The sequence below is a fragment of the Lygodium microphyllum genome, chromosome 8 (genome assembly GCF_053477565.2).
Source record: "Lygodium microphyllum isolate KBCC chromosome 8, Lygodium_microphyllum_v1.1.10, whole genome shotgun sequence".
Taxonomy (NCBI): domain Eukaryota; kingdom Viridiplantae; phylum Streptophyta; class Polypodiopsida; order Schizaeales; family Lygodiaceae; genus Lygodium; species Lygodium microphyllum.
This window is the reverse complement of record NC_141142.1, coordinates 33,060,018-33,132,106: the sequence shown is the minus strand read 5'-3', so window position 1 is coordinate 33,132,106 and position 72,089 is coordinate 33,060,018. Positions and strand designations below refer to the sequence as shown.

The following is a 72,089-nucleotide window of genomic DNA, read 5'->3' as shown; positions in this document are numbered from 1 at the left end:
TGTAGCGCATGTGTGCGTGCACTGTGAATGGATTTTAATTTACAAATTACATGGGTTATGGTGCAACAGTTCTCATGCAATGGTAGGGTTCCTTTTATAATTAATGGTCGGGTTCATTTTAATTACAATTTATGATATGCAATGTGTTCATTTGGTGGGTGCAACGGTTTGTAGATTTTAAATTACAATTAATGGTGTGTTATGGTGCACGTGGGAAAGGGAAAAAGGAAAGGAACCTGGCAATGGGTGGACACCCCCAAGGTCTAAAACATACTCCACCTCCAAAGAATCCGCACAAAAGAGAAAAAAAATCCACAAGTGGTAACGGCAAGGCGACCAGGGAATAGTCTGCCTCTTGTCAAATACAAACCAAAAGACGAATATCATGATGCACCAAAGAAAAAGATGGGGGACTTGTGCAATGTGGATGATCACATCGCGAGGAAAGGGAGATTGGAAAAAATTTATGGGTCTGTTTTAAGATTTATTGGCCATTTAATAGGATTTTGGGTGGGGTGTTTCGTTTAATATTAAAGTTGTGTGTTTGGTTTTGTTTTAGTTTGGTGTTTATATTTATTTATTTTTAATTGTGGAGATGGGTGGTGGAAGGGTAAAAAATGTAGATAAGATTAGTTTTTAGGTTATGTGTTTATGGTTATTGTTTGTTTGTTTGTTCTTTTTTTTTTTAAAGTTTATGTGTGGAGATATTAGAGGGTTTGTGTTTGGATCTTTTTTTTTTCAAGTGATGTGTGAAATTTCAAAATGATGTGAATGAATTAGCTATCGGATTCGGGGTTTTTGTTTTTGTTTGTTTGTTTGTGAGGTGTTTTGTTGGTTTATTTTTTTCTTTAAATGAGTTTGGCATTCATATAGGCAATGTAAGCTTATGAAATATTGAAAAACATGTGAAAGAGCGTGTGATTTTTTTTTTTTTGGATTTTTAAAATATTTTTTTCATTTTTATGAATTATGAAAGGATTTTGAATTTTTTATAATATTTTCTGTCATTTATTAATGTGTATTCAATTAAAAAAATGATTCCAAAAATCAACAATTGATGAATAATTTTTTATTTTTTGTGATTTTTTATACTTTTGATAGATATTTTATGCTTTCTTTTTTTTATTATTTTATGGTTTTTGGTGTTTTTTATGGAGCTTTTAATGGGTTCCGGTTTGAAAATTACATGTGAACAATTGCTAGCACGGAACGGCCACGGCGCATGAACGGCTACTAACGTCTGCACAAGGAAGACCGAACATGCGTCCTCACGTGAGAATACTCACGAGCTACTCCCGGACACGGCACAACGCCCACGCGTGCACATGAACACCCGCAAGTGGTGGGGTGGTATTTAGTAGTGGTGGTTGACGCGTTGGGGCGTGAAAATGTACTTGTTGTCGGCGATGGGGATATCAACGGGAAGGAAGAGCCCACAAGATCAAGGGCCAAGGGGGGGTAGTGTAAGAAGCTGGAATGGTTGTGGGGGAGGGGTTGAGAGGGGGGAAAGGGGGCTAGTAGGGGGATGGGAAACGGGAGTGGGGTGGGGAGCTTGGGGGGTGGGGGGGCTAAGTAGGGGGTGTGAGGAAGGGTGGGATGGGAAAAGGGATTTTGGGGGTGGGATGGCGGGCATGACGAAGAGGTGAGGTGGGACTGGGGGGGTTGTGGGGTGTGAGGTGTACAAAGAGGAGGCAGGCAGCAGTGGAGCAGGCGAGGCGGCAATGCGGGCGGTGGATAGGGCGGCGATGCGGGTGATGGACGAGGCAGCGCAAAGGGGAAGGGTGGCAGAGGGAGGTGTGGAGGAGAGGGTGGGAGAGGGAGGTGTGGCGGCAGAGGGAGTGGAAGAAGAAGACGAAGAAAAAGGAGACGGAGAAGAAGAAAAAGAAGAAAAAGAAGGAGAAGAGAGGAGGAGGAGGAGGAGGAGGAGGAGGAAGGGGGAGAAGAAGAAGAGAAAGAGAGGAGAGAGAGGGGAGAGAGGGAGAGAGGGGAGGGTATGCAAAGAGGGGGGAGGTGAGAGAAAGAAAGAAAGAAAGAAATAAGAAAGAGAAAGGAGAGAGGGAGAGAAGGAGGAGGGAACCGTTGGGGAGGGTGGGAATTATGATTTTTTAATTTAAAAAATAAATAAATAAAATAAAAAACAATTAGGATTTGATTTTTATTGTTAAAAAAAGCAAAGGTACCCCCCCATCCTGCGCACAGGCACGAGATCGGGCTAAAAAAATTTACAGTGGCAAGACCCGTAGACGGCCACGACACTGGCACGGGGGCGAATGGTACAACGAACATATCAAAAGACGTATAAATTGAAAAACGCAAATGTTCACATGCAACGCAAAAGGCACGTACACACGTAAAAACACGAAAAATTTTAATAAAACCCAAACTGGGCATCGGAATGAAATGTTTTAAAAACAAAAAATGTGTCACAAGTTAGGGGAAAGACAATGGAAAAATGTACTAGGGGGTCCGAGGAGAATGCAAGGTGTTCACATGGGAAAAAGGTAAAAATCGAGCCCAAAAATGCATACGGGAATTAATATCGGAGAATCCGTGAGTCGGAACGAAGTACGGGAAGAATGAGAAATGTACCGAAGAACATGCCCAACAATCCTATCACATCAGAACACAATTCCAATCAAGATAAGATGCGATCACATGCGAAAAATCCAACAATCGTACCCAAAAAGGGATTCGAAAATTAATAATTAATGACCCATCCATTGGAACGGAGGGCAATCAAAAGGAAAAATGTCAGGACACATATGATCTTCAAGGATAGCATATTAGAGATCAGTTCTAATGGGGTTAGGAGGCATTAACATGGGAAAAATAATAAAACAAAACTCGAAAACACCTATAAAAATTAATAATGAAAAATCTGTAGGATGGAGCAGGGTGGTGGAAAAAGAAGAAATGGGTAAGAAGAGGGGGTCGGTCAAGGCTATCCACTCAAAATTGAATTCTGAGGAGAATAGGGCAACTTCACATGGAAAAAGAACAAAAATATGCACGAAAAAGACAAGAAAACCCGCAAAATTTACTAACGGACAAACCGTACATTGGAATGACAGGGTGTAAAGAGGAAAAATGTCATATGGAAGGTGTAGGATAGGGTTGTCACATCAAATTAGCATGCGGAGGCAATAAAGGAGTGTTCACATGGAAAAACATCCAATGTGTGGAAATTACTTCAAAAATTAATAACGTTCAATCCATTGCTCGGAACAGGGGGTGGTAAAAAGGAAAAATGTACATTTTAAAGGGATACACATGGTTATAAGGTTGGATTTGGGTTTTTGTAAATTGAGGATATATTCACATGAAAAAACAACCAAAATATCATGTAAAGAAAAATAACAATAAGAACGGCCTTGTAGGTAAGGGAGACGAGGGGTAGTGGGTGGGCAAGGGACCCATTAAGGTAAAGTGAAAACATGGGATATACAAAGATTCCGTGAATGACATATACAAGATGTATGCTCGGCAAACACGCAGGGACACATCCCCACACTTAAAACCTTACTAGGTAGGGTGAAATGACTCTGTATGAACACAAGATGTGTCACCGAATTGTATGTTAACATCCCCACACTTAAAACATGACCGTCACTTGCAAACATAAGGTGTAGGGTTAGAAACACTTGGCCCAGTTTGCCGAGCATTGCGATTGACTGTTGATGTCGCGTCCTGTGGTGCAATCGGCTCTACAGGAGGTACCAAGATGTCTTCACAGCATATATCCAACGCGGCAGGGACCATGAAACAGCACCCAAGGAGGCAGCTTTGCTGATGAAGGTGTAGGAATTCAGGTGATGACAAAGGATATTGCACTCGGCACATAGTCACTCAAATGGGAAGGAAATAACAGTCACTCATCCCATAGTGTAAATCACTCGATGAATCTCGTAGAGAACCCCATAACATACAACCGATTTAGAAATCGATGAGGAAAATGGGACAAAAGGAGTATGCTAGGGTGCATAGTTGATGGTGCATAAGTGTGTCCAACCTCGTTTGGCATAGATGCAAGCAGGAAGGTCAGGGAGCCTTATGGTGCAGTGTACAGAACAAGGTGATGTGTCCTGTGATGACAGCAGAGACCCATCCCGTGGGTGCATAGGGAAAGGAAAACATACCTTGCACCAAGTGTCATAACGTCCCTCAATCTCACCTCTCGATGATTGTTTTGAGGGCACACCACTCGCACTCGACCCCCCTCTGACTGACACTCTGTTTGAGAATACATGAGAGAAACCTGATCCTTACACCCATTATTGTTACCTCACAATCGCTTGTGCAAAGGTTGTATGCGTTGTGCACATTTGAAGGTGTAGCAGTGTATCCCGCGCTATGCTGGCATACAGTGTGAGAAGGAAGCCCAGGGAGCCTTATAGTGCAGTGCATAGGAACAGATCATGCGTTGTGCATTGAGAGGCCCAGCCCATGCGTGCAACCCTCCATTCCACAGAGCTCACCTCTCATTTGAATTGAAGGGAAAGGACTAGTCACTCACCCCACCCTCTATCTCATGCTCAGTTGATAAATGCAGAGGGCAATCCATACTCACAGCCCATCCTATTAGGATGAAAGCTCACATCACTCAATTGTTTGCCGATGAAGATCGCTTCGTCTATTGCTAGCATCAAGGAGTTGATGATGAGGCGTACCCAGGGAGGTAGCCCATATATCTTGTATTGTAGATTTTCTAGAGATCATGTCGTCTATGTTAGGGAATCACATATTCTGCAGGGAGTACAGAGATAGCACACCAAAGGAAGTGGCTTTGGAATTTCTTCTGAAAAAGTATCTCCTGATGATTCGGCTATCCTAGACTGCAAGGTGTTACCACCTTTTCCACAGTCCGCTTCCCGTCGAAGGATGTTTCCACCTTTTCTCGCAACAAGGCCTGCTATGATAGGGAATTGCTTCCTTTTCTCCCATAACAAATTTTTTTCTTTTCTTTTCTTTTCTTTTCTTTCTTTCTTTCTTTCTTTCTTATTCCCGAGGGTGTTTCCACCTTTTCTCGAAGAATAGGTTGGCATGACAGAGGGATCGAAGTCCTTTTCTCTCATAATTGATTTTTTATTTTTTTTTCTTATTGTCTTAAAAGCATCGAACGGCAGGAATGCCATATATCAGAATCATCCTCACCACCTCTGTTGCATCAAACAGAAAGGAAGCCAAGGGGAGGGGGAAGGTGGCTACAAGGGGCTATCAGGACGAAACCATATCATCAGAGTCAACAAGAGGGTTATCAGGAGCATTAGGTAAAGGCATATCGATCTTCGTACAAGGAATTAGGAAGCTATCAACGATGATTGTCAAGATCCCCAAGGGGGATAATACTTCTTGAGGCGATAGCCATTAATAAGGAAGGGATAATTCGAAGCATCGACTATCTAGACTTGGACTGGGTCATTCGGATTGACGACAAGTACCTTATAAGGACCCATCCAGCATTGTTGAAGCTTGCCTAGAAATTTTCCAAATCACAAATCATAGGCTAGGACAAGATCACCTTCCTTGAACTCCTTATGCTTAATGAAGCTATCATTATAGGTGTTTTGTCGGTCTTGCATGGCTTCCATGCACTGTAGAGCTATCTTGCGAGTCTCATCTAGACATTCCAAGTGCTCCGGACCATTCATTGATGGCCACACACAAAGAGGGTAGCTCGAGTTCAATAGGAAAAATGGCTTCTATACCATACACCAATTGGAAAGGAGTTTTTCCTATAATTACGTTATGGGAGGTTCTATATGCCGAGAGGGCCTCTGTAAGTCTATCATCCCAATCATGGCGATGTGCAACAATTGTCCTTGTCAAGATCGAGTAGAGGATGCAATTGGTGACTTCAACTTGGCCATTGGCTTTGGGGTAATAAGGGTGGACTTGCGATGGCGAATCTTATACAACTCTGTGAGTTCTTCCATGACCTTATTAATGAAATGAGTGCCTCTATCACTTACCAGCTTTAGGGGCTTGCCAAAAGGGGTGATGATATTCTCGTACAGGAACAAGGCCACACTATTTTCATCATCCTACTTCAAAGCTTTAGCTTCACACCACTTGGTGACATAATCCGTACATACCAGGATGTATCTGTTTTGCTTTCGTCTGGTGGGAGGGATTGATTGGACCTACGACATCAATGCCCCACTTCTCGAACAACTTCAAGGGAAGGATAGGTTGTAGTGGCATGGCACTGGCCTTGGTGGGTTTCCCCATCCGTTGACATGCATCACGCCATTTGCAGTAATCATAGGCATCCTTATAGAGGGTCGGCCATCAATATCCTACAAGTAAAGCCTTTCTAGTTGTCGCTTCTCCTACAAAGTGTCCACCACAGGGCTCATCATGGCATGGCATGCTTTCAATACTGTGCCAATTTCTTCTCCTGCAACACATGTTCGCAAGACTTCATCCTTCCCTTTCTTGTACAGAGCACCTCCTAACAAGGTGTAGGGGGCTCATTCTAACAAAAGCTTCTTTTTCTCACGGCTCAAGATGCCAAGGGGATATCGTTGGGTTGCCAGGAGGTTGGCTATGTCTGCGTACCATGGGGTAACTATTTCAACTAGAAATAAGGAAACATCGGGAAGGTCTAGATCATCTTGCTCTTCTTCATCATCACTTTGAGGGATTCACGACAAGTGATCAGCCAGGACATGAGAGCGACCGGGTCTAGCGATTACCTCAAAGTCAAACTCCTGGAATAGAAGGATCCATCTCATCATTGTTCCCTTCACATCTACTTTGTTCATTAGGAAGGACAGGGCCTCATGTTCCAGATAAAATTTAAAATGAGTTAACATCAAGTAGTGGCGAAACTTCTCTAGGGCAAACACCATTGCCAAACACTCCAGCTCTGTCATTGTATAGTTTTGATCTCTATCAAAGACCTTTCTAATTGCATAATAAATGGGTTGATCCAGCTTTGAGAATCCCTTCTGGCATAAGACTGCACCTAAGCCTTCAACTAATGCATCAATGTGTACATGAAACTCCTTCGTCCAATCAGGAGGTTGCAGGATGGGTGCCTCAATTAGACACTACTTTAGAGTGCTGAAGGCTTTGTCACAGTCATTAGTCCATGTAAACTCTGCATCTTTCCTTAGGAGTTTATGCAAAGGGGCTACCTTCATCGCAAAGTGTGCAATGAATCTTCTATAATAGCCCACATGGCCAAGAAATCCCCTCAATTGTTTGAGGTTAGTTGGGACTGTCAAGGCGGTAATCTTCTCAATCTTAGTAGGATTTGTTGCTATCCCTTATGCAGAGACAATGTGACCTAGAAGAACTCCTGATGAGAGGCCAAAGACATATTTGTCAAGGTTGAGAGAAATCCCATACTCTCGGCATCTATCAAAATACTACTCGAGGTGTCCCCAATGCTCACGAATTAGGCTATAGATATAAAAGTCGTTGAGATACACCTCAATGAAATCATGTAAATGGTTTTGGAAGGTAGCCATCATCACTCGTTGGAAAGTAGCAGGAGCATTACAGAGCCCAAACAGCATCACTCTGTAAGCATAGGTTTCCCATTCGGTTGTCAAGGTTGATTTGGATTGGTCTTCTTCTGCGATTTGGACTTGGTTGTATCCGTTGAATCCATCCAAGAGGAAATAGAGCTCATGGCCTGCCATTGTGTCCAATAGTTAGTCTGTAAAAGGGATAGGGAAATGATCATTCTTTGTCTTGGAATTCAACTCTTCTGAAAGTCCACACATATTCGAAGTTTCCCATTATTCTCAGGTACGACCACAATGGGTGAAACCCATTCACTGTTAGCCACTAGATAAATAAACTCAGCTTCAAGGAGCTTCAATAATTCAGCCTTTACTAGAGCAAAATAATTAGGACTCATATGCCTCTGTCCTTACCTCACAGGTTTGGCATCAGGCTCTAAGTTAATATGGTGTTGGCATACTATGGGATCAATCCCCTTTAGATCTTTGTACGACCATGCAAACATGTCTAAGTGCTCCTTTAGTAGGTCTCATAGGACCACTAGTTCCTCTTCTGGAAGATTTAGACCCACTTTTAGATGACATTCAGTATCGTCAACATCCACAAATATCAATTGCCTTTCACCTTGCACTTCACGGATAAATGTCTCACGGATTGCATCTAGGTAAAGATCCGACTCCTTCAAGAGAGTGGTCCCATCTTTTGATGATGCACTGGAACTACTGTTGTCTTTTAATGGAGGCTTAGCTCACTCTTTGGAAGGCTGAAAGGGTATCATTGAGGTTTCAAGTTTGGGTTGGGGATGAGTTAGGGATGAGTTACTTCTTGGCTCAAGGATTTGTCTTCTGAAGATGCATCCAAGAACGTCACAAAACAGAAACTTTCTGCATTCTATTTGAGCTGCAAGATTGAGGGTTGTTGGCAAGGTGCATCCTCATCATCTTCTTTAAGGAAGGGTAACTTTGGACAATAAGAGCCACTGCCGAAGGAAGGCCTATTCTTCTTAATCCATTTCTTATAAAGGCTTTGCTCATAACGTGACTGATTAATCAATCCAAAGGGTACCACAATCATTCTGTTGAACAGAAAGGGATCTTCTGCTTGTGAGGCTTTAGGAACTTCAGGAACTTCTTCCTTATCTCTGCCTTCTGTGAGTAGGATAGATCCTTCTAGCTCGCTTTCATAATCTTCTTCTACATTATCACCTTCGTACTCTTCAAATTCTGTTTCTACATCTATGGGTGTTTTGTGAGAGAAGAACAAGCTCTATGTTATGTCTTCTACTTCTGCTTTTGCTTCTGTCTCTATCTCTGTCTCTGGCTCTGTCTCTATTGCGACTGCCATGTAACAGGGAGAATAGTACATCCATGCTTCTATTTCACTGTAAGATCATTTCAGAAGTCAATTCAAGTTCAAGCAAGAGATATTCACCCATAGACAAAGACTTTACTTCCTTCGATAGTTGGCTTACAATGTCCATTGTCAGGGATTGTGCCTCTGTTTTCTTAGGAAATATCTATTTGACAACCTCTTTGTCTTCTGATATACCATATGTTACTTCATTGGAGGAGTCGGTTATAACCTCGATGGATGTGGATCCATTGCCTTTTTGCGATCCATACAACTTCAACACCACTTTGTTGGGTCCTCTACCTAGGGTTAGGGTTCCTTTGAACCAATCCGTTCTTACTCTTGCTTCAAAAAGCCAAGGTCTCATAGGAATTTGGTTTGACCACCAGATATGTCAGCCAATAATCCCTTCCTACGAGGGTTATCTTTACGTATGGAAGGATGCCCAACGGTTTGATTCTGTTTTGATCTGTCAATCTGATAAGCCACTATGTAGGTTGCATTCCTTGCAAGCCTTGATCCTTCATTGTCACATCCATCATTATATTTACTGACAAGCCTCCATCAATCAATGTATGTGAAATAAAGCACCCTTCAATCCATATGCCAATCTCTGGGGTTCCAGGATCTAGGAAGGTATTACCCACATCTACTTCCTTTACGGGTTCTGAGGCTCTATTGGACTTGGTCATCACGGAGGGAACAATTGTTAGGCCTCTTCTTCTAGTCATTATGCTTTTGAATTTCTTTAGAAATTTGGGAGACAACATCAACAACTGTCAGAATGGTAAGTTTGGTTTAAAAATGTCTAGGTCTTTGACTAAATCATATTCTTTGATAGGATCCACTGGCTTTTCCAATCGGCCTGGAAATGGGGCTACGCCCACTTTTATCTTCCCTTTTTCTTCTATGAGCAGCAAAATCTACTCTTCTTCTACAAGAGGAGGTACTTCCGCATCCTCTATATCCTGGACCTCTGGTTCTATCTCTGCAAACTGTCTTTGTAGCTCTTTGTGGCTCTATAGTGCTCTCTGTACTTCATTGTCCTGGACTGCATTGTTATGCTTTTCCTTAGGAAGGTTGAACTTCACAGTTTTGACAGAGGAAACGTTCTCTTTTGGAACCATAAGCTCTCATTTCTTTGGATGCGTTATTGTGACCACTTCCAATTCCACCAAATTGGAAGTAGGTTCTTGGGTCTTCTATTGGGCATCAAAAGTAGATTTCACAAGGGCTGGACTTGGACAATCTTTTGCAGTCTGTCTTTCTTCTTTGCATTGACTACATAAGGGCTTATAATCCACATACCTTCTAGGGTTTGGACAATTCGGTGAGATATGACCCTTTTCCCAGCATCTGTAACACTCCACTTTTGATCCCTGACCATCCTCAGACTTTTGTCCTCTGTAACTCTAAGAGGGAAACCTCCTTGGACCAAAATTAGGACCAAACTCCCTAGGCTTTGGTCCAATGGCTTGCGTTGTCATTTTGGATTCCAACAAGTTGAATCTTGCGTCTTCATCTTTCTTTCTTTGTTCATGCATCTCTTTCAAAGAGCAAGTATCCTCTGTATGGTTCTTCCTCAAATAGTACAAACAGAAGGCTCCAGGAATGGTTGGTTTTCAGGTACATTCAGTGGCTAAATGTCCCGCTTGATGGCACTTTCCACACCATGTATTAGAACATATCTCATCTCTCCCATCTCTCGCAAGAGTGGATATATTAGTAGTATTCACCTTCAACGTTTGTAAGCTGCTCTGTAATCACATCCATAAGCTCTTTCTTGATACTTGCCATTGAATTGGATAAGTAGTCCTTCATATTTTCACTTCCTAGAGTACTTGTAGTAGGGTTTTGGGAAGCTTCTATGATTATTGCATACACTACTTGGGTTGATCCAGGAGGTCCTTTGTTCTAGTTTTGATTTAGAGCTCATGTTGAGACTTGGGGTTGTTGATTCCAGTGGGTAGATTCCACTATTATTGAGTCGCCATTGGCCATTGGAGGAACTATTTGAGACCACTGTTGTTGTGGTTAAACCATCATTTTAGGCATTGTCATCTGCGGCCACTCTGGATTAGATGCATTGTACTACAACATTGTTTGCATCTAGGGGTAGGGGTAGGGAACTATCCTTAGGACTGCATTTGGTGGGTATACCATTCCTGGCATGGGAGGAGGTAAGACTCCTCTTCCTAAGGTCATTGACAACCTTGCTTTAACTTTGTCATACAGTCTTGCACCTTCCACTATAGCTTGCAGATTGACTGGTCTTCTCAATTCCATGAATTTGTGAACTTCTATTTGTAGGCCTCTAAGGAACATTCATTTCTGGATGCCTTCATCCAAACGATGATTGGTCTATCTCTTCATAATGGATTCCATTCGCGAGACATAAGCTTCTACTCTTTCTCCGGAGAACTACTTAGGTTCATGAACTCCTCTTGCATCCGCTCTTCAAAACCTTCATGCATGAATTTAGTGAGGAAGGCCAACTTCAAGTCGTCCCATGTGCCAAAAAATCCTACTACTTGTCTTTCATACCATTGAAATGTCACGCCCTTGAAAGTGGCGGGGAATATTAATAACCAATGCTTAGGGGTTCATCCATTGTTGGCCACACATGCTACCAATGCTTAGGGGTTCATCCATTGTTGGCCACACATGCTACCATAAACTTTGCTACATGAAAATCAAGGTCTTCATTGTACTCTCCCTTAAAAATTGGCAATGGGACTACATTTGTTAGCTTGTCATCAATATTTCCAGGACGAATCTGACTAGGAAGGGGACCTTGAGTCGCCATGGGGACTTCTATAAATAGTTCTTTTAAGACATCAAAGGAGGATTCTGCTGCAAGCTCGTTCTCATCCTTGATTTTTACATTTTCTCTTCTCATGTACCTCTAGACTCGTTCTAGTGCTTGCCTCTTGATTGTGTCATTCATTAGGGGATTGGGTCCAACCAATTGGTTTGCACTCGACAGAATAGAATTAGAGGGGGCTTCAGTCTTTGGAGGACTCTCTGCCCAACATCTCTTCTACTTCTTTCTTTTTTATGTCTCTAAATTCAGCCTTCAAACCACTACAGAGGGGGAGATATTTCGTTCTGAAGGTGTCAAAACTCATTCTTTTGAGAATCGTTGTTGTGCCATCATCATAATAATGCCAACTTCTAACGGTTTTAATAGTGTATGTTGTAAAGAACACTCTATCTACCAACTTCCAATGGATTGCTAATTGGATAAACAGGAGATTTTCAGTGCATCATGCATCCCACGTGTCCTGTTATTGAGCATCTACGAACAAATTCCAACTCTTTTATTTCTTGTTTTTGTGAACGTCCACTGACAATGGCTCCTAAAGCTTCTTCACAATCTCCCACTTGATGATGTTTGGAAACTTCTCAATGAATGCCGAATCTTCCATGGATGGTCATTCTCTTTGTTTCTACACTTCAGTTTATTTCCAAACAATTTGCCACCAAGATGCACGCCTCTGTTACTTCAACTGAAAGCAGAAATAGTCCACAGCATAGAGCCTGCATCATGACGGTAGTATATTTATGCAATTTCAGAATGAATTTCTTGTTGAAAGTGGCTTTGAAAATGAAAATCTTCAATTCTTTAGTGGTAGAAGAAACTTTGCAAGCATCCATTGAATTCTTCTCTTCTTGGCAATGCCATTTCCTTCATTTTTAGCCTCTTCTGATGCTTGTTGATGGCAAGTTTCCCTGGCTGCGCACCAAAAACATGGAGCCCCAAGAGAGACACCAAGGAAAGGGGTTTAAGAAAATCTATGCTTTTGTTTCATTCTTCAGAGAACCACAACAAGGAAAAGAACACCAATAGCAAGAAATCTTCATGCAGCATCATAGAAACAATTCTCCCACAGCTTTATTTTCAACAAAATTGATCATTCTCTTCATATTCTTCATAGAATTCATCAACCAATCAAAGAGAATACAAAAAAAATACCACTTTGAATTGAAAAATATCACATAGTATTCATCTTCATCGTCTTCTTAGTTTTCTCACACATTCTCTCATAGAAAGATATATTGTTTGACTGAGGATTGGCTATCTCTGACTCTCTCTTTCTTTCTCAACCAATAATACATCATCTCCTCACTACAATGCTCAATAATCACTCATAATACTCATTCTTTGGTCGCGGATGCCCCTTCCAAAAGGTGTGTCTGATATGAAAGGTCACCAGAGCCACTACAGTGACTCTTCATAGCTCACCATTGTCACTTCACTCCAGTATTCTCTTGAGTCTTCAACAGCTATTTCTTCCACTTTCTTGAACTCTTTTGAACTTGTATTCACCTCTTTCCAAGGCTAGAAAAATTTCCCAAAATCACACATACATTCCACAGAACACATACAGAAGATCTAAGAACAAAACAGAACAGAAACATAGTAGGAACAGAGGCTCTACAGAAGCTCAACAAAAGGTTTATAGAAGGTCAACAAAAGGCATCAAAACCATATAACTCATACTAAAACCATTCCAAACTATCAAAAAACCATTCAATGATCTTTCAAACAATATCAACTTCCGTCAATCATTAATCCATTCATACAAGAGAAAAACATAACAAAACAGAAGCTAAACAGAACCAATCGAAATCTCAACAGAACCTATTAGAACATCATAGACCCTCATATTTCTACTAAGAATCATCATGAGCTTCCACAATCTAATCAATATCATCTAAAACACTTTCAAACACTTTCAAAACAACTAGTCATCACTCAAATCCATCAAAAATCAACCATTCAGCCTTCAAAAATAACAAAAATCAACCAAAAAATCTAGTCAATTCAGTATTCAACATACGTTGACTGTCGAAGTGCTATGATTTTTTGGACTGATTTTTGTTGTTTTTTAGGCCTAAATGGTTGATATTTTATGGATTTTGAGTGATGACTAGTTGTTTTGGAAGTGTTTAAAAGTGTTTTGGATGATATTGATTATATTTTGAAAGCTCACGATGATTCTCAGTGGAGATATGAGGCTCTATGATGTTCTGATAAGTTCTATTGAGGTTCTGATTGGTTCTGTTTAGCTCTTGTTTTATTCTAATTTTCTTTTATATAAAGCATGTATTAATGACTGATGGAAGTTGAGGTCTTTTGAAAGCTCATTGAATAGTTTTTAATAGTTTGTAATGGTTTTAGTATGAGTTTTGTGGTTTTGATGCCTTCTGTCGACCTTCAGTAACCCTCTATTGAACTTTTATAGAGCCTTTGTTCCTGCTTTGTTCCTATTATGTTCTATTCTATAGATCTTCTGTATGTGTTCTGTGGAACGTGTGTATGATTTTGGGGAAGTTTTCTAGCCTTAGAAAGAGGTGAATACAAGTTCAAAAGAGCTCAAGGAAGTGGAAGAAGTAGTTGCTAAAGACTCAAGAGAAGACTGGAGTGAAGTGACAATGGTGAGCTATGAAGAGTCACTGTAGTGGCTTTGGTGACCTTTCATATCAGACACACCTTTTAGAAGGGGCGTCCACGACCAAAGAATGAGTATTATGAGTGATTATTGAGCATTGTAGTGAGAAGATGATGTACTATTGATTGAGAAATAAAGAGAGAGTCAGAGATATCCAATCCTCTGTCAAACAATGTATCTTTCTATGAGACTGTGAAAGAAAACTAAGAAGACAATGAAGATGAATACTATGTGATATTTTCCATTCAAAGTGGTGTTTTTTTTGTGTTCTCTTTGATTGGTTAATGAATTCTATGAAGAATATGAAGAGAATGATCAATTTTGTTGAAGATAAAGCCATGGGAGAGTTGTTTCTATGATGCTTCGTGAAGATTTCTTGCTATTGGTGTTCTTTTCCTTGTTGTGGTTATCTAAAGATGAAATAAAAGTTTGTTGATGTTACAATATAGATTTTCTTACAGTAGAAAACCCTTTTCCTTGGTGTCTCTCTTGGGGCTCCAAAAGAAAGGAAAATAAGAGAAAGGACAAAGAAAAGAAAGAATAAGAGATCACAAGAAGAAAATCACATGAGAAAACAATTGAATCATCTCACTACATGTCAGCCACCACAGTCACTGCACCTAGGGGTCCTCAAGTTAGGCGCACTCAGTGGCTTTGGTTAGCCGACTCTATTCCTAACCCCCTAGCCCATTTTGATTCCCCACACCTAGGGAGGTTGCCCTCGCCTATGGTTAGACTTGTCTCCCTAAGCCAAACTCATCGCACCCCCTTAAGTAAGAAATGGGTCCTCAAGTGTGGGACAACGCCCATGCCTACCTATAGTCATAACTCCTAGTTCCACTAGCATGAGCACAATGCACCACACGAAAAGTTAGACACATCCCCCCAAGTAGTGCACCTTCTTTTCTTTTCAGGTAAATACAAAATGCTGCAAACCACCAACTTTTGAGGGCTCCCTCCTATGCAAATTGGAAAGTCTAAATGGACATAGGTGAAGGGATAAGGCAAGTAGAAGGGAATAGGGAAAGAGGACCTTGGCAAGATGCCTGGTCATGTAAAAAAAGGGGATGGGTGCCCAAGGGATTTAGGACTTGTATACAAACCCAAAAAGTGAATAAGAAGCTCATCCTTTGGTGTGTGGCAAAAGTGGTCTCTTCTTCTCTCCTTCTTACTTGCTTGTGTGTGCTTGAGAGAGGGAGTGTGAGAGCGTGAGGAAGTGAGTGCGTGAGGGTGAGGAATCAAGGAGAAGAAGCTCTCCATCATCTCCTCTCTTCTTCTTCTCTTCTCTTCTCTTCTCTTGTCTCGTGCATGGCTATGGAGGATGGAGCTTGGAAGTGGGGGCTTAAGGTTTCTTGAGCTGACATCTCGAATCATGGAGCAACCAATTTGCTTGACAGAGAGACTACTCATTCAGGCATCAAGATAAGCTCACTACACCCCTGTAGGATCAAAGGTGCATTGGCTAGGTGAGAGATAGCCATTTGTGCTTACTTGAAATGCTTAAAGCAATAAGCGGTCCGTGGGTCTTGGTGGATGAGCATGAGCTCCCACTACACTAGCTCTCACTACTTGCCTCAACACTAGGGTTAGTGAAGTTCAACCCACTCACTCTTAAACTTGAGTGCGTACATGTGCCTTATTGAATTTAAGTTATAAGCTTGGTGATGCTTGGGTATAAGCTTCCGTGTATGCTTGATCTTTGAACTGTGCTTGTTGACCTCTATGGAAACCTTATATTCTCCATGTTTTAAAGCACCTATGGAAACCTTATCTTCTCCATGTTTTAAAGCAACTATGGAATGCCCTAATGTGTGGTATGGGTGTTGGCCTTCTTCTATTATGAGCTAAGCTAGCACCAGCAAGATGGTTTCTATGATGTTCCATTCATGCTTGTACACTATAAACCCTAAGCCTTATGCTACATAACTATGTACACTATATGCATCCTAGGTGGGAGTCTTGCATTATTACCTTGGTGATTGAGTGTTGTGCCTAAGTAGTGTCTGCATAGTCCACCTTGTGTGCACTATGTTCCTCATAGATGCACATATCATGATGCAAGATGCATCCTATGCCTAGGGTGTCTCATGCAGAGCTAGTGTTGTACATGACTAGTGCGGCACACTTAGAATTGTTTCTATCATGAGTGATGTGTTCACTATCTAGTGTGGTATCCTACATGCCTTGAGTAAGCTTTTCTAGTCCCAAATGCTACTAAAAGTATCCACAATGTGAGTGTCAAGGGGGCGGCATATTAATAATGGAATGTGATGCACAAAACAATGTCTATAAGTGCTCTAAGGCCAATGTACAATTGCAATTCATGCCTCACAATTTGTGTATGTATTTCTCGATGGACTACACTTTACTATAAGTTGAGATAATGTAATTTTGATGCCTTTCTTCTACGGCCTCTTGTTTGTGAATTTAGATATGCAATTAAGGTTTGTTGGTCAAGACCTGGACAAGTAGAGGACACTTAAAGCACAATGTAATCACCCGCTCATTTTTGTGAGTCTTACAAAAATAATTAGGTATATGAGTGACTTCCAATTGTATCAATCAATCCTCTAGTATGCTCAATTCACATTAAAGTGAATACAAGGGTCTAGGGGGGACTGACTTGAGGTACTTTGCAAACTATTAGAGGTAAAGGCTTGGGTCACAATTCATTACCTAGTTGTGTGTAGTTTTGTTCAATGATCCTAGGAGGCTCTTGGAAGGTATTCTCCCTTCTTGAGAGCAATTAAAATAGTGGAAAGGTTGTCAATGCCTTGCTTCCAAGCCCTTTTGAGGTTTTCACAAGTAGCTCCTCAAGGGTACCTGCTCAAGGTGCTAAGAAGGTTCTCTGCAAGGCAAATGGGTTTAGGCTCTTCCCATAATGTCCCTAACTATGGTTTGCTACCATGTATAAACCCAGGCTCAAAACCCTTCAATTTGATATGCTTGTTGGGGTCAAATGCTCAATATACTCAACCTTGGGCCATTCTCAACAATAGTGCAAGGTACTCTTTCAATGCAAACAAAGGTCTCCATCACAATTTTAATTGGATGATCCTCACTTTACAAAGTCAATACTTGAAACATTGATGTCATGCTAGAGTTTCTCTAGACATGTGACAATGTAATGTTGTTGCAATCAAAGTGCACAAGGAACCCCAAAAGGTTGCAAGGAAAGCTTGGGTTGATCTCAAGGTAATGATATCTCAAGGTGTTTATACCATATCTTAGATTCAAGTGGATTAAAGGTATGTGCTTGAATGGCTTATTCCACCTATGAAAGATGCCTTTCTAGTGTAGAACTTCTACAAGGTTTTGCAAAGTCTTTCAAATCAATGGTTGAACACTTTGCCTCCAAAGGGTGTAGAGGTAAGAACACTAGCCCCATCTGATATACTTGGTTCTAACACCTTGAATGTTGTTTCTCTATTTGAGTCACATGAAGTGAAGCAAGTGTGCATACACTTTATGCAATTGCATCAAGGCAACTCAATGATGTAGTTTGATGTGCTTCTATTGTCTATAGAGGGATAACAATGCTTTGCGGCTTGTATGGTTGGATAGTTATTGGGGGGGTTGATCAAGTTAGAATATCAAGGTTCTAGATATGGAATCTAGGCTCGATGATCACCCTCAAGTTGTTGCAATCGGACTTTTTGTTGGGCTTCACATGATCAACATTGGGACTTTGGATACCCTCTTATTTATACAAAAGGTTTAGCCACTATGTTAATGACTACCTCTCATATAATCTCTTGCACATGAATCAACATCTAATTGTAGTGAATGCATAAGGCTTACCTCCATGCATGAAGAATTCTCTTACACACTCCATGATCCAAGGTGCACTCCATGGACTCTCAAACCCTCTATGGCCATCATGCAAGAAGAGAGTATGGATAAGGCATTAGAGAGTACAAGAGAAGAGATAGGGGCTTCACTCTTAGTCCCTCACCACACACTCTCACTCTCTTTCCCTCAAACTCAAACTCTCACTCTCTCCCACAAGACAAAATCCAGAGCAAGAGCCAAAAGTGAGCACACACAAGAATATATTGTTATATCCTTTCTCATCCTCTTCATACAAGTTTTTAGGATTAGGTTTTTCCCATCCCCCATGGCCATTTCCCCCTCTTTTTGGCCAAGTGACTAGTCACTCCTTGTATGCACCTAAAGCTATTGATTTACATGCCTCTAACTCAAGTGCTACTCATTTGTCAATACAATTTGCATGGGAGGGATCCGGTTCTCTTTAGATCTTTAAATACAATGATAAAATGTTGTAGTTTGAAAAAATTGTGACCCTTTCATGCTCTTTTCTTTCTTCATGTCTTCATATTGTTAACATTATTTCCCCCTCCTAGTCGAGTGCCAGTCCCGTGGCACTCATGCCATAGGAACACAATGTAGATGGCAAGAATTGTTGGGTCAATTGATAAAGAGATTCCATGGGGAAAGGGTTCTTTGACAATGTAAAGAAAATGTGAAATTGGTGGTGTTCTATAGGTTGTGGACAATGAAGAGGAGGGTGATGGTCTGCCGGTGAGGTGGAGAATCTTGTAGGAAGCTAAAGGTGTGGGCCACCAATCTTGATGGCTTTAAGGGAACTTAGTATACATGTCATGTCAATGTGCTCTCCTCGAGGGTTACATCTACATGGACTATATAGTGTGGGGTGTGCATGCTATGCAACTAGGAGTTGGGTCAAGTTCCAGTATACTCGAAACATTGTCCCACACTTGAGGACCAAGTTAGTGCAAGATTGGGTGCAATGCTACACCCATGGTGCATGAGGTTCTGATGTGAGAACCTAAACTAGGGGATGGACCCTAGGTGCAATGAGTGCATCATCATGCTTCTCTCTTTCTCTTTTTTTAAATATAATAAATAAATAAATTTCACAAGCATCTACACTACTCAGAGATTGGTCTAAGTGCATGTTGGAGACATCCCCTACTGAGCATATATCCTTTTAATGAGTTGCATAACTATATGTACAATTCTAAAAAGAAGAAATGGATACAAAGTGTGAATCTATTGTCCACTATATCCTCTAAAAGCTCCACACAATAATGAGGTAGAAGGGTTGCCTTGAGGTGTAGTCGTACCATTGCTACTCGGTCAATACCTACATTTACATCAAAGAATAGTGACAGTAGCCTCTCATCATATGGTGTGGCAGGTTGTCAAAGCAATGTGATAAGGAGGGAAGGTAGTTGAATATGGTTATGAAGGAAGGATCTAAACAATTTACAAATTGTCTCACAAAAATGGACAAAAGATGGAACAAGGTCAAAATGTTAGAAGAGGTAGAGTCTTTTCTTCTCACTGGCTTTGACATTTGGAATCTTTAGAAAGTTGTATCTACCATGTTCACCTTCCAAATATTGTCATGTCAATGGTGATAGGGGCAATGGAGTGGATCTACCTTTGCACTATCATTAGAGTAAATAAAGACTTGCTACGCTACCTTGTTAGGATGGGGTATCTCCATTCTAGTTGTCCTGGCCACACTTCCCATGGTTTCATGGTGAGGTATATGCTTCTACACTTGTGGCTTGACAATATCTCTTTAAGGCCTCAATGTCCAATACCCATGCTTTTTACTATTCGAATGAATACATGCACTATTTGTTGGGGTAGGGGTCCTTGAACTTGTCTTCTTCATCTAGCTTAAAATTGAAAATCACTACACTGTTAGATTATTCCTATGTTTGAAATTTTTATACAACCTCCTTAAGGTTTCCTTGCTCTTCTTCTTTTAGGAACTCTAAAGAAAGAGGGAAATCACTTACCTTTTGTGGTTGTACCTTTAGCTCCTCAATCATGGCATTATAGACTTTCTTCTGCAGAGGGGTTTCTTCATTTGACTACTTCATTGACTCTCCAAAGTCAAAATCTGGCAGATCAAGTAGATCCATAGGCAATGTCATAAAAATGGATGGTTCCATGACAGGAGCAAATTCTAGTGGGGAGGGCTTGACTTGCAGAAGTCCAATGGCATGTAGCTCTTGGTCCCCATACCCCTTTTGCTACACGTGCTATATGAGGTCTTATCTAGTTGGTTCTATAGTCATAAGGTTGACCTCCTTGACCTATTCCATGATTTCCAGCATGCTTGTGGCAATGGGACTTGAGTTTAATAGGGTCATTTGTTTATAGAATGTAGGCTCTAAGTGCCACCTCCTTGTAGATATCTTGCTACTTATTGAGGATGAACCTATAAGCATCCAATTTACCCTTGTTTTGGAATTCCCCATATAAATTAGGCCCTAAGTCAATGAATAGCTTCATCAATTCTAATTCTCACAACCTTTGTGCTTCCCCTTCTATTGAGTCTACTGCTTGGGTCAATCTAGTACCATTGTCCTTTCCAAATCTTCATAGGTGACCTTCCACTATTCTTTCTTCTATAAATGGTGCTTGTGCTTCCTTTCCGTAAGCTACATTTTTTCCTTTTCTTGAGAGAGCTTAATTTGGAATGTCATCAATTGATCATTCATATCAACCATTTGTTTGCTCATATTGTCCATTTCCACCAATTTTTCCTTCAGTGTCATCTTGTTTTCTTGAATCTTTGCAGTCTGCTCTTGCAGGATAATCTATTTTCCCTACAAATGCCATTGTCCTTTGCAAATCCTCATAGGTGACCTTGCATTGTTCTTTCTCCTATAAGTGGTGCTTGTTCTCCCTTTCCCTAAGTTGCACTTTTGCCTTTTCTTGAGAGAACTCATTTTGGAATGTTATCAGCAATTGGTGGTTCATATCAACCATTTGTCTGCTCGTCTTGACCATTTCCACCAATTTTTCATTCATTGTCATCTTATTTTCATAAATCTCTATAGCTTGCTCTTGTAGGATAATATCTTTTTCCTATAATTGCTTATGAAGCTCCTCCTTTAAGGTTGCATTCTTTTGCTGAGTTTCTCAAACCGTTCATGTAAGGAGTTCCACTTTTCTTACAATTGCTTTGGGAATTCCTCCTTTAATAGTGCCTCTTTTCTAGTGACTCATTTTTCTTCTCATGTAAGGCATTTTCCTTTACTTTTCCTAATGTGTTGCAGTGATGATATCTCTCGGCTTGCTATACTACTTTTCCTGATGTGTTGCAATGATGATTTCTACCATGGGTCTAGCCTTTGACTAGCTCTACTATCTATGTCGGCAATTGTTGCAACTACTTCATCTAGTTTCCAATTACCTCCACAGGTTAAGCAGGAGGACTGGGTCATGGCTGGTGGAGCCTCTTCTACTTTGTCCTTTCCTTTTCTAGAGCTGCCCTCTCATTTTTCTATCAAATTCTCACCCAATTGCTTGCACAAAGACTCTTCAAAGGAAAACCTTATACACTAATGATGCTATTTCCGTTCCTTTCTCATTTCATCTTGTTTTTCTTGTTCCCTCCTATCGTATTCATCTTTGGACTAAAGGGATTTTTCTAACAAATTTCTATCTTATTCGTCCTTCTCATTTCCCCTTTGTCCTTTTCATTGCCCTAGTTATCCTCCTAATTCCTTTTCTTATTGTTCCTTTTCTAGCTCTTACAGGCTTGGCGATGGAAGAGGTATAGTGTTGGGTCTTGCGAAGATGCCCATGTGAGCGGCTATGAGGTTGGATAGTGCACTGCAATAAATAATTATGGTATTCTTAGCTTCCATGCAATTTAGTTTGCTAGTTATCCTCCTTGAGTAGACCTTGTGGGCCTTGGCTAGGGATTCCATGATACATTTGATCCATAATGAGTTCAAATATTACTTCATTAGGTTTCCTATCACAAGATGTCCTCCATGAGCCACTTGGGTATTCTAGTTTGGCTAGTCGAGGGCTTGTTATAGGTGAATGAACAATGAAACATCTATGCAATGACCCTTAGCTCCTCATCCTATACACCAGGTAGTAGCAGTCCCTTCTAGCCGAAAACATCTTTCGATTGTTCTAGCCCAAACGAAAGCCCAAGACAAAAAAGGCCCGAAAAGTCAGAATGGAAGACAACCTAAGGTTAGAAAAGTGGAAAAGAAAGGCAAGCTCAAAAAAATGTAAGAAAAGCCTTAATGCAAAAGAAAGTACACAATAATGAGTGCACCAAATATTCTAGCAAAGAAAGCACTAGGTGCATTGTAATTCATTTTGTAAAAGAGCGCCAGGCTCCCTCCTGTGCAATTTGTAAATGTAGACAGGCATTGGCGAAAGAACTGTGAAAAGAGGAAATAAATATTAAAAGAAGACCTTGGCCAAAACGGTCGGTCATGTAAAAAGGGAAGATCATTCTTGTGTGTGGCCAAAAGTAGATTTCTTCTTCTTCTTCTTCTTCTTGCTATTGCTATTGCTCTTGCTTGTGGTGCTTGTGCTTGAGAGAGGAAGTGTGAGAGAGTGAGTGTGTGAGGGTGAGGGACCCTAGTGGAGAAGTTCTCCATCTTCTCCTCTCTTCTTCTCTTCTCTTCTCTTGTCTTGTCTCGCATGTGTGGCAATGGAGCATGGGGCTTGGAGCTTGAGGATTGAGCTCACTTGAAGCTTGCACTTGGATCGTGGAGCTACCAAAGTGCTTGAAGGAGGAGGTAACTCGATCAGGCATGGAGGTAAGCTCACTACACTCGTAGGTGCAAGAGTGCATACGACTATGTGAGAGGTAGCCATTGTACTTGGCTTGAGACGCTTGAAGCAATTAGCAGTCAATGGGTCTTGGCGGTCGAGTGAAAGTTACCACATTTTGGTTCCATTGTCAGGACCAACGAATTCAAGCTTGAGTGCTTCGAATCAAGCGATGAAGTAGGAGTTCAACTCTAAAAAGACACTTGGTTTTAGCTAGGAAGTAAGAGAGTTGAAGGTTGTTCGATCTCTTTTGCATATTAGTTTAGGTGTGGGAAGCTTTCTATGCATTGGTTGGAATAAGAGTTGTGTGTTTTGTATCAAATTTAAGACACTAACATTTGGAAAATAAGGAAAAGATAACTCTCTGGATACCCAGGAAATAGGGAAATAGGGGAAGAAAGGAATCAAATTTTGCATATCCAGGAAGAAGAAAAAAAAACATAGGTAAGGGGAGAAAGAGAGAACACAAAAGGGGGAGCAAGGGGGAGAAAGAGCTCATTTGCACTCAGGGAGATTGAGAGAGAGCTCTTGTGAGAGAGAGGTAGAGAGTACAAGTCTACAGACTACATTGCCTACAATCCTTGGTTTGACACATTTGGCCCTACTAGGTATGCTTGGGATCTGTATACCAGTAATAGACAAATAGTTCAAGAACATTGGCAAGAAACCCATGAAGCTAAGAAGGGAAAAAGTTATGGCGGCTTGCTAGCAACCCTCATAACAACTCTTGTGACAATGTAATTGGGAAAATTGTTTAGACAAAACCCCACACTTTGTCAAGAATTGAAGCAATGGGTAGAACACAATAATGACCATAAGCTACAAGACTTTCCAAACCACAATGTCATGGCACACATACCCAACCTAACATTGAATCCCATGTCTAAGTCCCCACAAATAAACAGCTTTTGGGAGGGCACTAAGATGCATGTAGTCTTACATGTCATTGCCTTAGAAGATACAACACAAAATGGGATAGTGGACATGGGAGCATCGGTTAGCATACTTAGTCATGTAGTCTTGCAAACTTGGAAAAATCCACTAGTGGAAACTGTAAGGTTCAATGTCACCCTAGCGAATGAAATGAAGGTTAGACCCTTTGGAGTCCCAAAGGATTGGCCACTAAAGATAGCAAGAATCCAATTCTCGATGAACTTCATAGTCATGAAGGGAGTGGATTATGATATCCTGCTAGGGAGGCTATGGATGAAAAATGCCAGAGTAATAAATGATTGGGGTAATGGCCTAATATTCTTGTGCAATAGATCTAAAGCAGTCCAAGTAGAAATGGACACTTGGAAGACCTCACCCATGGATTTAGATGCCATCTCTAACTTGCTTAAGGGGGACTCAAAAGCAAGAAGTGATTATGGGCCCCTAACAAAGTACATTCCTTGCCCTGAGGATGAGCATGATTGGATGCACATGTTGGCAACCATTGACCTTACATTTTCGGAGGAAGAGGATGAATACATGCAAGCTATAGGCTCCGCTAGCAACTCTAAGAGTACCATCACTCCTAAGATCCCCATATTACCCGTGTACATGATGGCTGGAAGTCCCATAGGTCAATCAGTGTCAATTACCTATCATGTCCCAGCAAACAAACTTGAATTCCATGGAATCCTCAAGCACTTGTCAAGAAAGCTGGCCGGCAATCCAACCGCCAACTTGAAGCCCCTGAAGGACCTTATGGAAAGTAGGGAGTGGCAATGGACCTGTTGGGGTAAAAGGCCCTTGGGCTTGCCCGTGTATAGTGACCGCCCATATTCTTTATTCATATATATATATGAAAGTGCAATAAGGCTGTCATAACATTGTTTACAGCACCTACATTGTGTGTGCTCTTCTCTCCCACGTCTCTTGCATCCCTTTCAACTAGTATTAGAGACACTCCTCCGCGAGCTCTTCCCGGCATCTACACGAGGTATGAGATCTTGTTCTCTCTCATTCTTCAATCCACATAGGTACAACAGGGTTTACAGGTTGGGGCAGCCATTGATGAGCTTCCGCCTTGCTTGGCTTGTTGAGGCTTTGTTTGGGCCTTCATTGGCACCTATTGAGCCCCCTTGCTTGGATTGTTGAGGCTTTGTTTGGGCCTATCATGTGAGATGGTTTTGGAGCTGATCTTTCTCAGCCATTAACTATTTTACACAGTCCACAGCAGCCCAAAAGAGGGCAGCCCCTTGTTACTACATTTTATGCTCATGCTACATGGTCATTTGATGCCCAATTTTACCCGATTGGTGCCTACATGTCAGGGAATGCATGCCTATGAGTTGGCACTTGATTTGAGTTTGGTTTGAGCATTATTTTACTTAGTTTTGGACTGTTATTTGCTACTGGAAACTTCAGGGCTGAAGCTATTTATGCTACAGTTGGGTTATGCCTATTGGTCAGGGGTGCTCTCGGCTACTCGATATGATGTCATGATGTATTTGGACTATGCCAGATGTCTTGTTTATGCTCCAGAATGCTTTTGAGCTAAGATTAGAGCTCATTTTGGGCTTGACTGTCACTTCTTTGTAGCTGGCATTTCATCTATGACATGGTTTATGCCTAGGCTACCCAGTCCGGGTTTTGATGTCTTGGTGAATGCTTTATGCTTTGGCTGTGGATGGCAATTGTTTGAGCTCGTCTCAACATTCATTTGAGTATTCCCTTGAGCAGTTGGACATTGACTTGGATTTTTTCGTTATGACTTGGCTTTTTTTTCCATTACGACCTTGGATGCTTTATGGGATTTGATGCTCTGATTATGGATCTTGGCTATTACTTGGTTGCACTTCCAAGCATTGAGTAGTGAACTGCTCCCTTGTTTTGGAAATTGCCTATTGAGCTGTGATTGCTCATTTGCATTTGATATGCGGGATACTTACTTATCAATGGACTTGGATAGTACTTGGGATTTACAGTTATGGTTGTCCTGCTTCTCTATTGTATGGCATCTATGCAATTTGGGCTGCTATTGCCCGTGTATGTCAGCAGGGATCAGTTGATCTTTATGGCCACCTGTGTATGCACATGGTCTGCTACTATGTATTTTACTGAGCCTCTTACCTGGATGCTTTTACATAGATGTTTGGGCTTTTATTGGAGCTTGATTCTTGCAGGTTTATTTGCCACCTACCATTCTTGGCTAGACATGTATGTCAGTACATGGTATGAGACACTGCAAAGTTATGTATACTCCTATGTTTCGGGGATGCTTATGCATCTAAGGCTCTGAGGCATGCTTATGCTTTTATGGCTGCGAGCTACAATGGTTGGATATGTCATCCTTTTGTCTACTAGGCTTGTCCGTGCGGGCGCTTTTGCATCTGTGGTTGATGCCTTTGTGTTCTCCCCTTCTGGTTTGGATGAGTCCCCTTTGCAGTATGCTATGACGACTTCCAGCTCTTCTAGTCATGCAGACAGTCCTCTTGATGAGCCAGTTCTCTTTGATAGAGTTCCCCTGATTCTTTGAGCTCCTTGGATGTATTGGACAGCCCTATTCATGCTATTACAGAGCAATTGTCCTCTTCTACAGGTTTTACAGGTTCTGTTTGCTTTCATTGTGGAAAGACAGGGCATGTGAAGCATAAATGCTTCGAGTGGATTAGAGAGTAGAAAAGATTGCGCCGCACTAGACATGAGAACAGAGTCAGTGATACAGTAGGTGAGACCACTGTTGATAGTGGTATGGTGCATGTAGTTACCCATGATGATGCAGACAAGCCTAGACTCCTGGCATCGTGTTTCCCTGCAGATTACTTGCTCAGTGATACGGCCTATACCTTTGATTGGATTTTAGATAGTATGGCATCTTGTCATGTTACTCCGCATAGAGCTTGGTTCTCTTCTTAGAGGGAGGTTGACGGATGTATTTCTTTGGGCCTTGAGCACGATTGTCATGTTATTAGTACAGGGGATATATACTTGGCTTTGCCAAATGGGTCTTCTCTTATGCTCCATGATGTCTTACATATACCTATGCTCTGTAAGAGCTTGATCTCTGTCAGTCAGTTGCATGGTGCAAGGTATTATGTCTCTCTTGGGGATACTTCATGGAAAATCTGTCGTGGTTGCTTGGTATTGGCCAGAGGTGCTAGAAATGGCAGTGATTATGTAGTGCATGTCTCTCATGTGGGAGATTCTATGGTTGCAATTATGCAGATACCACATGCATTGTTATGGCATTGTCGCCTAGGCCATGTACGACACATTGAGATGGATGCTTTATGTGATATGGGCTTATTGCCTACTCTTCCCCATGCTACTTGCCCTCATTGTACTCATGGTCCGTGTAGAGCCTCTTTGGCATATGGCGATCGTGTGAGGCATGCTCCTCTAGATCTAGTCCATGTTGCAGTATATGGATCTATGCCTTCCCAGTCACTTGGTGGAGCGTCGTATTTTGTGACCTTCATGGATCATGCTACCCACCGTGTTTGGGCTTACCCTTTGGTACGGATTGAGGATGTTGTTACTATGCTTGACAGGTTTATGGATTCTACTGGTAGCATGCCTAGATGATTATAGATGGAATATGAGAGTCATGCTATCTCTCCCAGCTTATGGATCTCTTGTCAGCAATATGGCATTGATTTCTTATGCCCACGGTATTATGGGATTGCTCATGGCATGTGCCTGACTTTACAGGCAAAGGTTGCTTCTATGCTTACCACATCTAGGTTGTCTTATGGCTTTTGGGCTGAGGCCCTTATGACGGCAGTCTACTTGGTTAATCAGACGTCATGCTGTCTTTTATGAGACGCAGACGCCTCTCAGGCCTCTTGATGCGCGTTCAGTGCGCTTTATGGCTGATTCTACAGCAGTGTGTCATTCTTCCGCTTTGCTGAGGCCACATACTGTCTTGAGACCCCGTTTAACTTGTGTCCGAGATGCTGGCCCTCTTTCAATGATTAACCTTGGAAAGTCTATATGCTCTCCGCTGTCTTTTATCCGCTGCGCTGATGCTATGCACCACCCTGATGCTTTACAGCCGTGCACTTATAAGTTGTGTTGCTTGCTTCATGGGAAGCAGTCACGGATTGCTCTATTGTCTAGAGCTATGGGATCGCTTATCTCCTAGATGTCATGGACTCAGGGATGCTTGACTCTTCTTGTGAGGAGGTTCCCGCCACGTATTGCATAGTTCGCTTTTCGATTGGGTGTTGGGTGAGATGTCATGATTCCTCACCCTGTCTCTTTTCTTTTGTTTTGTTTTTTCACTCTTTGGCCCATTGGCCTTTTAGTGGGAGGTTATTGGGGTAAAAGACCCTTGGGCCTGCCCGTATATAGTGACGGCCCATATTCTTTATTCATATATATATATATGAAAGTGCAATAAGGCTGTTATAACATTGTTGACAGCACCTACATTGTGTGTGCTCTTCTCTCCCACGTCTCCTGCATCCCTTTCAGGACCAAGGTGCATGACCTAAATTTGACATATAATTCGGCTCTCATGACAAGTGAGACCACATCGAGGAGTAGGAGGGCAATCAAACTACAAACCTAGTCTAAAAATTTTGACGATGAGTACAATGATTGTTGCTCCACTAGTGAGGAGAGCATGGAGGAAGTATAGGCCATAGAATACGATTCAGAAGAAAGGATAATTGAATAGATCAGGGCAAACTCTAAACCCTGTGAGATGAATATGTTTTGAGTGAGCAAAGGAGTGGCCAAGGTAGGATTGACCTTAGCTAGAGTGTTGACCCTAAGATACTCAACCACCTGCTAGGACCCGATGCACTAAGGGGAACCTTCTAGTCCACCTAGGGCATAGGAAGCTAAATGAAGAAAAAAGGGGACAGTCATAGTCAACAGAAGCTGAACAGAAAAAGAAACCCCACAACCTGCCAAAGCACTTCACGAGGTATAAAAAGGGTGATAGAATGGTGGTGTTGGTAGGAGCCAAATGAAAAGGGCAAGCAAGTGAACCCATCGAAGGACCAACCAAGGTTAAAGAGGTCAACTTGGCGAGAGAGGAAGACAAGGATCGACCCATGTACATAGCAGACAACCTAACCGAGAAGGAAGAGTATGATCTGATAAATCTAATGAGGGAGTTCACTGATGTGTCTACATGGTCTTTAGACAAAGTGAAGGGAACAGATCTGAGTATCATGACTCATAACATTCCCATGACCCGTGACACAGCACCAGGCAAGCAACAGCCATATGCAATGTATCCTAAGCATGCACATGCCATAAAGGAGGAGATTAATAAGCTACTAAAGAGGATTCATTTACGAGATAGAGTATACATACTGGGAATCGCCCATAGTCATAGTCATGAAGAAGAATGGAAAGATTCGAGTGTGTGTAAACTATAAAAAGGTTAATGTAGTCACCAAGTGAGATAATTTCCCACTGCCATACATGGAACACATGCTAGAGAGAGTGGCAAGAAAGGAGGCCTATAGCTTTTTGGATGGCTTCTTAGGCTATAACCAAGTGCAAGTTTATCCACATGATAGGCACAAGATGGCATTCGCTACCAAATAGAGGGTGTTTGCCTACATAGTCATGTCATGTGGATTAGCTAATGCTCTTGCTACTTTCCAACATCTCATGTGTGCCACTTTCAAGGACATGCTTAGGAAATGGTTGGAAATCTTTGTCGATGACCTATGCGTCCACACCAACTAGGAAGAGCACTTAGAAAAGTTGTGAATAGTCTTTAAATGGTGTAGGCAATATGGTCTCTCATTGAACCCCTTGAAGTGCCAATTTTGGGTAAAGCATTGTTACACCTTAGGGCACGTCGTGTTGAAGAATGGAATAGCCATGGAATTTTCTAAAGTCAAGGTGATTGTAGATCTTCCCCCTCCGACCAACTTTAAGGGAGTTCAATGTTTCTTAGGCCACACAAGATACTATCAATGGTTTGTACTAAACTATACATTGATTGCTAGACATTTTTACAAGCTACTAATAGTATTCGAGTGGACCCAAGAATGTCAATAGGCCTATGAAAGGCTTAAAGAAGCTCTAATTTTAGCTCCTATCTTAAGAGCCTCATATTTTTGCATCACATTTCACGTGCACATTGATGCATCAAGATTTGCCATGGGAGCAGTGTTATGCCAACCTGGTGAACATAACCTGGACTATCTAGTGAGTTTTGTTAGTAGACAGCTCATGGAGATAGAAATGAACTACTTCACAATGTAGAGAGAAGGGTTAGCCATGGTGTTCACCGTAAAGAAGTTCAGATACTATCTTCTGGCAACACCCTTCACCTTCTTTGCGGACCATTATCTTGTGAATAGACCTTGTGCAATGGAATGTATTGCTTGATGATTACTTCTGCTCTTGGAATTTGACTTCTCTGTGGTCATACGCAAGGAGAAACAATATTATATAGCAGATCATATGTCCCGCATACCCACAGGAGAGGCAGCTAGACAAGGAATTAGTGAGATGACCTACTGGATGCACACCTTTTTAAAATGTCCGACGAACGAGAACTATTTAGAGTAGACTTCACGCCATATTAAACAAATGACATAGTCCACATACTCAAGAATGGACTACCAAAATGACCAATAGAGAAAGCTAGATTAAAAAGACTAATCTTGAATATCCAAGCGTATCATTTAAATGCAAGCCAACTGTATCGAGTGGAACAGGATGGACTATTAAGGAGATGTGTCTATGACGCACAAAAAATGTATGATGTACTCAAGGAAGCACATGGCAGAATAGCTGGAGGCAACTTTAGTAGGGACATTACCACACACAAGGTGCTCCAGTCCCAATTGTGGTGGCCAACGTTATTCCACAACACAACTAAGTCATTACAATGAGTGCCAATGAACTAAAGTCCCTACTCGTAAAAAGGACAAAATGGAGTTGACCCTAGTGATTGCGTGCCAGACATTCGAGAAATGGGAAATTGATTTCATTGGTCAGTCATCCCTGAGCTCAATACTCTCAAGCCAAATACATCGTTATTGCCACAAACTATCTCACCAAGTGGGCAGAAACTCGAGCAACTCGCAAAAATGACCCAAGGACCACAACCAAATTTCTTTGGGAGCAAGTAATCTCATGGTTCATTTCAAAACAAAAGTGGATACTTTCAACCTAAAACTCATATATTTTTAGCTCTAGATGGAGTTGTAGGGCCCCATCTACAATCAAGAAATTGAGAGAGGAACATCATATAACTCAATACATTCCCCATGGAGTTGGTTCATCGTTAGGAATTTTGGAACATGCCATTAGTTAACTTCTTTCATTTCTTAAATAAAGTTTCTACATCAAATTAAATCTACCCAAGTAGCCATTTAATGGTCATAGCCTTTGCATAATGCTTGATAATCAACTAGAGAATGGGTTTATGTGGTTATTGATGAAGAGAAGCTTGTTAGCAAACAAGAAGTGTTTAAAGTATTCATGATGTAAACCATACCTAAAACTTCTCATTCAATTATTGTAAACTTTTAATTTTCCATTTGGTGAGTTAGATACTTACAAACACAAGAAACTTTATGCTTGTGAGGTTGATCCAAGATACGCTCAATCATGAACTTGGAAATGTCAACATGAAGCTGAAAACTAACATTCTACTTAGGCTAATGTAAAATAGGTGTACTTGCCAAAGCATCCTCAAGGTGTTGTAGGCCATTTGACATTCAACAATTTGCTTGAAGTTAATTGTTAGATGATAAGGAGGACTTGCAATTCTCACATAAAATACAATGTAGTGATAACCATGGCTCATGAAACATTGAAATCGATTGGAAGAAGCAATTCAAGAATTAGTCGCTATTTGCTCTAATCCATGGATGTTCCACTTTATGATACAACATGCCATGATGCAACTCACATTTGAGAGGATTGAGATCCTATTTGTTGCACTTCATGAACACTTTTCAAAGACATCCTGGCCATTTGACATTCAACAATTTGCTTGAAGTTAATTGTTAGATGATAAGGAGGACTTGCAATTCTCACATAAAATACAATGTAGTGATAACCATGGCTCATGAAACATTGAAATCGATTAGAAGAAGCAATTCAAGAATTAGTCGCTATTTGCTCTAATCCATGGATGTTCCATTTTATGATACAACATGCCATGATGCAACTCACATTTGAGAGGATTGAGATCCTATTTGTTGCACTTCATGAACACTTTTCAAAGACATCCTTGACACCCCCTAGGCACTTTTGTTCTATGGGTGGATAGGTTTGGTGGTCTCATACTACAACATTTTACTTTCTTTGAGTACACACATATCCTAACCTTGTTGTTCTTTCTTAGCATGCTACACACTCCATGTCTTGTATGTTATGTGTTAACTTTGCAAAGTCTTTACTCATTTTGCTATCTTTAGTTTATATGAATGATACCCACTCTTTGTTGCTTCAAAATGGTCAATTATCTTTGCAGCAGCTAAGATGTTAGCTTGGATGCTCTTTGTTTAATAAAGCTTTTCTATGGCTTATCCATATTAACTCCACTCTCCAACCTTTTCTTCAAAAATCAAACTAAAAGGGCTTCTCTTGGTAGCAATACCAACATACTAAAAGGGATTAAGAATTTGCTCAAATTATTCAAGGTGAGTGATGAGTGGACTAGAGTTGCCTTAACTAGTGTCTTAGGGCCTAGGGTAATGGTATAGCTTACTTGAGATGGGTCAAATTGATAACTCACAAGTGGGAACAATTTAACCTACAATCTAGCATGTAGTGCAATCTACATGAAGCATGTCCAAACTCTAAGGGTTAGTCAAATTATTGCATTCAAATCATTTTCCTCCATTGGACCATCAAAATAGTGCAGAATCAATCTAGAACATGGCATCTACTAAGTGTAAAGTAGACTATTTGGCATATAAAATCTGATCCTTTTGACTCAATATAAGGTTTAATGTTGATTGTCAAATTTCTTGGTCCCTTTGGTGATTGTCAGTTTTCTTGGTTCCTTTGGTCCTACATTAAGTGGTTCTCAAGGAATTTTTTAGTTGATCCCAATATAACATATGGAGTATGACTGGACTACTCATGGACACAATTTTCTAATATTTCTCGATCAATGAATTCATCACATTGATTTTAGGTAGATCAAGCTTCACGTTCAAGCTAGTTGGCTCATTGGTACAACTAAACTACCACATGTTGTAGATGAAAATTGGAGTGGATTGAGGGGTTCTTGTAATTTCTTTAAACTGTATAGGTTTCAGTAGTTTCCTTGAGTTTTTCAATAAACCCTTGAGGTTTCTCCCATTTAATATTATCATATACCTTCAATACACAATATAGGTGCCAAGTGATGCAGTAAGAAGTGCAAGTTGAGAAATCCAAGTGCAACACTAGATTTTTGGTCCCAAATAAGTTGAAGAGGCTTGAAGTTTAAGAAATCTGAGTAGATTACTAGATTTGTAGAGTTGAATTTTGCTGCAAAGGTGTTCATGCGGTTTGATTCAATTGCCATGAGTAGATTGACTTTGCCAATGTAGAATTTGTCTTAGCACAAAAACCCTATGTCAGTGATCATCGTTCTTAAATTCACATAGCAAATTCTCTTATTGACCAACAAATATTTAATCCGATCTTGTGAATTTAGGTCAAATCTAACATAGTTTTGGTACATTGGTTGTTCTATATGGAAGATGTAACCTACGTCAAATGATGTAATATGGCATTAAGCACATGTCAAATAATTACACACATTGTGTATCCAATATAGTAGGTGATCTATCCAATTCTTGCTCAATTTCAACTTCTATGTCATGTAGATAGATTTCCAAAATTCAATAAGTAATTCGATTGAAAACTCGCATTCATTATCTTGACAAAGTAACACATTAAGCTAGTAACTTGAGCTAGAGTGATCCAAATGATTCATTTAGGGTGTCAAATGAAAGATGTAGATATCTTACTCTCTCGCCTAAAATAAGTTTGCAAATTAGCTTCTCTAACTCTATAAAATGACACAAATACTAAACTTGGAAAATATAGTAAGTTGAAAAATAGTGAATTATGAGTGTAAGGATGAATAAAGATGATTGATTTTAGCTTCTCACATACAATCGAACACATGAACATAATTAAAAACTTGGTAAAGTACTCTATCTTGACATCCCAAAAAATCAAATACTATATTAGCACTTAAATCCTCCATAAGGGGTGCATCCACTCAATCATTGGTAGGTAAAACATAATAATATTAATAAAACCTTGTCCACACATTGTCCATTAACCGATGCTAGATCCTCCACAAGGGGTGCATCCACTCAATCATTGGTAGGTAAAACATAATAATATTAATAAAACCTTATCCACACATTTTCCATTGACCAATGCACCTTAGGAATCGACCAAGAATGCAAGTGCATATAATGTATCCCTAGAATTAATAAGAAAGAATCTCAAGCTTGTCATATATGAAAATTAAGTTGGTGACTTACATAGGAAAGCAAACCACTTACCTATCCAAGCTTTGATCAATAGCATGATATGGAGTAGCTTCCATTTTCCTTTGCTATAAGTATTTTTTTGAATGTTGGTTTAATCCAAGCCCTGTATTGCAATTTCTTGCATGCACATGATCATGGTGTCACACAATTTTGATAGGAATCGCTCATTTCACAATAGTCATCAACATAGTTCATGGACATTATGATTGTGGTGGTTTCTCTCTCTCACACACTCTCTTAGATGCACACACAAGAGATAGTGGAACACCTAATTAATATTGCAAGTTTCATTAGTAAAATGACAAGGCCTCTCTTGAGAGCTCTTTTTATATCAATTTGTCTAACCATAACAAGCAATAAAATTATTAGGGCCTTACATCCTCTCACTATGAAAATAGATATGCATATGCCCATGACACCATTTAATGTGTTGGTGATTGTTCTTGACTTAGTAGGCGGGGTTATAAGTGGTGCATCTTTGTGGATTTTCCTATGACATTGTTTGACATGTCAATGAGTGTTCATGACTATATTGAAAGTTTATCCTACCCTATGGAGTGTCCCTCCCACCCTTTGTAGTTGGGACACTCTATGAAGTGCAATATTGGCACTATAAGGACAAAGAGCTCACTAACAACAATATGAGCACAATGGCAATAAAGCATGGTGTGGACATTATGAGTTGTCAATATTGCCTATTAAGTTTGAATAGAGACTAATTAATGTAAACATGCATTCACATGATTGCAAACATAGCTTGTTGGCTCCAAAATTATGAAAAGTTAATTTAACAATGTACCCTTACATTACATTTGAATACTCAAAATAAACTTTACTCCATGGTAAAGCTCGAAAAATAATGGTCTTATGAAGATGATGGTTAAGAACTTATAATTAAAGTTGGAGTGGACCCAACTACATTTAGGATTATTTTGTAGTAATATGGTTTCAATTCAAGTTCTTGGTCTATAGGGTTTAAGAGCTTCATGATGTCTTCATTTCCATAGGCAGAAGACTTTAGGTGCTACATCCTTGGGTTTATTATAGCATGACACAAGTAGTCCTTAAAAGGCAAGTGTGATTGAGAGAAGCCTATCAAAAGTGCAACCATTGGGTGAAAATAGAAGAATGAATTGTTTAATTCAAGACAACATGATGTTGATTTCCTTCTTTGCAAACTCTCATAATGTATGCCCCATACTTACATGATTACTAATCTATAGCCTTATTGTGATATCAATTTTAGACATCGATTATAGAGTTGGCACATTATGAATGCTTATTGTTGTTTGGTTTTGGAGAAGTGCATGTGAGAAGTTGTTTTGCGTTACAAGTTTAATCACTTTATGGTGTTAAAAAAACTTGCTTCATAGAATGTAGCATTACCAAATAAATCTTGTTTTTGGTGGCTTCGAGAGCAAAATGTGTTATCAGATAAAATTTACAGGGAGTGTAACATGCCACGACAAAACATTGTCAAGCATAACATGTTTGTAAGTGAACTATAACATTGCAATAAAGTCTCTTCAATCAATGGTAAATCCATTAAGTTAATTACACAACTAAAGATATGGCATGAAACTTTACTATGAAACACATATAGTAGGTGCAGTAATAAGTAACCAAGTGGCTTTAAGCATGCAAACAAAACATTTATAGCAGCCACCATGAAACAAAGTTGGTGGATAGTTGATAAGTTTGTTTGCATTCAAACACATGTTGTTGTCACATATGCCTTGATAAGAAAGTAACAAGAGAAGAAGTGACATCTTTCTATGGGGCACCGTCTTTCAAAGACCATTCACAACTCAATCAAAATGTAAAATTGTTTCTTGAGTCATCTCGTGATTATTCATACCAAGTGTGAAGTGAGATGGCACTTTAACCAAAGAAATCTTGTAGCAATGGCTTTGTTTTTGTAATATTCCATGCATCTGACATCATTTTTCAAATATACATGATGTGATCCAAGATATCCACCTATTCAAATCTAGAATTTCAATTACAAAACTTTGAGTGGTAAAAGGTTGAACTTGTTTGCTTATATAAGTTCACATTGAGTTAGCAAACTACAAGGAGGGTTTTTAGGTACTCATTTATTGGCATAATAAAAAAATTTAAGCAAGGATCTAGGTCAAGTTGTGACCAATGTAAGTGTAAGACCATTGTGCCTAGAACTCTATGCTTCATTATTTCACACAAAAAACTAGATTTAGAGATATAGTTGTTAACTACATAAGTGCTTTCTTTTTAGCAAGCCACATGAATTCAACCTAGTTTGGGTATTCTAATCTTAATGTGTGAAATTGTACTATAATGTGTGAAAGTCTACTAAGATCTAAGTATAATATGATGATCTTGCTAAGCTACTAGGGATATTACAAATTCTACAATGAGAGTACACGTGAAAAAGGTGATTACATTCACTTGTGGCTTCCAACCACAAAGATAATGTTACGTATAATAATAGTAGTAGCATACGTCATGCCAAGTTTGGGAAAGGGTTAGAGCTAACTGTATGGTGTGCGTGAATAGGACTACATGTAAATATATGCATAAACTAAATGAAAAAGGTCACCTTTATTGATGTAAAGGTGGTTTGCAAAAGGGAAAGGGGCCTAATATCAATTGAATTTGATAATAAAGTTAGAAAAATAACATGTTGGATGCTCACGTTCTTCCTTTGTTCAAGCCTAATGAAATACTTGAGCATGTGAAAGTTGAAAAGCATATTTGTCTCCTTTCTCCATTCTCCTCTTGCCTTAAAGGTTTGAGAATGATCTCCTTGTACTTGAGAGAACCCAAGTCCAAGGCCTTGCTCCTACGATTATTTAACATAATCTAAATCATTTCACAATATGCTAGGTTTTATGTTGCTATACAAATATCCATTTCTCCCGTGACATTAAAATTCATCAATTTCTATGCATTGATGTGGATGGATGTGTGTGAGAGAGAGAGAGAGAGAGAGAGAGAGAGAGAGAGAGAGAGAGAGAGAGAGAGAGAGAGAGAGAGAGAGAGAGAGAGAGAGAGAGAGAGAGAGAGAGAGAGAGAGAGAGAGAGAGAGAGAGAGAGAGAGAGAGAGAGAGAGAGAGATGAATCCTTGCACTCACATTCTTAGTCTTTGAGCTTGAAGCACATGAACCCTTTTGCTATCTCACTCTTACTCTCTCATCAAAAAATTCAATCATGCACACTCACACTTGCATTGTCAACGATGAATATTCTTGGATCCTTAATCTTTTGTATCGTGTATTTGACCTGCTTCTCTTCTAGTAGGTTCAAGCTATAGATGAGATGGTCACAAATGGACAACAAGCCCTTCGACTATGTTGCAGAGGCTCACCCATTCAAAAGGGATTAGAGTGAATATAAATATAGCGTGTCAACTATTAAATAGAACAACTCAACTTGCTATCTGTTGAGAAGGGAAAGATTGTGGCAACATATATAGTATATGAGGAATGCCTTCATGATTGTAAGTAGGCTTACCCAGTTGATTACTATTGTACATTTATGGGCTACTAGGCTGAATTTGACAAAGCAATCCGGTGGTTTATATGGTTTTGTGGAAATCATCACTATTGGCATGCTATCTTGTGAGATCAAGTTGCGGATGCTAATGAGAATGGAGGTCTTGGTCTTGAGAAGACAAGGGACAAGGCTTTGTGGTGGCTAAATTTTAGCTTATTAGGGAGACTCTTTAATGACTAGCCCTAGGTGGCCACCATGAGGCAATGGATTGAAGGAGCCCTTATAAGAGAGCATTAAACCAAAGCCACTATCTAAGGTGGACGAGTGAAGATAGCTAACTCCCAAGTAGCAAATAGACCAATAACAAACATGCACGGAGCAAAGTGGGCAACAAAGGAGGCATCTCTCTCCAATCAGCTATCTCTCCATGAGCATGGCTTGCTAGAAAAAAGGGATCAAGCAAACACTTTAGTCACTTGATTTTCCTTCGAGTTGTACATATTTTCCAAACATATTGATACATATTACATTCACATTTAAAAAAAAAACTTGCTATCCATTCAATGTGTTGTATAGGTGCACTTTTAGATGAATTAGGATGGTTCACTATCTTACCTCAGTAAACTTAGCATCTAGATATTAGCAAATTTTAATTCTTATAGCAAATAAGAAGACAAAACTTGTTTTCAAAACATATTTTATGACCAAATAAATCCTTCTATACATAAATCATGCCATAATTTTGAAAGATCACCCATAGAAGAATTTGGAGCATTACATTATTAACTGTAGCCAAAAGATGTCATTTCTTTCTTAGTGATATTCTCATTAGTGTTGGCTTATATAGCGTGAAAACATCATTAGTGATATTTTGATTAGTGTTGGCTTATATAAATAATCTCCTTTGAACAAGAATAAAATTTTCACAACAAGATGAAGTGGTGATCTAGAATTATAGATTGGATCGAAGAGAAAATTTTGAATAAAAAGTAAATAGAATGGCATGTTTTGGTAGCATTAGAACCATCATATTACATAATGTGATTATTATCATTTATAAGGTTCATTTAGATAAATAGGTGCCAAGTGATAGAGTTACATTGGATTAGTAACAACTTTTGGCCCCACCTCAATTTATTCGCTAGATATGTTGGATGAATGTGGCGCTTGTGGATATATGCTCGTGAACTTTCATGTGCACAAAAACAAAGAGAATAATCTTGATCACATTTTGGCCCCTAAGATCTTAGGGGTACACGTTTTCTTGGTTGCAAAATTGGCATGCAGATTCATGAGAATGCAGCCCTTGAAGAAAAATCAAAGGGAGAACCATTTATATGAGAGTCCGAGAGCATGCTCCCCCAACTAGAGGATAACTGTCAACATCTGATTACTTATTTTATGCCCAAATGGGGCATTGATTTGTAGTTAGGTTAGGGAAGTCTCATAACAAAATGACGTTAGTCAAAGGGGGGTTGTCACTTTTTTGGCTCCCTTATGCGTGAGAGAGAGAGAGAGAGAGTTAATTATGTGGAAGGAACACTATGTCGCTTTGCACTAGAGCAAAGTGTGAAGTAAACATGATAATGGACATGTGAGCTAATCTCCTAGGCTATGGAGGTAAGTAGTCTGATTACTAACATGAATGCATATAGAGAGAGAGAGAGAGAGAGAGAGAGAGAGAGAGAGAGAGAGAGTGTGTGTGAGTCTCACACGGGTCATGTGGGTGTTGACGGAAGGATTGGTGGGTGATCGTGGTGCTCACGTCTGCACAACAACAGAAGGGTGGATCGTATCGTTCGTCCTCTCCGAGCGAACGAGCGAGAGAAGTATCTACTATCATCCTATTCCTTACCTTCTTCAATGTAGTATTCTTTCTACGATCTAGTAAGTAAAATGAAGCAGCAGCAGCAGCAGCTGGCCAGGCCTACCACCTACCTAGGCAACGCGAGAGAGAGAGAGAGAGAGAGAGAGAGGGGAGAAGAAGAGAACGGGATTGTGGGCACGCACACATTTCTTGGTAATCTTGACCGTTGTGAGTAAGAACAGGCGGTTTTTGACTTTAATGCCCATATCGCAGGCCACGTCGGACGCCGCGTAGACAGGCCTCAGGCATACGTGGACACCCCCCCCCCCATTGCCTGTGCCACCAGCCTCCTCCCGCAATCAGAGCTTGCCACGTATACTAGATGAGGAAAGACACATGCTTTTTAGAAAAGAACATTTTGATTCAATTTTAATCAAACTTTTTTTTTGTCTGTCAGTCTCTTCTTTTTTCTTTTGGGTCTCAGCACTGATTCGTTTTTTTTGGGCTATGGTGGAGGGAAACTGCGTGGTTCTAACTTCTTCCTCTGTAGGTGTTCTGCTGCTGCTTGAAAGGTAAGCTGGTAGAAACGAAAAGAGGAAAGAAATTGTTTTCATTTACTGCTCGGTTTTTTCTTCATTTGGGCATATGCTCTTCTTCCTGGGCGTATTGAACTTGATAAGCTCTCTGTTCCTTGGCCTTCCCTTTTCACCCACCCATATTGTTTGTTTGCTTGCCTTCATGATGTACTGAATTGGGTCCCCTGTTCTTTTTTCCTTTCTCCTTTCTTCACCTTCCAAAGGTTACCTGCTCTGCTTCCCTTCCCTTCAAGCTTTGACCTTACCCTGCACCTTCTGCCCTCCCCCATGATTAGGTTCTCCCTCCACCCCGTAGATCTTCTTTTTAGGGTTTCTGGTCAATTTCTGAGTCCAGCTTTGTAATTCTCTGACTTTTTACAATTCTCGCTATCCCTATCGTTCTCATTTTGTGTTCCTGGTATCGTCTGGTTTTTGTCTGGAGGCAGCTTTGCATAATTGAGCTCTGATCAGGTCTACGGTCGTACCATTTCTCATATCTGTCACCTTTCAAATTGAGCTCTGGAGCTTCCGAAGGGAAATCTCGGAGATTCAGGCTTCATGTTCACTCCACAGAGAAGCCGTTGGCCTGGTTGGTCACCTCCTCCCAGTGACAGGCGGGACAAAGGGAAAATCATTTCACCAGACTCCCGGACTTATGGGGGAAACGAGATCAGCCCTGTCAAAGGGCTTGTTGAGCGCAGTTTGGTTGAACACGGCACAATTACGACCTTGGAAGACAATGGTGCATATGTTGGCCAGTCTGAACCTGAAATTTGGAGGCGCTTCAAAGAAGTAGGTGCACTGGATGAGGGCTCTATAGAGAAGAAGGACAGAGGTGCCTTGATGGCTCACATATCAAACTTGGAGTCAGAGGTTTGTCTTTCTTGTTCAAATTCTTACACAATTCTCAAGTTTTACTTCACAGGTTCTTGATCAGTCTCATCAAATTGCCAGATGCAATGAAATGCTGTAACGTATTTGTGCTCTCTTTCATGAGTAGTAGCCCTTATTCTACAATTTCTCTTTCATGAATGGCAGACCCCATTCTATTTTTTCTCCTTCCAGTGGATTCAGAATTGTAGTTGTCCAGAAGTCTGACTGAACTATATTTTGTCTCAGTTTTATGCTGGAAATTGAAGATTCCGTTCACTCATCAAGAGGCAGGCAGCATTCTCTTGTTTTTCCTAGGTGAACTTTGGATTGTGATTGTTAAGTCATACTTTAGAAGTGCAAGAGAAAGTAAACAATTGGTGGCTTATTGACCCATGTTTAACCCAGTGTTCAGTTTGAACGATTGAAATCCAACATGCACGTTTTTTTTCCTGAGGATGAACTCTGCTCAAGGAGAAATTCTAATGGATCTATCTCACATTACTGAACTGCAAACTCAAGATCAAATTCTGAAGCTCAGGAAACATCAATGTTTAGGATATGGTTGAGTTGCTTTGGCGCTGTTGGTCCCAAGTCTGGAATGCATTATATTTGTGCCTTGATGAGTGAATTTTGATTCATTTCTTTGCCTATTAACATGTAAATCAATGCTTACGTTGGTAGGAGATCCCAAAATTTCTAGATTCTTGGTGAGTTACACTCAGCTAGTTGTGAAAAGGGAGCTTTAATGATTCTTGGCCGTCACAAGAAAGATGAGCATTTAAGCAATTTAGGATGCCATTGTAGTCTCATAGACCTTGTTTAGGATACATTGCATGCTTACATGCGTGTAGGCATTTACTATGTTAGCTAGATGCTTGTACACAAATTGTGACTAGGATGGATTTGGTCAGCTATAGAGTGGTTAAATATATTATCGCATGACATTAAGATGATAGGATCGACATACATTGTTGTGTGCTTTGGATGACGATTAACCAAGTAGAAATGCATGTATGGCCAATGAGTTCATGTTGAACTTCAACAACATGTAACTCATGTAAATGTACATTGTATAGCATCCGTGTCAAATATACATTCCATGTATTCCATGCACTCTATACATGTCAACGATCTTTCAACTGTGTAGTTTCAGAGCCTAGATGCAAACTACACATATGCATACTAACTCATAGTGACTAGTACATTGAGTAGCAATCCCAATGGCTGCTGTCAATTTATAGTACCTTGGATGCAAATCAAGTGCATCCGATATCTACTATATAAGTGAGCTGTCCATCACTAGGGAAGTGGTGTCAGAAGTGGAGCAGCGGTGAAAGCATAAACATGTGCTGAAATAAACTGCTGAAACACAAGACAAAAAGAGAAAAGAAAAGAACACGATACAGATGAGAACTCAGATGTATGCACGGGAAATGGAATCCATATATTTGAACACGAGACAGTCGCATACAACAGTGAGTCACTGGCTGCGTGGGCACTGGCACTGGCTCCTCTCTCTACAGAGTCTGCAGATGGTGAAATGAAGTGACTGACTGAGGTGGAGCCACTGAGTATAAATAGGCTGAAAAAGTGGGGAGCAATAATGCTGGTCGGACAGCATTAAATGCTGGCCGACTGGTGCATAAAATGCCCCAATGACATAAAATGCCACACCAGAAAAATACCTAAAATACCTAATAAAAATGCCCAGCCCAGATCAAGCTCAGACTCACACATGAGCTGACAAATACTTTGCTAACACCCTCTCTCAGATCATGAGTGATCTGATACAATACAATAGTACAATGAAAAGGGATCAGAAACTATACAACATAGAACCACCAAGTAGAACCATGGATACCCAAGCAGTGGGTGATCAAGCCACCACCAAGGTGCCTCGGAGAGAACCTGATGTCGATGTCGATCGTACCAAACACCTGAAAATAGAGAAGATCATAGTATGTCTCTGTGTCCATCATCAATGTCTCGCAGTAGCATACAAGACCATCCTGTCAAAAATGCCCCTGAACATAGGTGACCATGGATTCCCTGCCTTTGGCCAGACCGCCAAAGTGTCCCCTCATGTGAGCTCCAGATGAAAGCCTCCCGCTCTCTGTCAGATAACCAGCTCAGCATGAACCTGGATGTCAATCCCAGCTCCAGGATTTGATTCCGCCAGACTGCGTCAGGGATGTCCCTCTCTGGAACCTGTGCACCTGTATAAAAGTATAGATGAGGCGTGGCTGCCCCATCTGAACACCCGCTCACACTCCCTCTCTGGCACAAGAGAGTCGTGAGGGATAACCTCATCACCACCACTAGAAAGCAGCCGAGGAAGGGGCCACCAAGCCCTTCCCGTGATCCAAAGAAGAGGATCCCTTCCGCGCCTTGGACTTCACCTTGGTCGGAGGATCGGAGACGGAGTTTGATGAAGGAGAGGACTCATCGGTAGAGTCAGCATCCCGCTTCGTCTTCTGCTCCTTCTTCCTGGAAGCCGCTAACTTCTTGCAGTCCTTTCGCAAATGTCCCTTCTTGCCACAGTGGTAACACTAGGCCTTTGACTTCTTCTTCCCGTCACCCCTCTCTGAAGCTACATAAGCCTCACCTCCACAATGTGCCGGAAGCCGCTCCTGTAATCTCAAGGATGCCTCATGGTTGTCCTCATCAAAGTCTTCAGGAAGAGGAAAAGGACGGAGAGGTCGAGCAATAGCTCCATAGACGATGTACCATAACCGCTTCTGCACAAACCAAGCTTTCATGACAGCACTCCATGTGAGATAATCAGGTCCATGTAACTTATCATCAGTGGAAGTGCACGGAGGAGCCATATAGAGAGGATAAGAAGAGAAGTAGAGATGGAATTGAGAGGAAACACAGCCAAAACACAAGCACAGACTACAGAAAAAGAGAGTTCACATGCAATAGAACCCAAAATCTGATCAATAGAAGACAAAAGCTGCTGCAGAAAGTCAAAAAATCAGTAAAAACTGCCAAAAACAGCAAAAACGGCCTGAAGTAACAGTCACCCAGCCACGAGAGACGCTGAATCAGCAAAACGCAGACTGTAAACTGTAGAAAAACAGGTAGAAAACTGTCGCTAGCAGTTGTAGATGAAAAACGCAAGCAGCAGAGGGTGCGTAGGCAGCAGAGGGGGTGGAGGCAGCAAGCGATGGCAAAACTGCAAAAAACGCAGGCTGAAAACAGCCCCAAAACAGGTCGCCTGGCTGCAACAGCAGTCGTCTGATCAGCAGGGGTACAAAACAGTCCTGAAATCAGCAAGAAAACACAGCAGAAACACAAATCCTGAAAACTGGTACCATGTCAGAAGTGGAGCAGCGGTGAAAGCATAAACATGTGCTGAAATAAACTGCTGAAACACAAGACAAAAAGAGAAAAGAAAAGAACACGATACAGATGAGAACTCAGATGTATGCACGGGAAATGGAATCCATATATTTGAACACGAGACAGTCGCATACAACAGTGAGTCACTGGCTGCGTGGGCACTGGCACTGGCTCCTCTCTCTACAGAGTCTGCAGATGGTGAAATGAAGTGACTAACTGAGGAGGAGCCACTGAGTATAAATAGGCTGAAAAAGTGGGGAGCAATAATGCTGGTTGGACAGCATTAAATGTTGGCCGACTGGTGCATAAAATGCCCCAATGACATAAAATGCCACACCGGAAAAATACCTCAAATACCTAATAAAAATGCCCAGCCCAGATCAAGCTCAGACTCACACATGAGCTGACAAATACTCTGCTAACAAGTGGAGATGCAACCTCTCCCTTGATACGACCCTCTAACTCATAGTGACTAGTACATTGAATAGCAATCCCAATGGCTGAAATACTGCCACCTCTCCCTTGGTACGACCCTCTATGCTTTGCAAACCTGAAAGAGCCCAATCCAAAGTCGGCTCTAACTGAAACACATTAAGGTATAGTGTAACACTAAGGAATAAATTGTGAGTTTACCCCCTCCATCCATTTGCATACTTCCATAGGTGGAACAATCTTGAAATTTCATTGAGTAGTGCACGGAAAGTTTCTCCACAAAACCCGCACTTGGTTCTAGGTCTTTTTCTCTTATACAATACTTCTCTATTTGCTTTGAAAGGGGGACAACACTATAGGAAGTAATAGGCAGCAATGCTTCCCAAAACTTCTTATTGTATTACTTTATGTTGAAGTAATAGGTAGCAATACTTCCCAAAACTTCTTATCATATTACTTTGTGTTTTTGCACTGAGAAGCATCCAACTTATGCCAAGCAGTCATTACATCCACTTCAAAAGTACTTATCAACCATGTAGCAGCAAATACTTTCTTAAACTATACCCATGTTCATGGTGCTCTGCCTCGCATTAGAAGTGATGTCCAAATTGCAAAGCGTTACCCTTCAAAAATATGGTTGTCTTGCACACTTTTGATGACATAGTGAAGTTTCCTCTATATTGCATAAAATTGTTGAATAAAGGTCAAAGCCTTCCGTTTGTCTTGTGCACCACTTAATACCTTGAACTTCATTGCTTTGAAGGCTTTGAATAAAGGTCAAATCCTTCCATTTGTCTTGTGCACCACTTAATACCTTGAACTTCATTGATTTGACATTCTTATTAAAGTCCTATAAACAGGTGGCTTCAAGAAAAGTATATTGGCTGCATTTACATCATGACTTGCATTAAATGGAATATTCATATGATTAGTATTCATTCCATGAGCCTAGCTAGTAAATGCATTTGCAAACATTTCCATTGGTGCACTAGGAGCCATATCAATATAACTATACATTGGATTATAAATACCACTAACCATTCTTGAATACATTGGACCATGCATTGCTTGCTACCTATGATAAGCATTTCGGGCCATATACACATATATACCCATAGCTAAACCATGACCAATCATTGCATAGAATATAGAACCACCTCCAAAGTTCAGATACCCAACATTGGGATGCATACTTTACTATTCAAAACTTGTTGGGTCGGCATTTCCAAGATTGCCATGTATATTTGGTGCTTGCCACCATAGCCAACATTTGCTTTTGTGCATTGTTAGCATTTGGTGTATCATGTTTCTTGAGGCTGAAATACCTCAGTTTTTGGTAAACATGCTGTCTCGAAGCTTTGGATGACAATTTCTTCTTTTTGCCCTTGTTGTCCTTCTTTGGAGCATGCAAAAATTCCACAAATCAAGGATCCTTTATAAGTTGTGCAATGATATCAACTCCTTAATTGTGCGTTGAATTGGGCACCATAATCATTCTTCTCTTACGTGGTCATTAGCGTTTAGAGGCCTTGAAAGACCCACCTCTTGATCAGATCCTACATTCCTAGCATGTTGGCCATGCTATGTACCCATCTCAAGATTAGGCATTGTGTTCCTTTCAATGCTCTGTGATTCTTCAAACTATAATGCATCATCATTGCTTGAACCCATATCACTAGAGGTTAGAGACCTCGAAAGACCCACCTCTTGATCAAATCCAACATTCTCAGCATGTTGCCCATGCCATGTACCCATCTCAAGATTGGGTATTGTGTTCCTTTCGATGCTTTGTGATTCTTCAGGCTGTAATACATCATCATTGGTTGAACCCATTTCACTAGAGGACGATGATGAAATGCTTGCTGATTTACACTCAGCTGATCACAAATTCAGCAAATTGCAAATGCATTAGCTTGCAATTAGGCACCTTGGGCCCACTTCCTTGAACGAGTTGATTTGATGTACATAGGGTGGTAGATGACTTGATTTAGTACTAATTACAACAAGCAAATATTTCACAAATCTGAAATATAAAGTTAACTGCAATAATCTTGGACAAACGACACTTGATTGGCCCTAAAACTAGTGCCCCTTGCGGTATTTCTTTTAATTGTATTGCTATGAATTTGTAATATAGTGAGATCTAGACTGATCTCTCTACAAATTCCAATACTCTGGACTGTAACCAATGACCAACAACATCGCGATCCAATTTGTCCCTTGTTTTTGACACAATTTGGGCACAAATTAAACAAAGAACACTTGCTTGCATACCAAATTAAATATGGAACAGCAGTCCCTCTCAAATCAGCTGCAATTTCTTCTATCAGAATTGCTACTTTGATCATTTGGCCTTCAATTAATGGGCACATACTTCAAGGTGGTTAAGAAATCCTTATTTGTGCTTGTAGATTAGGGTTTTAACAAATGCCTAGTGTCCACCCTCACTCTGTTGGAAATGGCTGAGGGTATATTAGGGAATGGGAGAAATGGCTGAAAATAGAGAAAATTCTGCATATCCAGCTATAAACAATGACAACTTTAAATCCCCAAGTTTGCCCCTTGATTTTAGCACATGTAGGCACAAATTGGGTCTTCTACACTTGCATACGAGTCACCTTGGTTGTAGATGAGCAATCCTCTTAGATCCACTGTAATTTCTTAGATTTCTAGCAAATCTCATTGCTGCATAATTGAGATTTGATGGCACATTTCTTGAGACAATTCAGAAACCCTAGTTTCTGCCAAAATTCAGAGCTGTGAGGGAGAAGAGATGAGCAGCAAATTAGAGAAAATTCCTTGATTTTCTTGCGATAGAAATGCTTACACAACAATTGCCATGTTATTCCAGCCGTAGAAAGTGATGTAGATTGTTTCTTTTTGCTGTTCTTGATGGCTCAACTGCTCTCTCTTAGCCCACCACTGAATTCTCGACTCCCACATCTGCCCTAAACAACCTAGAATGGGAGGAAAACAACCCAACATGGAAGATACACTTGCATCCAGACCAAAACTGACCCAAACTTGACATTTGGCAAGTTTCCGTTTTCATTGGGGCCTCCATGTAAAAAACAAGCTGCGTAGTCCTTTGGTATTGCCCTCATTTTTAACGACATTAAATAGTGCCCAACCTCAATTTTAGATTTCTTACCTCTTTTTGGACTGAAAGTGTTGAAACTTTACACAAATAGTTTAGGACATTAAATCATCCAATTCTCTAATCCTCATGACACCCAAAGTCATTTCCAAGGGGAAAGTTAATGCCCTTGACCAAGATTTGAACTAGGTACCCCATGGACTTATGTCCCCAACAACTTCTGCCAATGGTCCTCATTACCAAAGCTATGATTGTCTGTTATTGGGATACACATTTAATATAAATCTCATATGTGTACAACTTAAGTGTTCAAAGAGCAGTAAGTTAAAAATTCATATCCTCATGACACATGCATATTGTTTCTCATGTTCAATTGAAAAGAGCATTGGGACATGGAGCTATAGCGATCTTGTTTCCATTAGTTGAACCTCCAAGAAAGGACCCCTACCGCTAAAGGCACTCAAAAGCTTGAAAGAGTGAGCCTTAATAATAGCTAGTAGATTTGTAAAGAATTGGCTTCATGAAGCATAACTGTTCTCCGTTTGTTTCATTTCCTTCTATTGGTTAGAAAGCTCTAGCAATCTGATTACTAGGACAAGTTTCTTGTACCTCTAATTGAGAGGCTCAATGCTGCTAAAGTTCTTCATGAAGATCAAATTGTCAAATTGTCAAGTTTTTGGTAATGACCTTTACTAAGGAAAACACATTTTTTTGTTCCTTCTGCGAAGTTCTCAAGTTAATTATAGTATTTCTTATACCATATTGTTACAATTTGTGTACATTGCACTTCTTTACCAGAGAAGTTGTAATCCACAATAAGAATGATGATATCCCTTAATAAATGCCATTTGCTTAGGTCATGTTGGTAATTTCATAAAACTATAAGGGCAATATGGGGACTTTGGAATGCAGGGATCTGCAGGAGTGAAAATTAGAATTTAGGGCAAGAGTGAAAAATGCAATTTTTTGTTAAGAGTTTTACACATCTGAAGCAAAAGAGAAGTGGGATTTTGGCCATTTTTAAATATATTCCCACTCCAGAGTTTTGAGTTTTACTATGACAAGAAGTTCCAATGCCCTGTTTTGGCTGATCAAAGCCTGGTCAGGCTCATAAGTTTTACTGGTGAAATGCCATATTTTTGGTAAGACAAACACAATTTGGTGACTATAATATGATACTTTGTAAATAAACTAAAGTAACCTGTGTTGTCCATGCATGAGGTCTAATATAGTTAAGACTCAAGAGATTGTTTTTCCTAAGGATATTCAGTTTTTATTTTCCCCAGATGCCATAATAAACTTGATGTTTTTGTCACTTAAGTTGCCAGGTAATAATTATCTTGTGTGCAGGCAAAAAGTAAAATTGTAATATTTCTTTAACTGCAGCTCTATGATTATCAATACAACATGGGTTTGTTACTAATGGAGCGGAAAGAGTGGGGCTCCAAGACAGAGAAATTGAAGGCCGCAGTACAAGATGCAGAAGAGAACTTGAGAAGGGAGCTTTCTGCACACCTTATAGCTATTTCTGAAGCTGAAAAGCGTGAGGAGAGTCTGAAGAAAGCATTGGCTGTTGAAAAACAATGTGTTTTTGATGTAAGCATCATACTTATGCAATGCTTGTTATGTTAGATGCATGGGTTTTTTCATAATTTGTAATGGAATGTGATGTTGCAAGGGTCTTTTTGTAACTTGCAATAAGATTTTAATGCAAGTTTAAAGATTTATACTTTTGTTATACAGTCTATATGGTGGAATATGATTTTCAAGGGTTTAATAATTTGGGGTTCGTCACAGCTGGAGAAGGCTTTGAAGGACATGCGGGCTGAATCAGCAGAACTGAAAGTTTCTGCTGAGAATAAGTTAGCTCAAGCAAGGGACATGGTTGCTGGAACAGAAGATAAAGCACTCCTAGCAGAGTCAAAGTTACATGCAGCAGAGGCATTGCAGGCAGAAGCTGCTCGCAAACATGGTGTTGCAGAGAGAAAGCTACAAGAAGCTGAAGCCCGTGAAGATGCATTGCGAAGAGAGCGCATTGCTTTCAAAGCAGAGTAAGATCTTTTGCACCCTACTGGTATGACTAAGTTCTTTTTGTTTGGTATGCATTGTGAAAGAAATCCTATGATTTCCACAATCCTTGGGTGGAAAAACTGCATATGAAGGGAGGCCGTTTGACCATACACAACCCTGGGTTTTCTTTCCTCTTCATACTATCTGAAGTCAAGTTTCTAATGCCTGTGCATTACCAGCAATGTGTGCTGAGGCCTGTTTAGCAGGTTGTCACACTATTAGGGAAGGCTGATGTTTGAAGATCAATCAAAGAAGATGGATGGTGGATCATTGACTAGCTAGGCCAATAGGACAGCTTGAAATATAGACTGTCAGTTGGACGAGTGCACAGTTGGATAGAATTCCCTCAGTGGAATAGGGCAGGATATGCATACCCATGCATGGGTGGTTTTATCAGTGGGACAGGTGTATTGAAAAGTGGTCTTGGTTCACAGACAAAGCAATTAAGGAAAATAGTTTCATGATAATGCTTTACTGTGTTAGCTTTTATACATTGGTCCTAGATTCTACTGAATTTGTAAGGTCATCTTGTATTCATTCAATTATGTTCTGACAAGTTGACTTACGTGCAGCTAAGTCACAGGATCACAGTTCTTGTGCTTTCTCTATGCAGACTTTAAAGTTTCTATAATGGTGCTCGTGATTTGGGTCAATAATTCATGCTACGTGCTATGAGAGAATTGGGTTTTGATGGCACACGCCTATTGTATTGTACATATGTTGCATGAGAATGCCTATCAGTTAGAGTTAATATATTTAGTTGTCTCTCGTTTTTGGGAGTTTTTGTTGTCCAAGTTTAGATGAGGATGTGTATTGACTGGAGTTGAAAGGACAACATATGCACTTTGCAGCAGAAGCTGAAAGCACAACATATCAGGTAGTGGGCAAAACACTTAGTGCTCAATGGCAACATATATGTGATGGTGACAAAATGCAGTGGGAATTAAAAAAAAAAAACCATTGTATCTGCGAGTGCCTGAATTATATGACTCCTCCAGGTCTTATGATAATACCAGTCTGTGCACTTCTAACCAATACTTATCCAGGCCTAATTTGTGTATATTAGATAGAAGAGAGTGCACAAATTTGGTAAGAGTTTTAGTCATGCTGTATTTATGGCAAGTTTTCAAACTAAATCTTTCATGTGTTTTTCACTAAAAAGGGACTCTTGCACATTTCACATCTCTTTTAGAATTCATGTCCCTTTTGTAGCCTTGTGGTGCATGCATTCTTGAAATTAATACTGATCCTCTCAGATCAAATGCTCCAGCTCTTTGACTTGGACACTGGCTGTAGTCTGAGTCCTATGCTTAGACAATTGTGGCAAGCATGCTGTAGCTCCACAAGTTGTTTCTTTGCATTAGAGGTTTTTAAAGGAACTTTTAATCAATGCAAAAATGTTCAAAAATCACATTTAGAAACGGTCGACTGTAACATGTGCGCAGTGGAAGTCCTAGTAAGTGAAAATGCTTGTATTTCTGGTGATAGTACTCTCTTATTCCCACACTAGGAATACCTTGATGTCATCCTACCAGCAGGATTACTTCTAGTGTGTGTTGACTCCCCCATAATTGAGTTAGACCTAGTCTTATATATTGAGCTAGTTTTGGGACCTAGGCTTTGGGTCTGATTGAGCTAGATCTGAACTAATTCTATTTCAAGTCACTGATGCGAGGTGGATATGGTTCAATTCCTAGAATTGCTCAATTATGAACAACTGGTTTGGGAAGTCTGAGCACTATTTGTACTATTGGAGAGAGATTACTTTGAATAGTCCCACATCAGGGATAATCTATAAAATCCCTTGCTAGATTGATTTGATATGGCAACATCCAGAAGTGACTGGTTTTGATCTTGTGGAGGGAGTTATTTTGGGATCTATGCTTGAGCTAGACCCAAACTAAGTTCAATAAATGTATTCCAATACAAGAAGGCTACCGTTTGATTACTGAAATCACTTTCTATGATAAACATGAACTCCAGTACTGTTGTGAAAGATGGGGAATCAGATAGTGGGAAGTACAATGTACGGAATGGGTGGCTTCTCATGGAACATCCACAGTACTGTTGTGAAAGATGGGGAATCAGATAGTGGGAAGTACAATGTACGGAATGGGTGGCTTCTCATGGAACATCCATTTATCTCCTTGTTGCAGTATTTTTTATTTTTTGTGCTGTTCTTGAGAGTTGAAGTGCATGGATGTTGCTTGGAAATATGACATGCGTCCTACTCTGCAGCAGCCATATTTGCAGAATCACTGCAGCCTGTTTGAGTCCCAACATCCTTGTTCCTGTCCATGTTTTTATGCTTTCATGTGATATGAACTTCATTGGCTTATGTGCCATTCTTCATATTCTTGTTGATCTTGGTTAAAAAGAAAAGCACATAAAATTTCCCCTATGTCTCAAGAAGCTGGAAATGCTATGGAGATGAACACACCATGGAAAAGCTTTACCACTAGTGATATATGATTTGACAGTGGGATGAATGCTGTCAACTCTGGTGTTGGCAAGATAAGCCATAATGCTTTGATCAGTCTTGGTCTCTTGTATTTTTTTCACATTGTCTGACAATTAAGCAAAATCTTCTGGTAATTGACAGCTCACTTATTTGGAGGTTGTGTTTGTACATGTGAAAAGGGGATACCCAATTGTCTCAATATAACTAAATCCTGGTAACCATGGTTTCACCAGGGTTGAAACATGAAACATGTTTCACTACTAAGACATTTCTGTGTGCAGTGTTTTGCCTCTGTTTCACTCCAAAAAAAGGACAATTTCTATGTAAAATTGGCCGAACGTATGTATTTAAATGTGTTATTCTGTGGGTTCATGTGGTATCTTGCGTAGGATGTACCAAGGGGTGAAACATTTCGGGGGTGAAATGTTTTGTGGTTACCTTGAACTAAATGGATTGCTGATTGAAGGATAATATAATGACATCTTCATGATAGATCAACAAACAGGCAACTTGAGAAAGCGTATATTGGCACTTCAAGAACCTCAGAGGGCTTGCATCTTTGTCTTTAAATAAGATGAAACTGTTGGGGAGGTGATTTCATTTGAAGAAAGAGCCTTATCTTTTCCTAAAACCAGATCAACAAGGTGCTGAAGAATGCATTATAGGTCAACTTATTAGAATATGAATGTACTTCTTCAATATTGTTTATGCAAGATTTTTTTCCATGGGAGTTTTTGAGATGCTCCTTGCTCTCAATTTTCAAGAATTGAAGCGTGTAGATTAACTTTGGTTTCAGTGTTGTGCAAGAAAAATTGAAAATTTGGTTGAAGTAATATGTAAAAAATTGGGGAGCATGGCCTTAAAGAAAGGAACTTGGAAGAGAATGAGTAGGAAGCCTTGCTGTCAAAAGGGTATGTCACCATTTTGCCTTTTAAGGCACGTGTAGTTAAGCCTAAAGAGTTTTGAAGGAGGTATGAATCATAAACCAGCATATGGAGCAGGCAGTAGAGAGATGTACCTGGTCACATTCTTGAATGTTTTGTTGTCATTACAATATGTGATAATTAGCCATAGATGGATTTGGAGAGAAAGATATTAGGGCATCGGCTTACAAGTAATTCTATGGCATTGGTGGTAACTCAGCAAATAGAGGGTGATGCAGTATTGGAACTTGATTCTATCATCACAAGATATCCTTGGTGCAAAGTATGCTTATCACAATACATTCTTGGTGCAAGTTGTCCTTATCACCTTGCCCATTCTCGTAAAGTGGGCTCCACAAACATCAAAGCACAATTCAAGGATGGAGTATTTGTTCTAGATTTTCTTTATCTTGAATGTTATGGGAGTACTAGATTGTGCTCAAGAGAGTAGACTAGATGCAAGATTTGCTACACGAATTTGATTACAAGAGAATCCCATGTAGGGCCCAAGGTACAATGATAACAAGATACGGAAAATCCCACAATCGGGGACGGTAGGTATAGCAACAAGACTCGATAGGATATGAAGGATCCCACAACCCAAGACTATAGGTATGGATACAAGATATTAGAATTACAAGATCTCCCTTGATGAGGATGAACAAGATACAAGACAGTACTAGACAAGATCTCGCACTACAAGATTACAAGTTGACAAGACAACAGGAGTATAATAAAAGACAAGACAAGATTGGATACCATGACTAGATAAGAACTAGAACCGGAACTTGAAGTTACTTACTTGGAGGTCTCGACTTCTTGAGCTCCCAAGACTGCCATTGGCAAGACTGAGGAGCTCTATGGCGAGCCCCTCCTTTTATAGGTGTTGGAGGGTAGTTAAAGATCTTTTAGAATGTTTTATGATGATATCATCGATGATGCAAGCGATGACATGGCATATCTTGTAGAAGATTCTATGATGGCATAATCGATAATGCAGGTGGATTCGCATGGTTGGCTTGAGGATGTCTTGTTAAGGGTGTGCTTGCATAATTCCACGAGGAGCGGCTTGGTGGTTTGATCCAAGTTTTGTTGGATTCCTCTTGTGAAATTCTTTAACTTTGAGAGGTGCTCTTTAGAGATATTTTGTAGGGTTCCCAAGTGTGGTCATTGATGTGATATCCTTTCCAGTGATGAACAAGGTATTCCAATTAACCATAGGAGATCCTCGAGTCCAAGACATGCTCGATCTCAAATTCTTCAAGATTTTCAATTTGGACAGGTGGTGGGGGATTTGATCTCTCCCCCCTTAGTGGTGAGCTATGGTATGGCTCAAGCAAGGAAACATGGAAGACTGGGTGGATCTTCTAGATATCGTGAACACATGTGGGTGTTTGCTAGTGAAGAATAGTCTCAATCTTCTTGGGGTTTATGAAGATTTCTCTCTGGGAGACATTGTATCCCAAGAATTCGACTTCTGTCTGATGGAAAAAACACTTCTCAAGTTTTGTATATAGTCATTTTTCTCTAAGCTTTTCCAAAACTAATTTTACATGGTGCTCATGCTCCTTTGGATCTTTTGAGAATATTAAGATATCATCCAAGTATGTAACTACAAAATCATTTAGATGCTCTTGGAAGATATCATTCATTATATGTTGAACTATTGTAGGAGCATTGGTGAGATCGAATGCCATAACAACACACTTGAAGTGACCATACCTTGTGTAGAAGGTTGTTTTCCATTCGTCTCCTTCTCTGATCCGTATAAGATTGTAAGCCCCTCGTAGATCAATCTTTGTGAAGATCTTGGCTTTTCCAAGGCGTTTCAAGAGCCTTGGTATTAACGGGATAGGGTATTTATCGATTCTTGTCTGTTATCTTGTTGAGTCCTCGATAATCCACACACATTCAAAATGACCCATCTTTCTTCTTCTCGAAGAGAATTGGGGCTCCAACAGGAGACTTCGAGTGCCTAATGAATCCCTTGGCTAAGTTCTGATCAGTGTTCTTACGCAGGTCAGCTAGTTCATCGGGCGAAAGCCTGTAGATGGGTCCAAAAGGTGGCTGGGCCGCCTCATGGAGTTCTATAGCACAATCATATGGTTTGTGCTAGGCAAGAGATCTGCATTCTTATTTTCAAAGATATCTTGAAATTCTTGATACTGGCTTGGTAGCTTGGCTGACTCATCCTTACTAGATTCTTGAGTTGGTATACAATATATCATGTAGGTCGGTTCCTGCCTTGTTGTGTGAATAAAGACTTTGGCTCCTAGATATACCGACTTTCCTTGATTGTCACAATGTTTAATCTTTTGCTTAACCCAATCAATTTTTGGATTGTGTTTCTTTACCCAAGGCATCCCAAGAATGATTGGATTCGTGGGACTGGATATGACATTATAACATACACGAGATTTGTGATCGCCAAGAGTTACCGTGAGTGGTTGGGTTTCCTTGGTAATATCTCCAGATACTAGAGGTCTTCCATGCACTACTTCAGCTGGTGCAAGATTGGTCTTTTGGAGTACTGGTATTTGGTATCTATTCACAAAGCCATCATCAATGAAACATTGGAGGCCCTAGAGTCGACAAGGGCTTTGAGGGAAAGGGTCTTTCTTGGTGGGATCATCCAGATTGTGACAAGGAAAGTTTCCATAGGTGTGGCTGGAATTAAGAGACATTTTTTATATCAAGGTCAGGTTGTACGGTCTCATTCACAATTGGCCATCCTTGTTTTCTTGCTGGAGGGTGGTGGCAGTTGTTGAGAATTTACCCGCAGTTTTGTGTTGTGCGTTTTGCATTTAGGGTTTCATAGTGGACAGCCCCAAAAAGGGGTTGGGCACCCACAGTGGGGTGCCACCCTAGACTCCCTCCGGGCGCCACCCTAGACAGTCTCTTGCCTATTTATAGGCTGCTTGTGTCACTCATTCTAAACGGTTGATTCCTTCAGTCCATCACCTCTTCTCTCCAGCCTCTCCACTACCCTCACACCCCTTTAGGAGACATTGTGGTTTGTGGTTTGTGGTTTGTGGCTGTCTTCATCGTCTTCCTTGTGCTACGACACCCTTGTTCCCTTGTATCACATTCACCCCATGATTCAGATCTTCATCATTCCATTCATCAGAGTTTCTTCTCTCTTGTTTTCTCTTCTCAGTGTTTTTCTAGTTCAGTGATTAATAGAATCACCCTTTATGAAAAAGAAAAGAGAGAGAGTGTGTGTCTATAGCCATCCCTCGAATCAAGTTGGCCTATCGATATATTTAATTCTATTTTTAAAGGTAATTGTTGTTGTTTGTGTCTCCATAAGGGACTCTACATAGTCTTTGTCAAAATAGAGGAACAATCATGTTATATTGTTTGTGTATGCTTAGTGTGGAAGTGCATGATATCTACACACATCTTTCCCCTTGAGCAATCTCTTTTGGACTGGTAATCATTTGGAGGACATCGGTAGACTGCAGTCGATTAAGTCTTTTCACAGTTTGACATTCTTTTCGATTGTCCTCAGTTGAAGATATTCAACTTTGTAGCCAAGTTTGAATATCACACAGCAGTATAAAGTATTACGAAAGGGGTGTGCATTTGTGGCTATCAGGAGACTAGGAATGGACAAGAGCTATGTCCAATTTCTGGAAGTGCATGATATCTACACACATCTTTCCCCTTGAGCAATCTCTTTTGGACTGGTAATCATTTGGAGGACATCGGTATACTGCAGTCGATTAAGTCTTTTCACAGTTTGACATTCTTTTTGATTGTCCTCAGTTGAAGATATTCAACTTCGTAGCCAAGTTTGAATATCACACAGCAGTATAAAGTATTACGAAAGGGGTGTGCATTTGTGGCTGTCAGGAGACTAAGAATGGACAAGAGCTATGTCCAATTTCTTAAATAACTGAACTGAAAGACTTCCAATGTGAAATATGTGTGGATTTCTCATGTTTGTGTGAGACAAACTAGCACATAGCAGCAAAGAAACACGTTTCTTTACTTTCACAACTGATGAAACATTTCTTTAAGTAAGAAACGTTTCTTTGCAAAAAAAGATGGTTTTTGTTTTCTTTTCGGAAAAAAAACTTCCTTTCCATTGTGCACATTTTCTTTGTGTGATATGAATGAATCATTATGTTTGAGGTCTGAATCACAATACAGCTTTCCTAAGACTAGACTTTTACATAATTCATTAATGAATCATGGATGTGTAACATATTATTCTCAATTGACCCTAGTCTGTCATGTTTTATCACTTGTGCTCATTTGGCCTCGTTTCCTTTAAGAGAGAGTTCCATAGATATTTAAAACCTCTTTCCCTAGTTTAAAACTATAAAAAAACTTGTGTTTCTTATTTTACGAACTCTTGAAAGAAACTTATGAAACATGTTTCTAATGTTTCGTTTCCACACATTTCTGATGTTTCTGGCTATTATGGACTAGAATGCATTTGTTGGGGATGCAAAGGTTCTGTCAAATTAAATACTTATTTGAAATACCATAAATTAGATAACTTGATAAAGTATTTACATTGGCTAGAAAAGTGAAAAACATATCAAATTTACAAAGCAGATGTAAATCAGTGCCATGCGATGGACCTTCCATGCTCCTCGCCACTTTATATTGCAGTAATGGCCAATTGCACTACTGTCTAAGGTGGAACTCCGATTGGAGAATCTTATCTGAAGTGATTAGTTTTAATTTATTCGTTTGCTGAAAGTCTGTAGAGCTGATTTAAGGCAAATTAAAGCAGTACTCAGGCTGACAGCAGCCACACAATGCAGATTGATTCAAGGTACAGCAATTGGCAGCTATAGGGATGAAGGTTTGGTGTAAAAGTACACTGAAATGGCACCGGACTCTGTATCATGGCAGGACAGCACAGTTGGTCTTAGTACAGGTTAAAACACAGGCTACAACACTGGAGGAGGATGGTAGAAACCTGATTGAGCTCATCTGATGGAAAGCTCAGCAGTTTGCAGGTTGATCTGACAGCAAATTTGCAAACACCTGTGCAATGCAGGATAAGATTGGAACTGCTTTTTATAGGTTAAAAGGCAGAAGTTGTTTGCTGATTGCTACTGCTGCCCAGCAAACAGGGGTAAGATGATGGCTCTTAAAATGCAGCAGTTTCAGCTGATTCTGGGTGGCAATCTGCCACACTTGGGGCTGACACATAAATGTGTAATCATACTCGGTCAATTACAATTGTACAATAGTATCTGTCTATGCAAGGACTGCCTATTTATAGACTCAGTTGTCTGATCCTTGTAAGTTGTACAGCATTGTGTAACTTTCTCTCAACTTGTGCCCATTTGAAATTGTGCTTTAAACTAATGTCCGAAATGACCTTAGAACTCTTGACTTTTTATTCCATTCTAACTAGAGGGTAATATGGTTAATTCTGAGTCTACCCAAAACTCTGATTGGGTACAAGGCAAAAGATGGAACTCTGTTCCATGGCTGAAGGAACTTGGGAACAGGTTCCATAAGCATCACTGTTCCCATACCCATTCCACAAACATGTATAGTGTGATGAAGCTATCTTAGGGTGTATAATGGTCTATCTTAGGGTGTATAATGGTGAAATCCTGAACTTAAATCACTTCTTAATCATATGAGAGATTTGCACAATGCAACATTGAAGTAGTTTTAAGTTTTGGGCCTTGTATCATGTTATGCTGCAAGTTTGTCAATACGTCATTGTGACATGGCATTCCCTGACATCTTTATTGTGTTAGGAAAGCAAATACTTTACTTTTTTCTTTTGGTGGGGGGAGGCCTTCATTTGGGTATTGGGACCCCGTGTGGTGTTCCAGTACTGTCTAAATCCTACACTGCTTGGAAGAAGTAATTGAGCACATTCTGGAGACTTGGATTGCCCATCTAGCTTTTGCATGTAACAGTAAGACATTTAACCCTGCAGGATTACGCACAGGGTTCTTGTGCTCAAGTATTTAAGCTGCTTCATTTTAATGCTCTATGTTAAATTTTTTCAAGGAAGTAAAGTGTCTAACAGATACATGATAATAACCACAGTTGCATATTCCCTGCAGAAAGGAGGCTCATGAGGCAGAACTAAGTCGTCAGAGGCAGTCTCTGCTTGAGTGGGAAAAGAAACTGCAAGAAGGCCAGGAAAGATTGCTGGAAGGACAGAAGCTACTTAATCAGCGGGAAGAGATTGCAAACCAGAGAGAAGAAGCATTGAAGAAGCTTGAAACAGATTTGCAAGAGATGAAAAAGCAGATTGAGAAAGAGCGCACATCGTTGCAGCAATCGGAAATGGATTTGACTGCAAGGCTGTCTACACTGACAGCAAGAGAAGAGGTAGATGATCTTTATTGCATGTTCTGCTATGATGCACATGGATTCATCCTCCAAATCTCTTCAATCATGACACACTCTTCAGCACTTACCAGAAAAAAATTGTGGACATTTATGATAGACACGGTCATTCTACTGATACAATATGATTTTGTCCAGAATGCTGTCAAGCGGGAGATTGCAACTGTCAAGAAAGAGCAAGAGGTGGTGCTCTCGAATGAGAGGGTTGCAAGCAGAGAGCGTGTAAGTTTGGCATCTCTGGCAAATTTTGCTTTGACCAGGGCCTATTATTTGCAAGGCTTTAAATTGTTTAGGACCATAAGTTGTTAATAGAGCAACTCTTTTTGTGAAGGTTATTTTAACTTGGAAAAAGCAATACTCGACAGATGGTGTTTATCAAAAGTTCCCAACTTAACCATTCCTGAGTGATTTTGGAAGACAGTCTCACGTCACACACACACACACGCGTGCGCGTGCACGCAGGGGGGAAGGCTGGGGCTTGGATTTGGAGGTCTTAGACAAAACTCATTCAAAACAAGACAAGTTCAAAGGTAGGGTTTGTTGCAAAAAACAAAACAGTGGGAATTGACAGAATAATGCCATTGGATTTAGAATATAGAAGACAGTTCTACAAACACAATACAATGTTGTGCTTGATTTTCTTCCCATCCAAGCAAGCAAGCATGGCAGACAGTACATAGATTTTGCGCCCATCCATCTAAACAAGCATGGGAGACATACAAGCATGCTGTCGTAGGTATCTTGACATACATAAAGTAGGTGGAAACTCAAAATCCATGGAAGAAGATGTGCGAATATGAAGGCATATAGTTTTGCCTCACTGAAGTTTAGATTCAGCTAGTGAATTTGTTAATGAGTGTTTTTCCACTTACCATTCTTAATTATGAAATCTCATTTTGCTTCTTTTAAGATACTTCAAATGGGTCATCTTGTTGCTCTTGCTTTCATGTATCTATTTTTCATGCTTTTGAAATCCGTTTGCTCGTGTAAGTTTCCTTTACATTTTCATGTATCAATGAACCAGGTTCTTGAGCAACACGAAAGGCATGTCAAAGAAACTGAGGCATTTGTTGCCAAGGAGCGAGAGCGGCTCGAAGCTTTTGAGAGATCATTGAAATTGAAGGAGGAGGCGCTGCCCAAGCAACAGAGGGATCTGGTATGTGCATGAATGGGCCATGACCCTGACCCGTCTGGATGTGGCTAAGAAATTGTTTCTTAGTTTAGGAGGACTGATCACTTCAATTTCTGCCGTGCAGATTGAACTGCAAAGGTCTGTTGAGCAGCAAATGGCAGAACTTGAAGCTAAGAAAATAGAATGTGATGTTTCATTGGCTAACCTTGAGAAAGAACGACAATCTTTTGCTGATGAAAGAGCTGAGCTAGATCTGAAAAAAGCATCAGTTCAAGAGCTGGAAACTGACTTTCAGCGCAAGGAGGAGAGGCTCACAAAAAGAGAGCAACAGTTGGAGAAGAAAGTCGAGAAGCAGCGAGAAAAGGAGAAAGAATTAGAAGCAAAGATGAAAGGACTGAAAGAGAAAGAACGTGCACTCAAAGTTGAGGAGAAACAGCTAGAGATTGAAAAGAAGGAAGTTGAAGAAGGGAAGGAGAATGCAAAATTATTGCTAGATGAAATGGAAAAAGTGAGGACAACTGTGGAACTAGAGAAACAACAGGTGCTCTTGGAGCAAGAAAGGCTTCAGGTCACTGATCAAGAAAGGGAGGAGTTGCTGAAGTTGCAGACTTGTCTTAAGGCAGAGATTGATGATTGCAGAGCTCAGACTAAAGCCGTGACAATGGAGGCTGAGGAACTAAAGAAAGAGAAAGAAAGGTTTGAGAAGGAGTGGGATATACTCGATGAGAAAAGAGAGGAAGTCAAAAAAGAGCTTGAAAGAGCCAATCAAGAGGCTCAGAGAGTTTCCAAGTGGCTGCGTGATGAAGAAGCAAGATTGAAAGAAGAGAAAAAGTTATTACGGGAACAACTTCAAAGAGATTCTGAGGCATTGCGTTTGGAGAAGGAAGCTTTTACAAGCAGTGTGGAGCGTGAAAGAGCAGAATGGTTTGGCTCAGTCGAAAAAGAGAGGGAGGATCTTGTTAGGGAGTTGGAAGTTAGGAAGCGAGATCTAGAAAGAAACATAGAGAAGCGAAAAGAGGAAATTGAAAAGCAATTGAAGGAGAAAGAGCTCAGGATGAAGAAAGAAGCAGAAAGAGAACGGGAGAAGGTACTTAGCTTAAAGGATTTGGCAGAAAAGAAACTGGAGGAGGTTCAGCAAGAAAGGCTCAAACTTGATAAGGAAAGGCAAGAAATTATGAAACTTCGTGAGGAGTCTGAGAGTGAAAGAGATGAAATAAAAAAAGACATTCAGGAATTGCAATTGCAGAGAGAGAAGCTGAAAGAGCAAAGAGAAAATCTGATTAAAGAAAGGGAGGAAACTCTTCAAGAGGCTGACAAACTGAAGAAGTTGAAAGAAGAGTTACAGGCTGGAGATGAGAGCTTCAAGTCAGAGAAGCAAATGTTGCAGTGGAAGGAAGACACCACTCCAACACCAAAACTTGAGCACCAGATTCCTTTCCAATTTCCAGGAACATCAGGTGATAAGGGTGATTCTCTGGGTATATCATTTCCTTCTACTGTAAATGAGCAGTTAACTCCAGAGAAATCTTTGGGGACTCCACGGAGACTTTCATGGCTGCAAAGATGTGTTTCAGGGTTATTCTCACCAGAGAAGAAATCTGAAAGATTCATTTTCAAGGGTGTCAGCAAAGGGGAGCCAAAAGAGAGCAAGAACATTTCTGTTGCCAGTCCCAGCCAAGGTGCCGGTCAGCAGCTGTATACAGAATCAGAAGCAGAGGGTGAGACTTCTCATTCTTCAAGGTCAGGTGATAACCCTACTCCTGATAATGATCGTGAAGGCAAACAACAAAAACAGCGGTGGAAAGCTAAGGGTGTGAAGAGAACTCATTCTATTCTTGCTGTTGTACAAGATGCAAAGACTTTCTTAGATCCTCATCCAGGGGGACAGGAGGCTGGTAGAGATGTCTCTAGTGGGGACCGGGAGGAAGAACAGGTAGATGTCGAAGAGGGCAAGGAAGACTCAGCTGCTCCATCACTTAGTGAACAGGATAAATATATTAAAGCTAGCAGTCAAGTAAGGAAGCGTAGACGGAGGCACAACAATGAGAATGTTAGTGATGCAGAGGTGGATGAGTTAGAGGAAGACTCTGAGGTTGCAGCAGGTGGGAAGAGAAAGAGGCGGCAAAAGGAAAGTGTGACTGCTGCAAATGGGGATTCTGGGAAAGATGTTCCAGGAATTAAGCGCTACAATTTCAGGCGCTCCACCATGTAAGAATTCTGGACATCTCTACGCGCCTTCCTTTGGTTTATGCAAATTGCCTCTAGTTACGGTATTTGAATTATAAGTAGTTTTAAAGTTAGATGACAAGTTTCTGTACAAGATGAAAAAAAGAGTTGGTGAAATAATGAACATATGAATGGTAAGCAGAGAGTTAAATGATTGAGTTGTGGTCATGGCTTTGTGGGTGTTGTTGCTCCAATCAGAGACCTCTTTAGATTTAACAATGGTTTTTGAAAAAACCTTTTTCATCAAGAACACATACCAAACACAGAGTTGTAAAATGGATCAACCGAATAGATCCTGTTTTTTGTGTAGTTTTCAAGTCAAATCAGCCTGTGTAGTTGTAGTGATGTGCAATAGCACGTTTTAGGTAGTCTGGAGAGCAAATTACTTACTAAAAATAGTCAAATACATATCTATGTCTGCACTGCAAGGTCACCACATCCAGTCAACTAGTTGCTAGACAAGTTAATACTTGCTCAAACGAGTGAACACAGGGATGAATCTTATCCGTTCTGGTCCAAAATGATATATCTTGGAGTCACCAAATGTGCAGGGGCACAAACTCCCAAGTATGAATCTCTCACCACAGACCAAACAGTGAAAGACACTGGTGTTCTGGTACCAATTTTACATGGATGGAAGGTGGAATGAATGGAGAAATAGGGAAACAGATAAGGTGAACATATGTTTGCCTCTAATTGTGCATATGTTTAGCATGATATAGCTCTTTGCAGTCTTGGGATGTGCATAGTTAGGTGTTCATCTTATCTTTTGCATGAATTTTCCTCTTTGCTTAATGTATTCATGTCTATTCAAGCTTTGTGCGTGCACGTTTGTTTTGCAACTTTGCTTTTCATTGTTAATTTCTTCATGTGGCCTATGTACTATAGGCTGATGTGGTTCTTGGCGAGCCATGCTGTATGATTGTACTGGGTTAGTTGATCATTATTGTCACTTAGTGATGGTACAGGATAGTTTGGGGCAACACTATCTTTGTACAACTTGCTCCATTTTAGGATCTTTTCAAAGATGGTCATGCTCATTCAGCTTCTGTGCATGTAACAAATTTAGGTCTCTATTTTCATTATAAATCTCTTTGTGTGATATATATAGTATAAGCTGATATGATTGTTGGTGAGGTCTTGTTGTATTATAGTACAGGGTTGACTAATTATTATGGTCACTTAGTGATGTACTGGATGGTTGGGCAGCACTATCTTAGGATCTACTTAGAAAGTGGCCATGATTTCTTGGATGCAGACGTGACTTGGGGTGAGAAAGGGTGCATGTGGTCTGATGATCTGTGTATATATTTTGTAAGTGTTTGTGGTGAGAAAGGGTGCATGTGCTATGAGATTCAGTGTACGACTTTCTAAATATTGATGGCTAGATACCCAAAGTGATGGTCTACTATCTGTTTAATACTCGGGCTCATAATCGTGAGGTTCTAGGTATGTCACTTGGTTGTTCACAATCACCAAAGTCTGTTTATTTTCGTTGATCACATTTTGGCGTTCAACAATTGAAAGATGAGTGAGTATTCTTCATGGTTGCAATCTATCTCAGGCATAGTCTTTACCGCAAAATAATTAGGATAAGATGATTTGGATGGAGCCAGCTGGGGTCATTGCGATTGTGGTGTGGTTGATTCCTGTAGAGGCTCATTTCAGCTGCATGTTAGTTGCTGTTTTGGGTTCACATCTGTTCAATCTCTGGCTTGTGGAATGCTGTGGTCTTGACTTTGATGTTTGTTCAACTGTAGGTCTGTGGAATGATGTGCACTTGAACTGAACTATCGTTTGACCAAAGTAAGAGGTGTGACAGGGATCAACAGCATGGAAAGCAAGGAAGGAAATAATATATTTGTATAAGACCAACATTATGTATCAAGGTTTCAAAGATGTAAAATTTGTGCTCTTCGCAGATGATCTTTTAACCTTGCACAAGTGCTGTTTCTATTTGATTGGGCAAAGAGTTTGAGAGTTAGGTTGACCAGTAGGATTTGCAGTATCTTCCTTGTGCTAGCTAATAAGCTAGAGCCTTGGGCAAAAAGGCGTCCCATATCTGTGCCAAATAAGTTCATCATGAAACACATTTCACCAGCACTTGTAATGAAAGAGACCTAACTAATCTAACTAAGAGAGAGAAGAGAGAGAAAGACTTCAGAAGAAGAGGGGGAGGAGAGAGAGAGACAGGGAGAAGAGAGAGAAAGAGAGGAAAGAGAGAAAGAAGAAGAAGAAGCCATGAAAGCTTGTGAAGGTGAAAAGAGAAATTCTTGATAATTCCCTGATGCCTCAAAATACCCTCTTACACCTTATATACCGTTAGTGTGACTGGTATGTTCCCATGCCATGTTCCCGTGTCCCCCGCTCTTTACAAACCATCCTGTCTCATAGAGTTTTTGTCCTAAAAAACAAGGGACGAACCGGAAAAGAAAAAGTGGGAGCTACAGAGTACTACTCTGTGCATGATACAATGGCAATAAGCAAGGGCGGCTGGACAGAGAAGAGAAATGGGGCGCCAAGGGCATGAGGTATAGGAGACCATATGGGAGGGTCTCACCCGCATTATAATCTACCATTTTATGATAGACAAGACCTTGGATGGGGTGGACAGCATGCTGTTCCGTAGGGGTCTACTGTAGGAAATCAGCCATAACTTTGTGTAAAAAACTCCGAACGGGACAAGTGAGGTGTCGTTATGGAGCCCACGAGGTGTACTTTCAGCCCATGTGGGTGAAGGGGAGACTGAAAATAATTCAGGACTAAAACTGTTGCAGAACAGATGGCTGTCCAAAAGTAACTAGTGTGCTGTCCAAGACAGGATGGCTGGAGAAAAACAGCCATAACTTTCTCTAGGAAACTCCGATTGGGGCAAGTGAGGTATTGTCGTGGAGCCCTTGAGGTGCACTTTCAGCCCATATATGGGAAGTGGGGCTGAAAATGTGTCAGGACCAAAACTAGTGCAAAACAGTTGGCTATCTAGAAGCAGACTGCAGCTAAACAGGGGTCAAGCGTGGTTAAGTTCCAGCCAATACGGCCTCCTTGAGGTGTGGAAACTCATCCAAGATAGAGGCCAGGCGCCAAGAAGCTTCTTCTATTGGTAGGCCTTGCCATTTGATCAAGTATTCATGAATAGAACGGGTACAGAGTTGCTTTTCACGCTGCCCAATGACTGCTTCGGGAATATACTGAATAAGGTCCTCATCTATGGGGGGTAGCTCCTCTACATAATCTTTGGGAGTGCCAATGAAGGGTTTCAATTGGTTCACATGGAAGACATTATGGATCTTAGTAGTAGGAGGGAGTTGGAGATGGTAGGCCAATTACCCAACCTTCTTAATGATTGTGTAGGGCCCATAGTAGCGGTGTGCCAACTTGTTGCAAGAACCATCCTTGAGTGTAGCATAAACAGGACTTGGGGACCTTGAGGAGTACCAATTTACCCTCTTGAAAGTCAAGGGGTCTCCTTTTTGCATCAGCATGGAGCTTCATGTGCTCTTGAGCCCTTTTGAGATTTGTCTTACATTGTTGAAGTAAAGCTTGCATGCGGTTTAACTCTTCTTTTCCAAGGGGGTTGAGCTTTTCATTGAAGATCACGGTGGGGAGGGGCACCCGATAACCACACAATGCTTCGAAGGGGAAGACTCCAATGCTCGAATAAGTGGAGTTTTTGTAAGAAAATTCAGCCAAATGCAGCCATACATCCCAAGAATTCTGCATATCATGACAAAAATGTCGCAAATAAGTCTCAAGCCACTTGTTGACTCACTCGGTTTGCCCATCCGTTTGGGGATGAAAGGCTGTAGACGGAGCTAATTTGGTCCCCATGGAGCTGAAAACTGTTTGCCAAAATTGACTCATAAATTTGGTGTTCCGATCATATACTATGACGCGGGGCAAGTCATGCAACTTAAATACATGCTCCATAAACTGAGTGGCAACTTGAGATGTTGTAAACTGAGATTTTGTAGGGATGAAATGGGTTGCTTTCGTGAGCCGGTCAACTACCACATAGATGCTATTTCAACCCTTCTTGGTTGTAGGTAAACCGGTGATGAAATCCATGGTAATGTGGGTCCATTTGCCTTTGGGAATAGGCAAGGGCTGCAATAATCCGCCCGGTTTAAGAGTGCTATCCTTATTTTGTTGACAAGGCACACATCTAGACACGAACTCTTGAACATCTCGCCATAGGTCTTTCCAATGAAAGCTTTTTGAAATGCAGTCATATGTTTTGAACACCCCTAAGTGGCCAGCAATTGGTGAAGAATGCATCTCTTCAAGTATCCTTTGGGTAAAAGGAGAGACATGGGGTATCATGATACGACCATGGATCCAAACGAGGCCATTGTGGAGCTGATATTGAGAGTTGTCATCCATAACACCTTGCTGTAATTTCTGAAAAAGAGGGCTGAATTCAGCATCAAGCAAGTAAGCCTCTTGGAGCTCTTCAATCCAATCATGGTGGAGTTTAGTGATAGATGAAACCTTGCATGCCCACATGCGAGAGAGTGCATCAGCCACTATATTGTCCTTGCCACGGGTGTGGGTGATCTCAAAGTCATAGTTCTGCAGGGTAGCTACCCATCTACGTTATTTGGGAGTGAGGTTGGGCCGAGTCAAGAAGTATTTGAGCACACGGTGGTTACTTTTCACCTTAAATTTACTGCCAGACAAGTAGTGGTGCCACTTTTTGATAGCATGAATGATTGCCAATATCTCTTGATCATAGACATGCAACTCTCTCTCTTTATTATCCAATTTCTAGCTCTCAAAGGCTATTACACCATGTTCTTGCAGCAAGATTGCACCAATACCTCGTCCACTAGCGTTACAATGAATGGTAAATTCCTTTGAAAAGTCGGGGCATACGAGGATGGGGGCTGAAGTGAGCAATTCTTTTAGCTGCTGAAAACGGCGATCAGCCAAAGCATCCCAAAAGAAGGCCTCTTTTTTCAGGATGTCAGTTAATGGTGCTGTAATTGTGGCATAATGGCAAATAAATCTTCGATAAAAAGAGGAGAGGCCAAGAAAACCACGCAAGGAGGTAGTGGTAGTAGGTGTGGGCCGATCTCGAACACATTGCACTTTCTTAGGGTCACCTTGGATGCCTTTCTCATCACTGACGATGTGTCCTAAGTACTCAACCTCCGTTTGCATGAAGACACACTTGCTTTCCTTGGCAAATAACCGGTGCTCTCTTAGTATACTAAAAATTTGTCTGACATGCTTCAAATGCTCATTACGACTTGCTATAAATGAGTATATCATCAAAGAATACCAACACAAATTGGAAAAGCCATGGCTGCAATATTTTGTTCATTAGGCTCTGAAACGTAGCAAGGGCATTAGTGAGCCCAAATGGTATGACAAGGAAATGGTACAAACCACGGTCAGTCCAGAAGGTTGTTTTAACTTCATCACCCACTCTCATTCTGATTTGGTGGTAGCCTGATAGCAAATCAATCTTGGTGAAGTAGCGTGCTTTCTTGAGCTTGTCAAGCAAGTCATCGATTCGAGGGATGGGGTATTTATTTTTGATGGTGATCTTATTGAGATCATTGTAGTCAATGCACAATCGGAAGGATCCATCCTTCTTCTTAACCAATAGAACCGGGGAGGTAATGACGAATTTCCACTATACAAGGTTCCAAATGATGTCAAATTTGGAAGAATTCAGATGTTAGGATTACTGTTTCAAAAATATCACGACTCATGACGTCAACACGTGATACTCAAAAGACAATTTCAAAATATCACATTAACAAACATGATAGCTCAAATATCTAAAACAGTAATGAAAGGGTGAACTAGTGAGTCACTTCAAGTTCAAACATCCAAGAGTTTATAAGTACTAGAGCCTTGATAGTAGAAATTGGATTCCGGAGTCAAAGTTCAAACTTAAAACAATATCCAAAGTTACTATTTTCCTAGGTAAGACTAAAGAGTTGTGCTTTTAGTTATCTACTCATATTTGTTTCTCTTTTGGATTTGAGTGGGTAAGAAACATTTAGGAAACATTGGTTATATTTTCTTGATTTAGGTAATGAGTTTCCATGCAACTATGCAGTGAAACAGTATGTATCACATTTCAGTGATGCAAGCAGATCATGCAGTCATGCCGGGATGGTTCAGGTTTTGGTGTTATGGGAGTTATGGAGAGTCTCTGTTAACTTTTGATAAAGCTTTACTTCTGTGCAGCTTTAGCTTGACAGTCACTTTGATTGCTACGTAATGAAAGATCGTGGTTGTGTGCATACATGTGTGGCTTGACTTGGAAGGGTTGTATGTAGTGTGAGGTCTTGTGGTGTCTTTGTGTTTCATTACTGTCTGCAAGATACTAATATCTGGTTGCTCAGTAGTACATCAAGGTGGCAATACTATTATGTAGGTATTTGTAAATCATGCTTTGTGTCTGTTATAAGATACTGTGTGTGATAGTTAATGCCGTTTATCATTTTTCTTTGAACACCCCTCAAGGGTGATGTTGAGTTGAATTTTTCTGTGGTTAATAAACTTCAATCTGTTTAAGCTTCTGTGCATGATCTCCGTATTTTGATTTACTCAGCACAAAAATGGGAGCTCCAAAAGCGTCACCAGAGGATAAAGAAAGGATGGTCTCGGGTAAAGAAAAACAGCTTCAAGATGATGATACCTCACCTGATAATGTAAGTGTTGTTTGATTTCCTGGTGGCTAGTGATTGCTCGATTGAGGCTTTCTTAGTACATGAACTTCTGTATTTTGAACCCTGTAGGTAATATATGCCCTCATGTCTAAAGTTTACATATATCAGATATCTTAATGTTTAAAGGTGTTCTTAATATGTGAGGAATATAACCTGTTTTTATCTTCACCAGGCAGAGAGTGGTGATCCAGATCAGGAGGCACTTAGGGGGCCTGGTGAAGAGACACTTGAGATTGTATTGCAAGAACAGGTGGAAGTGTTTGTAAGCCAATCTGCAGGTAATGGTTTAGATAATGACAAAGAGGGTGAGCAAGTGGATGAAGTTGTTGACATTCGAGAGTTAAACAATGCTGAGGGTGAGGAAGGCGATGAAAATGAGAACGATGATGATTTAGAAGAACAGGAGCTTGAAGAAGAGGAAGATGGAGACCAGGAAGACGAGGAGGAAGAGGGAAGTGGACAAGTTGAGGATTCTGAACAAGGAAGGGAAGAAGATGCGGAGGATGATGAAGAGGTTGAGAAACGCAGCCTAAAACAGAAGTGGTGGGACTACCTCACGACTTAAAACCATTCAAAACTCTGTTGGCTGACTGTCTTCCTGCTGCTTCATATGTTCAAATTTGTTGCAGCTCTCTGTTGTCTTTTAGTTTGCTGATCTCTGGAGTTCATTGGGGCTTTATGTAGCAAATGAACTCAGCTGTTGTAAAGTACGGCTGTGATAGTCATTGTTAGGTCTGTATTATGGTCAGGTTCTTGAGTTGCATCATTCCAAAATGTTCTCATTTTGGGTGCCCCTGGGTTCCCATTATACGATACTGCACATGGGGCTGGGCACTTGTTTTATTGGGTAGGGGTTTTATTCTTGCACAGAACTGGTTTAGGTTCAGAATTCTTCTGAAACTTGCAGCAACAATCACTTTTATGGTCTGTAGGAGACCAAAACTAGTTATCTGTGCTTTTAGTTGTCTGCTGCAGTTTCCAATATGATGCAAAGTGACTTCATTCCCCATTTTTTGTGGGGTCTGTGTCCAGGTCAGAAATCACAGATTTGTGAATTGTAATAGGTGTTAATGGTAAATCTTGAAGTTAACCTTCTCCTGCAAAGTGTAGGTATATTTTTAATAGACTGGACTGCTGCTCTGCTCTGTTCTGAGTTGAGTGTCTAAGCAAGTTTTGCTTTCATTGTTTTGAGGCTTTTAAGTTTTTTGTGTAAAGGCACACGCCAATGTTCTTGCCACTGTTCTATTGGTTGTCTAACTGCGAGATAGGAACGTAGTCCTTGAGAGTAACGCGGTAAGATACTTGTTCCCTTTACTGTAACATGGTAACTGCTGGTTCCAACGTGATTTCGTTTCTTCTGTAAACCCCATGTGCATACAAACTTGTGTTCCTGAGTTTGTGCAAATTCTTGGGTCATGAACCATCTGTCAGTGAGGACTGAACATGAACAGTATTTTTTCTTGTGGAAAACAGAAAGAATAACCCATCATCTATCTAAACCATCCAAATTTGGAAGGTAATTTTGAAAAAGGTCACGTTAACTTCTAAAGGCGCTGTTCAAATTCTCAGGTGAGCTGTTTAGTAATTTGGAGCAGTTTCTAAGTGGAAGGGTCCCTGGGAGTGTTAGAAGATGGAATTTACAAACTTGTGTATCTATGTCTGTTTGATTAGGTAGCAGGGGAATTGGAAACATTAACTCTCTATGTTACCCACTCAATAATTATGGGTACTTGCCTTTTAATTCTGAAGTATATTAAATGATGTTTTCGAACAGTATCACATAATATCCTCTGCAAATGTCATTGGGTACTTTAACCACCTTTTACATTGAAGTATCTTAAATGATGTTTTAGGACTGCCACATGACATCCTCCTCAAAAGTCAATCTTTATTCACGTGTATCATTTCTTGTGGGGTATTTTAGCCAAGCATGGGTAAGAATCTGATGTTTAGAATTGAATTGTGCGGCTACTGTTGATTAAGCTCTGTGCTTGAGAAGGTGGCAAAGCCCTACCCCATGATCGAGTCTGTAGTGTTCAGTGAAGAAATGGAAGTCGTTTGTTGAGCCACTGATCAGTCTTTATTTCTTGCATTGTTAAAGGAGATTACCATAATACATACCCCTTTGCTTGTTAAAAGAGATTAGCAAAGTACATACCCCTCAGTTTTTGTCAGTGTTTGGTGAAGAAATAAAAGGATTTTGAGCAAGCAATCGATCAGTCTTTATTTGTTGAAGGGAAAATTACCAAAACACCCCTTGCAATTAGTTGACATTCCCACGCCTCCATTTGTGCTGAAATTGCCAAAATACCCCTTATAGTTTCCTTGCACTCTTCCTGAAAATTCTAAGCACATGCTTTG

At 40.4% G+C, this 72,089-nt stretch overlaps 1 protein-coding gene across 2 annotated transcripts; it reads left to right on the top strand.

The window, feature by feature from the left end:
* Nucleotides 1–39,987: 39,987 nt before the first annotated feature.
* LOC148032128 (uncharacterized) lies at nucleotides 39,988–70,824 on the top strand. Of its 2 annotated transcripts, none has more exons than XM_087682756.1 (10): nucleotides 39,988–40,141; nucleotides 40,591–41,017; nucleotides 49,278–49,487; nucleotides 49,689–49,942; nucleotides 59,396–59,666; nucleotides 59,823–59,906; nucleotides 60,709–60,840; nucleotides 60,941–63,024; nucleotides 69,611–69,710; nucleotides 69,901–70,824. In XM_087682756.1, exons 2-10 carry the CDS (start codon nucleotides 40,703–40,705, stop codon nucleotides 70,291–70,293), a joined length of 3,843 nt encoding a protein of 1,280 aa, XP_087538882.1. In that variant the 5' UTR covers nucleotides 39,988–40,141; nucleotides 40,591–40,702; the 3' UTR covers nucleotides 70,294–70,824. The 2 variants fall into 2 exon arrangements, with proteins under 2 accessions (XP_087538882.1, XP_087538883.1); XM_087682757.1 differs by lacking the exon at nucleotides 39,988–40,141 and adding an exon at nucleotides 40,189–40,440.
* Nucleotides 70,825–72,089: the final 1,265 nt, after the last annotated feature.

Excerpts from the sequence above, each read along its gene's own strand:
- LOC148032128 (XM_087682756.1), top strand. The coding sequence starts at position 40,703 with ATGTTCACTCCACAGAGAAGCCGTTGGCCTGGTTGGTCACCTCCTCCC. Across the intron at positions 41,018-49,277 it reads TATCAAACTTGGAGTCAGAG|CTCTATGATTATCAATACAA; the intron begins GTTTGTCTTTCT and ends CTTTAACTGCAG. Across the intron at positions 49,943-59,395 it reads CGCATTGCTTTCAAAGCAGA|AAAGGAGGCTCATGAGGCAG; the intron begins GTAAGATCTTTT and ends TATTCCCTGCAG.